The sequence below is a fragment of the Gymnodraco acuticeps genome, unplaced genomic scaffold (genome assembly GCF_902827175.1).
Source record: "Gymnodraco acuticeps unplaced genomic scaffold, fGymAcu1.1, whole genome shotgun sequence".
NCBI classification, from domain to species: domain Eukaryota; kingdom Metazoa; phylum Chordata; class Actinopteri; order Perciformes; family Bathydraconidae; genus Gymnodraco; species Gymnodraco acuticeps.
The window spans coordinates 1-61,454 of NW_022991052.1; the positions used below are offsets into that span (position 1 = coordinate 1).

The window sequence follows — 61,454 nt, forward strand, 5'->3', positions numbered from 1 at the left end:
GGGTTAGGGGTAGGGGTAGGGTTAGGGTTAGGGTTAGGGGTAGGGGTAGGATTAGGGTTAGGGTTAGGGTAATGTTGTGAATCGAGTGGCCCATGGTGGTGGTGGGGTTATGGTATGGGCAGGCGTATGTTATGGACGACGAACATAGGCCACTCGATTCAAAACGTTACCCTAACCCTAACCCTAACCCTACCCCTCACACCAGATACTGCCTGGTTTTCGGACCCCCCCCAGACCCCCCCATTTCACAGCACCTTTTTGGAATTAAAATTTGTCGAACATACAAAGAAATGACAACACAATTTGTCTATCAAATGTATGTAGTATTTTCTCACGATTGACGTGTTTTCTCTGACAGCCCCCCCCCCCCCCTCCCCTCCCCTTGTCATTTATTTGTATTGTCAGAGTTTACAGATTGTTTATCTTCACGGTCCACTGTATATGTTCTACTTTGAATTCTGCTTTCATTCTATTTTGAGATGTTTCAATTCTAGTGTTGTGAAGTTATCGGCAAAGCCTTGTTGTGTTGTGTTTCCTGCTGCAACGCAAACATTTAGCAAAGTGGGCTCCATAAAGTAGCTCTAATCTGATCTTATACTTATACTACATATTGTTGTACCTACAAAGAGTCTAACAAGCAGTCCTAGGTGCCTGACGTGTGTATTTGTGCTGCTGAAGAGGAAGAGGAGGAGGAAGAGGAGGAGACTCACTGCAGGTTTCTGGAGACACTGCTCGATGACGCCCTCCATCATCCTCTTAACGAAGTGAAGAGACTTCTGAGGGAACGAGGGGAACAGCAGGGGGCTCTCTGCAGGAACAGGCACACATTTAGGGAGTCAGTTAATGGGGAATGCTGCCTTTTTAAATCGCTTTAAGTTGAACCCAAACATTAGGAAACATGACACACACTGCAGGTCGCTCTTTCAATACATCTTTTTCTTATTGCCACCCACTTTCTTTAAGCCCAACCCCAGCATGCGGGAACTTATGCATATTTGGTCATGTAGTTAAAGGTAGGTAAGTTTGAGAAACCGGCTCGAGATACACTTGTTATCTTCCATGGAATGCTCTTAACATCCCGATAGCAATGAATATCTGAAGTGCTTTGAAGCCGTGGTGCTGTAGAAAGCTCGACCAATCATCTGAGCCGGCTAAAGTAACTGGATGGCCTACCTGCCTGTCAGCCTTCCATCGGGGCACAGACTGATCTCTGCCCTCATTGGTCATGTGCGCGTTCGTGTGTGTTGGAGGAGGGGCTCTGTGAGGAAGGGGCAGATTTGTTCCGGTTGTGTATTTTCAAATTCTAGCCACTCGAGCCGGTTTCTCCAAAATGACCTACCCCACCTTTAAGGAGTAAATTGATCGAAGATATTGCATAGCAGTCATTAAACAAGGGGACGATGTGTCGCCACTTCTTAAGAAGAATAAAGTATATTTTTCTCGATGCATCGAGGAGCAAATGAGGGGCTTTGCTGGCACCCCCAAAATGGTTTCAAAGTGAAACCACATCTCAAACTGACTGAGATGTACTGGTTGTGTCCACCATGTCCCCCTCGTTCGCACCGTAATCAGTGATCATGCTGCTAATGAATCACTTCTCGAGCTGAGTGGGTCTCACCCTTCAGGTGGGCGCTCTCCTGCAGGAACCTCAGCCATTGGTTCCCCTTGGTGTTGGGGGGGGGAAACCAGATCCTCGTCCTCGTCCTTCAGATACTGCACAGGGAGACGTGTTGTTACACAGCAGCTCTAAGGTCTCCTATTAAACTATTTTTAGGAATATATTATAGGTCTCAGAAATACAAAAACATGTCTCTGAAGTGTCCTGCTCCAAACCCCAAACAGATCATTGTAGCCCCCCCCCCCCCCTCTCTTCCAGCTGTTACTAAAGAGCTGACTCTGGGTCAGTAGCTGCCATGAAGAAACTCCACATCATGTTCCAAACCACATCAAGGATCCTCTCTGAAACAGGATGGAGCTCAAACTCTTTCTCTCTTTCTAAGGTTTACCACAAGGTGACTTCCTTTTGATTTCCTGCTTCTTCACACAGACTCTCTCCAGTACAGGTTAGCTCTGAGTGCTAGCATGCTAATGTAAACACAGACCATATTACTTCCAGAACACGTCTCATTGTTTCTGACAGCAACGTTTCTGATTGGCCCGTGGGTTTAAAGCCCGCCCACATTTGAGTAATGTGGTCATGACGCAGCAAATCTGGATCATCTCCGTTGGTCCCCGTTTTTAGAGATGTGGGTACAGAGGAGAAGAGAGAGGGGTTATTTCTGACACTTTGAGAGTCTCCTGACACACCGGGGACACATGGTGACACACCGGGGACACACAGGGACACACGGGGACACACCGGGGACACATGGTGACACACCGGGGACACACAGGGACACACCGGGGACACACGGGGACACATGGTGATGTAGAGAAGACATCAGAAAGTGCATTTTGCATGACAGGTGACCTTTAAAGCTAATCAACACACACAGAGCTCCTACCTGGCCCACTCGCTCCACGTTAAAGTATTTCCCTTTGCGATCAAACAGCTCTTCGTTCTGTTGAAGCAGAGATAAGTTAAAATCACTTAGTAAAGATGTTTTAATTTCCATCACGGTGACGTCATGCTGAGCTCACCTCACTGAAGTGCTCCGACAGGAAGTCAGCCACGAAGGCAATGTCCTTCTGGGTCATCTACGAGGAATAAAACACGTTAGAATGATTTATTATCACTTATTAAATCACATCTGTGCCTCAGCGGCTCTGATGACTCACCTTGTTGAGCTCTGGAGGAACGTGCTCCTCACACATCCTCAGCATGGCTGCAGAAACAATCAATACAACCTTATTTATAATTAATGTCTGTATATCAGGATCAGTAACTCGTGCACGACGGTCACTTTTATTCTTACCTACGTACAACCAGCGGAAAAAGGCTTTAAAGTTCTTCATGCTCTTGTCTATCACCCTGAAAGTTGGAGTAAAGGCAGAGATGATATTTACATAATAACATGCTTATGGTTTGAGAAGACGGGTAATAAGAACAGTAATCAACTCACTGCAGGAGTTCGTTTGCTTTGAGAGAAAATGAGCCCACAGCTGTGATCGCACCTGAGAACAGAAACACATGTGGTGTTTGAAAAAAAAAAACACATTTCCAGGATAAAAATTCCCAAATATACAAGAAAAAAATCCCAAATGAAAAATTCTCAAATGTTGTAGGAAAGAAATTAAATAGTCTCTGATATTATAAAGCTAAACATTTAATAAAAAAAAATATATATTAAAAAAAACATTGTAAATAAGAAAATTGTTAGAAAAAAAAAAAATCTGAAATAAAAAAATGTTTACAAGATTTTACGTAAAATTGTTCAAAGATTGAAAAGAAAAAAATCCCACATTTTGGAGAAAAAAAGTTTAATATTATCTGAGATTTTAAATATTACAGACTTTGAGATTAAAGTCGCAAATTTACATGAAAAAAAGGTCTACATTTATAAAATTGTACTTTTCTGGGAAATACATTACGAGGAAAATAATACTTCTCAGAGAAACAAAAAAATCCCAAATTAAGAAAAAACAAATTGGGAACCACTTTACAATAAGACTACCCGTATAAAGGGTTTACAAGTAGTTTGTAATTCATTTATTAATTAGGTTGTGAACATTTTATAAATCATTAATAAGCTTTTATAAGACATGAGATAAACAGGGCGACCGTGACCGGTTGCTTGCCAAATAGTGAGCCCACATTTATCTGTACGGCTAAGTCTTATATTGGCTACCTAGCTTACTTCGTGTCCTTCATCAGCCAGCATCCTTGGTATCTGTTGCTCACTGAGTTGATTCTCGCTAAGAAGCCAATATAAGGCTTAGTCATCTTGCCAAATAGTGAGCCTGTGTCGATGAAGAAGACGAAGTAAGCTAGGTAGCCAATATAAGGCTTAGTCATCTTGCCAAATAGTGAGCCTGTGTCGATGAAGAAGACGAAGTAAGCTAAGTAGCCAATATAAGGCTTAGTCATCTTGCCAAATAGTGAGCCTGTGTCGATGAAGAAGACGAAGTAAGCTAAGTAGCCAATATATGGCTTAGTCATCTTGCCAAATAGTGAGCCTGTGTTGATGTAGAAGACGAAGTAAGCTAGGTAGCCAATATAAGGCTGTCATCTTGCCAAATAGTGAGCCTGTGTTGATGAGAAGACGAAGTAAGCTAGTAGCCATATAGGCTTAGTCATCTTGCCAAATAGTGAGCCTGTGTCGATGAAGAAGACGAAGTAAGCTAAGTAGCCAATATAAGGCTGTCGTCTATCTGCCAAATAGTGAGCCTGTGTCGATGAAGAAGACGAAGTAAGCTAGTAGCCAATATAAGGCTTAGTCATCTTGCCAAATAGTGAGCCTGTGTCGATGAGAAGACGAATTAAGCTAAGTAGCCAATATAGGCTTAGTCATCTTGCCAAATAGTGAGCCTGTGTCGATGAAGAAGACGAAGTAAGCTAGTAGCCAATATAAGGCTTAGTCATCTTGCCAAATAGTGAGCCTGTGTCGATGAAGAAGACGAAGTAAGCTAGTAGCCAATATAAGGCTTAGTCATCTTGCCAAATAGTGAGCCTGTCGATGAAGAAGACGAAGTAAGCTAAGTAGCCAATATAAGGCTTAGTCATCTTGCCAAATAGTGAGCCTGTGTCGATGAAGAAGACGAAGTAAGCTAGGTAGCCAATATAAGGCTTAGTCATCTTGCCAAATAGTGAGCCTGTGTCGATGAAGAAGACGAAGTAAGCTAGGTAGCCAATATAAGGCTTAGTCATCTTGCCAAATAGTGAGCCTGTGTCGATGAAGAGACGAAGTAAGCTAAGTAGCCAATATATGGCTTAGTCATCTTGCCAAATAGTGAGCCTGTGTCGATGAAGAAGACGAAGTAAGCTAAGTAGCCAATATAAGGCTTAGTCATCTTGCCAAATAGTGACCTGTGTTGATGTAAGAAGACGAAGTAAGCTAGGTAGCCAATATAAGGCTTAGTCATCTTGCCAAATACTGAGCCTGTGTCGATGAAGAAGACGAAGTAAGCTAAGTAGCCAATATAAGGCTTAGTCATCTTGCCAAATAAGTGAGCCTGCTGGTCGATGAAGAAGACGAAGTAAGCTAGGTAGCCAATATAAGGCTTAGTCATCTTGCCAAATAGTGAGCCTGTGTCGATGAAGAAGACGGAAGTAAGCTAAGGTAGCCAATATAAGGCTTAGTCATCTTGCCAAATAGTGAGCCTGTGTCGATGAAGAAGACGAAGTAAGCTAAGTAGCCAATATAAGGCTTAGTCATCTTGCCAAATAGTGAGCCTGTGTCGATGAAGAAGACGAAGTAAGCTAGGTAGCCAATATAAGGCTTAGTCATCTTGCCAAATAGTGAGCCTGTGTCGATGAAGAAGACGAAGTAAGCTAGGTAGCAATATAAGGCTTAGTCATCTTGCCAAATAGTGAGCCTGTGTCGATGAAGAAGACGAAAGTAAGCTAAGTAGCCAATATAAGGCTTAGTCATCTTGCCAAATACTGAGCCTGTGTCGATGAAGAAGACGAAGTAAGCTAGGTAGCCAATATAAGGCTTAGTCATCTTGCCAAATAGTGAGCCTGTGTCGATGAAGAAGACGAAGTAAGCTAAGTAGCCAATATAAGGCTTAGTCATCTTGCCAAATAGTGAGCCTGTGTCGATGAAGAAGACGAAGTAAGCTAAGTAGCCAATATAAGGCTTAGTCATCTTGCCAAATAGTGAGCCTGTGTTGATGTATGAAAACTATGTTGGAAATGGTTCTTAATGATTAATAAAGTGTTTACAACCTAATTAATAACCCTTTATGAACCTTTTATAAGGGTAGTCTTATTGTACAGTGGTACCCTAATTGTAATATTCAAAGGAAATCACAAATATGCAAGAAAAACACAATTCTATGAGATTAAAGTCGATAAATAATTGAGAAAACCACTCGAATATGTGTTTTGTATCTCTGGGAGACACATGGCTTTAGATTAGGATCAAACATCGATTAGTGAATATTTTACAGAATGAACAGAGGAGTGTTTGAACCTTCTAGCGCTGCAGCGTCCAGACCGAGGGGCTCGAACTTCTGCTTCCACAGAGACATGCCCCTCACCTCACTCAGGTGGTACAGCAGAGCCTCAGAGCCACTGCAGGGGGGGGGGGGAGGGAAGAGAACACATCGGGTCTACAACGTGTGTTTAACAATAAAGTGTGTGTCCTTTGGAATCCATTAAAAGCACAATTTGGCATCGGAGCATATTTTAAGGTGAGATGTCAAGGGGTTAACGTGCAGGTACCTCTGCAGGTGGCTGATCACCAGCTTCTGGATGCTGGAGTACGACGACTCGATGGACTGACCCAGCTTCTTCAGACCCTGAGAGGAAACACAGACAAACACCAGAGAGGTTTCCAGTTAGTAATATCATCGGTCCTGCTTATTAATAAAGTTGAAACACTCATTAATCTCACCTTCACCGTCAGCTGGTTCATCAGCAGAGCCTGGAGCTCAGGGCTGAGGGAGCAGGGACACAATACATTACATCTTTCCTACAGATCAACATCAACAGACGTGACCGATAGAAACCTCTCCTCACCTCGACTGTCCCCACAGCAGCAGCTCCAGGAACTCGTCCTGAACCTGAGTGCTCGTGTTCTTCTCCTGCAAACAGAAACATATTCTTTTAGCAAACTCAGACAACTTAATGTTAATGTGTGTTATAGTGCCGGATACTTTAGATTTAGTCTTAGGACAAAAAATGCTTAGACATTTTAACACAATGTTAGGTCTCATTCACATCCAATAGTCTGCTCTCTGCTGCGCACCAGACCACAGTTTGTTGCATTGCTTCATTCTTCAGAAGGCTCGGTTTGCGTTCACACGGCAAAACTCAAACGGACTATAAACTTTAAACACAAGTCATGTGCACGGGAATGCTGTTCACCCATTGGTCAGACATTAAGGGGGTAAAAACGCAAATCCCGGCAATTTCTCCCGGAGCCTCCGCCATGGAGCATCGGCACTTTCTGCAGGTTATTCTCATGCTGCTGTTAGTCTGGAGATCAACAGACTCTAGCGGCCCGCGCATATGATTACATAATCAGACAACCAGTGGTGTAGTGGGCGTTGGACGCGGGGGTATCATCAAGATCAAGATCATGCTCCAAATAAGTGGGGGTACGGTGTACCCCCACTTATTTGGAGCATGATCTTTTCTTTAAGTCTAATAAATATAAAATCATTGCCAGTGTTATCAGTTGCAAGTGTGTATTTGTTGTAATAATGACGAAAACATAATACATTTCACAGTAATTAAAATAAAAAATAAAAACGATTTCCTTAAAAAAGTATGATTCGTCATCACGCTCGTGACCCCGCGGTCACTGACCAGTCACTGACACACCCACGGTGAGCCAGCTCGCCGCGCACGCCGATTTTGCGGCAGCTCTTTCCCTCAAGAACGCTAACGAAACAGCTAATGGCAGGCTAACATGTTTTACTTGACTTATTTTCTAAAAAGAATATAATTCACAAGAAGAAAGAGGCTAGCACCGAAGCTACAAGTGAAGCTGCTAGTACTACATCATCAGAAGAGCCGCCTAAAGACGTAGATAATGCTAGCCAACGTGCACGTTAGCTGCGCTAGCAATGTTCCCCTGACTAGCTCAAGCTCACCTTTCCCAGAGGTATGGACGGAGGAGATGTGGCGGAGGAAACAAGAGGCTACCCGTGGATAGACTGCAAAGCTGGGAAACTGGGCTGCAAAGTTTGTTCATCCATTACGGATTTATTAGTCTTCAAAACCCAAGGTGTGTGTGTGTGTGTGTGTGTGTGTGTGTGTGTGTGTGTGTGTGTGTGTGTGTGAAAAGCAGCGCTGTCTGCTTATTTGCAATGTAGGCTAGGCCTAATCAGAATAATGTCAAGTCCAGATTCAATGTTATTTGCATAAGTATGGCTATATTTTTCGTTTTGTTTATTTAATAAGTTAATTTCAGGACAACTTTGGACATTTTGTTCTGTGTGTGTGTTGAGCGCAGCGCCGTCTGCTTTTTGCAGTACAGTAACTAAAGTAGGACTAGGCATACCGGTAGTTTCTTTGGACCTGTCTGCCCGTTTTGTGAGTGCACTGCGCGCATGCGCACTTGTGTGGCATTGTTTGGGATGACCTAATTAAAATAGCGTCCCCCCAGTAAAAAAATCCCCACTACACCACTGCAGACAACGTCCGTTAAAAAACATTATAACATCATGAGAGACGTTCTGCAGTCAGGAGGGCATTTCACCGACAACAGGTGTTCTTACTTTTATGTAGCTGACGGAGAATTGTTACTTTACACGACACTGTTCAACACTTCATTCTGCTTCACTCTTTAACTGAACAACCGCGGATGTCTTGAAAGACTCTTTCGCTAAAGATTTTGCAGATATCCGCGTTCTTGTAAATACTACGCTTCCTGTGTCTTGGTGCGGACTGCGTTCACACCAGCAATGAACCGCTCCAGAGTTCGCAAGCAAGCGCTCCGAGTCCACCTATTTTAGCGGACCAGAGTCCGGTTGTTTAGTTCACGTCAGAGGACTGCGTTCCCACCGACCCAAATGAACCGCACCAAGCGGCTAAACGCACCAGGGTTCGATTCAACCGGACTATACAAGGCAGGTGTGAACGCGCCCTTAGTCTGTTTTACTTCGTAGTTTCAGTCCGAACATGTTAAGATGTCAAGACATATTTCTCTTTATTACCTTACAAAAAAACTCGGTGAATGCTTTGAAAGGAGTCTCGCTGGTCGTTAGAGAAGAGCCACCCGGCTGAAGCACCGCCGTACATTCAAAGATAATCCACAGATATGTTATACATTGGAGGAACACAGCATCAGGACTGACACGTAGAGGAAGGTAAAGGTACAACCTGTTGAACTATAGGAGCGTAGAGTATTTCTGTGTTTGCTACTAGTGCTGCGTACCTGGACTCGCATTCAGGTTCAGGTCCGGACTCAAGTCCAGAGGTTCAGGTTCAGGTCCGGACTCAAGTCCAGACCTGAACCCATGGCTTGTGTCAAGTTGTGTGAGTAACTAAAGTGAACTTATTGTGAGCTAATTATCAATTGAAAATAAACTCATAATCAACTCAAATTCAAACTCGTCAGGTTTATTGCGCTCCCTTCCAACTTGTGTCTACATTTCTCTACAAAGTACAAATGTAAAAAAAACACTTTTTGCCACTTAGTCTACAAATGACTTATGACAGCAACTACAGTGAACTACTACACAGTTCAAACATGTCTTTCATTTAGCAAACTAAAGTAACCAAACAGTCCCTGAGCTGACTGAGCCTAAAGTGTAGAGTAGACTATACGCATTACACTGTTACATTACATTACATTACATTACATTGCATTTAGCTGACGCTTTTGTCCAAAGCGACTTACAATAAGTACATTCGACCAGGAAGACACAACCTTGAAGAAAACAGAATCATAAAGTATATCAGGTTTCATAGAGCCAAACATTTCAAGTGCTACTCAACTGGCTTTAGGTAATCCAGTCCTTTATTAGTATATAAGTGCTTTGTTAATAGTTCTATCGCTCGAAGTGGAGTCGAAAGAGATGAGTTTTCAGTTTGCGCCGGAAGATGTGCAAGCTATCTGCCGTCCTGATGTCAATGGGGAGCTCATTCCACCATCTTGGAGCCAGGATAGCAAACCCACGTGTTTTCGCCGATGGGAACTTGGGTCCCCCTCGCAGCGAGGGCGCAACGAGTCGTTTGGCTGATGCAGAGCGTAGTGCACGCGCTGGGGTGTACGGTTTAACCATGTCCTGGTGTTACACACCTACTGTACAGTACACACTGTAGTGACTACTACTCGACCACGCTGTCCACTATGTCTAAGCCAATCACATCGCTAGCTTCCCTTGACGTCACACAGATCTCGCGAGCAGTTGCGATATTTTGCGAGACTTCGTGAGTTCAGTAATGGCCGCCATATCAGAAGCCGACACGATGTTTTTCGTCTTTTCTCAGCGCAAACTTCTCGATCTATGGAAGGTTTTAGATGGTTTAGAACAAAAAGGAGAATATACAAGTGCTAGTTTTTTTGCGAGTCCAAGTACCGGTTCCCGACGTTCCGGTTTTAACCGGACTTGAACCGAAACTTTTTACAAGTCCAGTACCGGTTCGGTGTACCGGTACGCAGCACTAGTTGTTACGGCACGTGTTTTGAGTCACTAGGTGGTGGCCGTGTCTATTGGATTTGTGGACTTGTTAATAAAAGGTCAAACGCATATCAGTGGAAAGACTGGTTTCTTGCGCGTCCTTGGATTACTACAGCCGCAACAAACTACAATTAACACGATTGCATGTTGATCACAGCTATGGTTTTAATCATGGAGACAAACACGTTTTCATCAGCGATTGAATGCGTGTCTCTGACCTGGACGAACTTGGTGAGCCGCAGGTCCATCTGCAGCAGGATGTCCTCCCAGGCCTCACACATGCAGGTGAGGGACAGGTGCAGGTACTGAAGGAGAGTCGAGATGTGGGTGAACTTACGAGACATCCGGGTCACCTCCGGGAGGCAGGAGGAGAGGAGGCAAGTGTCCAACTGTGGGAGGGAGGAGACAGGAGGTTAATATCAGAGAGGAGAGAGGAGGCAGGAGGAGAGGAGACAAGTGTCCAACTGTAGGAGGGAGGAGGGAGGAGGTTAATATCAGAGAGGAGAGAGGAGGCAGGAGGAGAGGAGACAAGTGTCCAACTGTGGGAGGAGGAGAGAGGAGGTTAATATCAGAGAGGAGAGAGGAGACAAGTGTCCAACAGTGGGAGAAGGAGAGAGGAGACAGGAGGAGAGGAGACAAGTGTCCAACAGTGGGAGGAGGAGAGAGGAGACAGGAGGAGAGGAGACAAGTGTCCAACAGTGGGAGGAGGAGAGAGGAGACAGGAGGAGAGGAGACAAGTGTCCAACTGTGGGAGACAGGAGGAGATTATATCAGAGAGAGGAGGACAGAGGAGACGAGATGAGGAGGTAATAATCAGAGTTAAAGGAGACAGGAGAAGATTATATCAGAGAGAGGAGAGAGGAGGACAGAGGAGACGAGATGAGGAGGTGATAATCAGAGTTAAAGGAGACAGGAGGAGATGAAGGAGGTATAAGAAGTGGTGCTGACCTGCAGGTAGCAGATCTGAAGCTGGTTGTCAGCAGATTTGACCTCTGTGATGACGGAGAGAGACTTCAGGTCTCCAGAGAGACTGAGGCTGCGGCAGCTTCCGGACACCTGAGGAGTCAGACAGTTGGACAAAGAACTTAAAATCTTGAAGACCATGACCAGTTCGAACTCAGCCTTCAAAAACAGACAATTCAACTCTTTCAAATGTTTTTGGTGAACACCTCTTACCCCGGTCAGAGTGGCGATCTTGTACATCCCGTACGCAAACAGCTCCACGAAGCCAGAGTCTCCTCCGAGGACGAGGACGTTCAGCCTGCATGCACACAAGCACTAACATCACAATGTAGTGGCTTCAACGTTTCTAGAGACACTTCCAACATACGGGTGTGATTTCAACGCAGATCATCCAGAACGATCATCCAGTTCCCCATCCCTCCTTCTCAGTGGTGTGTGTGGGTGAACTGGGTTACCCCCGTCTAAAACCAACCCCCGTCTAAACCAACCCCTTCCCAATAAACAGGCATAATGTCCCAGATCAAATGCACGCTAAAGGGTCTTTGTCAAATTCTAATTCCTCGTACGTGTCACCCTACCTGGTAATAAACCTGTTCTTTGAGCAGCTCTCTCTGATCCTGCTGTGATGTTACATGTTTGTCGTTTGTTTCTCGTGTGTGTTGATGTTTGTCTGTTGATGTTACACATGGAGCTGCTGGGATGCCAGGAGCATTTCAGACTTGATCTGACCAACAAAGTATTATCGTATTATCGGGGTGTCAACAAATATGTTCGGGGGCGTAAAAGGTGAGTAGATAAATATTCAACACATAATATCTGTAGGCCATGTGTACTAATAAAACAAGACATGGTACTTGTGAGTTATCTGTCGCCACTTTTTAAATAGCGGGAAGCTCCTCCACATGAACTTCTTCATTTCTCAAAATAACAAACATTAATCCTGGAGGTTAGGGTTATTTAGAGAGTCTGAAAAGAACAAAAAAGTGCGTATTTAGAGAGTCTGAAAATGACGTATTTAGAGAGTCCGAAAAAACCCAAGAAGGACTTATTTAGAGTCTGAAAAAACCAAAAAAGGGCGTATTTAGAAAAAAACCAAAAAAGGGCGTATTTAGAGAGTCTGAAAAAAACAAAAAAGGGCGTATTTAGAGAGTCCGAAAAACCCCAAAAAGGACGTATTTAGAGAGTCCGAAAAAACCCAAGAAGGGCGTATTTAGAGTCTGAAAAAAAACAAAAAGGGCGTATTTAGAGTCTGAAAAAACAAAAAAGGGCGTATTTAGAGATTCCGAAAAAACCCCAAAAAGTGCGTATTTAGAGAGTCTGAAAAGGACGTATTTATAGAGTCCGAAAAAACCCAAGAAGGGCGTATTTAGAGAGTCCAAAAAAAACCAAAAAAGGGCGTATTTAGAGTCCGAAAAAAAACAAAGGGCGTATTTAGAGAGTGAAAAAAAACAAAGGGCGTATTTAAGAGTCCGAAAAAACCCCAAAAAGGGCGTATTTAGAGTCTGAAAAAAAACTAAAAAGGGCGTATTTAGAGAGTCCGAAAAAACCCAAGAAGGGCGTATTTAGAGAGTCCGAAAAAACCCAAAAAAGGGCGTATTTAGAGAGTCCGAAAAAAACCCAAAAAGTGCGTATTTAGAGTCTGAAAAGGACGTATTTAGAGAGTCCGAAAAAACCCAAGAAGGGCGTATTTAGAGTCCGAAAAAACCCAAAAAAGGGCGTATTTAGAGTCCGAAAAAAAACAAAAAAGTGCGTATTTAGAGAGTCTGAAAAGGACGTATTTATAGAGTCCGAAAAAAACCAAGAAGGGCGTATTTAGACAGTCCGAAAAAAACAAAAAAGGGCGTATTTAGAGAGTCTGAAAAAAAACAAAAAAGGGCGTATTTAGAGAGTCTGAAAAGGACGTATTTAGAGAGTCCGAAAAAAACAAAAAAGGGCGTATTTAGAGAGTCTGAAAAAAAACTAAAAAGGGCGTATTTAGAGAGTCTGAAAAGGACGTATTTAGAGAGTCGGAAAAAAACAAAAAAGGGCGTATTTAGAGAGTCTGAAAAACCCCAAAAAAGGGCGTATTTAGAGAGTCCGAAAACCCCCAAAAAAGGACGTATTTAGAGAGTCTGAAAAAACCCAAAAAAGGGCGTATTTAGAGTATGAAAAAAACAAAAAAGGACGTATTTAGAGAGTCCGAAAAAACCCAAGAAGGGCGTATTTAGAGTCCGAAAAAACCCAAAAAGGGCGTATTTAGAGAGTCTGAAAAAAAAAAAAAAAAGGGCGTATTTAGAGAGTCTGAAAAGGACGTATTTAGAGAGTCCGAAAAAACCCAAAAAAGGGCGTATTTAGAGAGTCCGAAAAAAACCCAAAAAGGGCGTATTTAGAGAGTCCGAAAAAACCCCAAAAAGGGCGTATTTAGAGAGTCCGAAAAAAACCCAAAAAGGGCGTATTTAGTGTCTGAAAAAAACAAAAAAGGGCGTATTTAGAGAGTCTGAAAAGGACGTATTTAGAGAGTCCGAAAAAACCCAAAAAAGGGCGTATTTAGAGAGTCCGAAAACCCCCAAAAAAGGGCGTATTTAGAGAGTCTGAAAAAAAACAAAAAAGGGCGTATTTAGAGAGTCCAAAAAAAAGAAAAAAAAAGTGGTGACAGATAACCCACAAGAACCCAAGACATGTTCGACTATTAAAATAAAAACAAAACTTATAATAAACTCAGTTAAATGGCTCCTAGAATAATAACTTCCTGTTCATCGCATTCCCTGTGAATTAGAAACCAGGCTTCATGTACCTGACTTCTCCCAGGAGGTTCATTATCTCATCAGACTTCTCCTCGCTGTGTCACAGGAGACAATTACATTAAACAAACAGTGAACAGCTGATATCAGAGTATTGATGAATGCTGATATCAGAGTATTGATGAATGCTGATATCAGAGTATTGATGAATGCTGATATCAGAGTATTGATGAATGCTGATATCAGAGTATTGATGAATGCTGATATCAGAGTATTGATGAATGCTGATATCAGAGTATTGATGAATGCTGATATCAGAGTATTGATGAATGCTGATATCAGAGTATTGATGAATGCTGATATCAGAGTATTGATGAATGCTGATATCAGAGTATTGATGAATGCTGATATCAGAGTATTGATGAATGCTGATATCAGAGTATTGATTAATGCTGATATCAGAGTATTGATGAATGCTGATATCAGAGTATTGATGAATGCTGATATCAGAGTATTGATGAATGCTGATAGAGTATTGATTAATGCTGATATCAGAGTATTGATTAATGCTGATATCAGAGTATTGATGAATGCTGATAGAGTATTGATGAATGCTGATATCAGAGTATTGATTAATGCTGATATCAGAGTATTGATGAATGCTGATATCAGAGTATTGATGAATGCTGATATCAGAGTATTGATTAATGCTGATATCAGAGTATTGATGAATGCTGATATCAGAGTATTGATGAATGCTGATATCAGAGTATTGATGAATGCTGATATCAGAGTATTGATGAATGCTGATAGAGTATTGATGAATGCTGATATCAGAGTATTGATGAATGCTGATATCAGAGTATTGATTAATGCTGATATCAGAGTATTGATGAATGCTGATATCAGAGTATTGATGAATGCTGATATCAGAGTATTGATGAATGCTGATATCAGAGTATTGATGAATGCTGATATCAGAGTATTGATTAATGCTGATATCAGAGTATTGATTAATGCTGATAACAGAGTATTGATGAATGCTGATATCAGAGTATTGATTAATACTGATTGAGTATTGATGAATGCTGATATCAGAGTATTGATTAATGCTGATAGAGTATTGATTAATGCTGATAGAGTATTGATGAATGCTGATATCAGAGTATTGATGAATGCTGATATCAGAGTATTGATGAATGCTGATATCAGAGTATTGATTAATGCTGATAGAGTATTGATGAATGCTGATATCAGAGTATTGATTAATGCTGATAGAGTATTGATGAATGCTGATATCAAAGTATTGATGAATGCTGATAGAGTATTGATTAATGCTGATATCAGAGTATTGATTAATGCTGATATCAGAGTATTGATTAATGCTGATATCAGAGTATTGATTAATGCTGATATCAGAGTATTGATGAATGCTGATATCAGAGTATTGATTAATACTGATTGAGTATTGATTAATGCTGATATCAGAGTATTGATTAATGCTGATAGAGTATTGATTAATGCTGATATCAGAGTATTGATGAATGCTGATATCAGAGTATTGATGAATGCTGATATCAGAGTATTGATGAATGCTGATATCAGAGTATTGATTAATGCTGATATCAGAGTATTGATTAATGCTGATATCAGAGTATTGATGAATGCTGATATCAGAGTATTGATGAATGCTGATATCAGAGTATTGATGAATGCTGATATCAGAGTATTGATTAATGCTGATAGAGTATTGATGAATGCTGATATCAGAGTATTGATGAATGCTGATATCAGAGTATTGATTAATGCTGATATCAGAGTATTGATTAATGCTGATATCAGAGTATTGATGAATGCTGATATCAGAGTATTGATTAATGCTGATAGAGTATTGATGAATGCTGATAGAGTATTGATGAATGCTGATAGAGTATTGATGAATGCTGATATCAGAGTATTGATGAATGCTGATATCAGAGTATTGATGAATGCTGATATCAGAGTATTGATGAATGCTGATGAGAGTATTGATTAATGCTGATAGAGTATTGATGAATGCTGATATCAGAGTATTGATGAATGCTGATATCAGAGTATTGATGAATGCTGATAGAGTATTGATGAATGCTGATATCAGAGTATTGATGAATGCTGATATCAGAGTATTGATGAATGCTGATATCAGAGTATTGATGAATGCTGATATCAGAGTATTGATTAATGCTGATAGAGTATTGATTAATGCTGATAGAGTATTGATTAATGCTGATAGAGTATTGATTAATGCTGATAGAGTATTGATTAATGCTGATATCAGAGTATTGATTAATGCTGATAGAGTATTGATTAATGCTGATATCAGAGTATTGATGAATGCTGATATCAGAGTATTGATGAATGCTTTAACGTGCCCCCCACCTGAAGATCTTTGAGGTGGTGCTGTAACTGTGGAAGATAGAAGTGAGGAAACATGTTATTCACTTTACTCCTGATCACTTTCTGAGGATCTTAGCACAGTTAAATCTTATTTTACCTCTTGGGGAGTGTCGGTAATTTGGGGAGAAACAGCTTGGATTCATCCTCAGAGTTGTAGAAGGAGCTGAGGGCGCTGAGATATAAGATAAGATAAGAGAGGGGAGAGGAGAGGAGAGGAGAGGAGAGGAGAGGAGAGGAGAGAGAGAGAGAGAGAGAGAGGAGAGGAGATAAGAAGTACTTTATTGATCCCAATTTGGGACATGTTTGCGTGGCAGCAGCATAAAAATAAAAGGCATAAACAATCCAAAATGTAAACATCTCAAACAGAAATAAAATAGCATTAAAAAAGTAGAAAATATAAATGTTGAAATACAAATGAACAGTTATTATTATTTTGTATTTATTTCAACAAGGACCATGCATACAAATACATTAATCTCAGAAAGGGGAAAAGATGAATTATGCCAGATTTGAGCTAATAGCTCATTTCCATCTGAAGTAGGGCTGCACGATATTGGAAAAAACTGATATTGCGATATTTTTCCCTCCTGCGATATATATATGAAAAACTACAGGAATTGAAGAAAAGACAGTTTTTTTTGTCCCATCCTTTCTTGAACTTTAATGCTATTCAATTGGTATTTTTTTTAAACTATATTCAGCCGGATGAAGGATTTTAGTCACGGACGTCTGGATCTTAAGTTATCAGAGCAACAAGCTGAGCTAGCTCGGTTAGCAGCGCCGAACTGCCCTGGAGAAACACATGAAACTACTTTATTCAGTGGGTTTACCTTTAATCACCGGGTCCGTTTGCTTTGGAGAGGAGGAGAAGACATCTGCAGATAATCCGGCTTCCGGTAAAAAACATCCGAACGTCTGAATCCTGAGTTATTGAAGACGGAAGGTAAGCTAATAATAGTAGCTTGGCCCCGTAAGGGGAGTTGTGTGTTGTATTTCCTGGCTTTCGCTGCCCTGAGTTTTGGTCGCACAGTGATGATACCTATACCAATGGAATCCGTGGAATCTCAGCTTTCATCTGATATCTAGTTTGTGCAGATTGCATGAAGTATAAAATATCTCTACCGTGAGTTCTGTGCTAAGTGCGTTAGCATTTTTTCGCTTAGTGCTGATTCAGAAGCTTGTTACCCTTGTGTTTCGTTCAGCTAAAAATGGTTAGTATCGTCAGTCAGCTGAGTTTCTTCCCGTTAAGTGGGAATGACACATTCATAGTTTGTTAAATGTTAAGAAGCCCTCAGACGCTGTTTCGTGCAATATTGCAGTGACGGACCGTCAGGGCCTTCAAGGTATTCAGAGAACACCCGGGAACACTCGGATAAAACAAACAAAAAATCCATTTAATTATATAAATAAATGTAATAAACTGAATAAATGAGAATGGTATCCGTGTTGTTGATCTGTAATATCACAGTGTTACGTTGATGTGTTTGTCCTTCTCGGACCATGCTCTACGCATTTCAGTGGGTTTGTGTTAGAAAAGAAAGCAACCAATCAGATCTTGTTCTGGGTCTCTGGGTAGAATATCCTTCACCAAGGTATTCTCCATCCTTGATCGAATGCCCTGGCCGTTGCACTGAATGAGAGCGTACGTTTGGACTGACAGTTTGATCAACCAATCAGATATTGATTTGTAGCCAATGGGCGTATTCTTTCAGAGTTCCCCTCGGTTCCAGGTACTCTAGTAGGCCCGCTAGTTAACTGGCTCGAGGCAGAGGATCCAGATGAATGCGACGAAGAAATTCAAGCCGTTTTATTGTTTTTAACGTTGAAATGACAAGTGCAACAGGTGAAGATGAAGCTGTTGCGGAATTGTTGTGAGTACCCTTTCCAAGACGACAATTCAGTGAACAGACGGACATTATAATGCCGGGGGGGGTGTGTCTACAGAAGGTCCAGTTGTGATGGCCACGGTTCGCCACTGCAATATTGTTGTGTTTGCCCCTATCGGTGGGGGCAATCGGGCTTAAGCCGCGCGAGTTTTCTTTTTGTTCCTTTTGAGTTAATTTGCCTACTTAATATCGCACGTCCTGCGCATGCGCATATCGCGATTATCGTCAAAACACGATATATCGTGCAGCCCTAATCTGCAGTTAACAAAATATAAAGCAGGATATTATACATTAAGTGCGTAATTAATGGAATATTAAATTGAATATAAATACATTATTTATCAAAATAAAAATATTTAATCTTCGAAATCAGGCGTCCTTTATTTCTGATGAATGTTTATGTGTGTACCTGCTCTCCTCCGTCACCTCCATCCAGTGCATGCAGGTCACAGAGTTCTGCATGGGGAACACGTGGAGGATCTCTGCCTTCTCCACGCCGCACAGGACCACCTGCTGGGTGTCTTTCAGGTGGAAGGCCAGGACTGTGGAGGAACGAGAATTAAGGTTTAATATCTTCATTTTCACATCAACAAGGAGGCGAAGGAGGACGCGAAGGAGGACGCAAGCTATCATTATAATAAAGGCCTCAACAAGTAAAATAATACATGCAGAAATAAAAGCATCAATGTGCATGGTAACTTGGAAGTAAATACATATGCACAGGAAAAGACATTTAAATGCAACTTTATATATTTGTTTTTATAATAATACATGATTTAATAAATAAGGAAATTAATAAAAAGGTTGATAAATGTTAACAGAAAATAATAATTGAAAATGTATAAAATATTAAAATAAATTAATACAAACATTTGTTGATTTTCAATTTAATCAAAACATTTTATTTAATTATTTTCCTATTTATGTGCATTTAAATTGTTTCAGATGAACTTGCAGAATAATTAGAAAAAGGAGTATTAATGTACAAATGTTTTTTATTTTTTATTATTTTATTAATAATAAATTATATTTATATAGCGCTTTTCAGGAACTCAAAGACGCTTTCGGAGTCACGAAGATCTTGGGGGAGGGAATTCCAGAGCTCAGGAGCTGCCACTGAGAAGGCTCTGTCCCCAAAGCTGCGGTGGATCTGAGGGACCGTGGGGGTTGATAGGGGGTGACGGAGCGTCCACACAGCAGCGTGCGTTGACGCTTGGCGGTGGGCGTATCTGAAGCTTTGGGATTTTTTGCGAGCAACACGACCAACAACCAATCACATGAATCTCCCGCCCCGACATACAAAGCAATAGCAATGTTAAAACGAAGTAAACTGGATATAAAATCCCCAAACAGGCGAAAACCTACCAGTTTCACCCACTGTCTCTGCCTCCTCCCTCCATGCCTCGCTCCGGTTTGTATCCCGGTAGATGAACAGAGACTGATCATACAGCACCGGGTGATTCACTACCGCTACAATGAAATTTCCCTCCATTTTTTTGAATATGAGGAAATTACCTGCGTAGTCTCTCCCAGCATACACGCGGTTTGATTGGCTAGCGCTTGTACTGTCAGATTTGCATAAACGGGATTTCATTGGCTGACGCCTCCGTCGAGGCGCCAAAAGTTGAACATTGCTCAACTTTTGAAGCGAGCAACGCCAGCAACGCTCCACGTCGCTTCCCAAAATGCAGTTCGGCTAAAAGTGACGTCACCCCATTCAAAGTGAATGGGCAGAAGCGTTGGAAGCTTCAATGCACGCCGCTGTGTGGACGGGCCGTAAGAAGGTTTGTGAGATAAGGGGGGGCCAGATGGTGGAGGGCTTTGTAGGTGAGGACCAGAATGTTGTAGTTGACGCGATGGGAGACAGGAAGCCAGTGGAGGTCTTTGAGGACTGGGGTGATGTGATGCCATGATGTGGTATGCGTGAGGAGACGTGCAGCTGCATTTTGAACCCGTTGGAGTCTGTTGAGGGATGTAGTGCTGATGCCGTAAAGAAGTGAGTTGCAGTAGTCGAGGCGGGAGGAAATGAAGTCATTCGGCTGCGGGGCGGGTGAGAGAGGGTAGGACTTTTGCAATATTGCGGAGGTGATAAAATGAGGTTTTGACTGTTTGGCGGATGTGAGGTTCGAGGGAGAGGCTGGGGTCAAAGATCACGCCAAGGTGCCTGATTGGAGGGGAAACAATGGAGCCATGGATGGTGAGTGATATGTTAGTGACCCTGCTGAGGGTGGATTTGGCAGGTTCATTTTTCTGTAACAAACAACTATAAAACACACATGTATTAATGTCCTGCCTTACTCTTGCCATCAGGCCTCCAGGCGAGCGCAGTGATCTCCTTCCCCGTGAACTCACTGGGGGGTAAACTCCAAACTCTCTGGAAACTGGCCAATCGGTGCAGCAGCAACTGAGGACAACAGAGAGACATTGACATACAAAACCATAAAAGATACCAAGGCAAGTTTATTAATATTATGTATATATTTCAACAAGGACCGTGCATACAAATACATTCAGAAGAATTACACCAGATTAGAGCTAATATCTAATCTGGTACACAACAATCAATAAACACTGAAAACATTGCATCATATCCAGCACACGTACAATTACAAAACATGAGTTAAGTTAATACAATAATACAAAGTACAGTAAAATAATAATATTTATAGAGCACCTTTCAACACAAAGATGGCATTGAAAACCAGTCATTCAAAAGGACATGTTTCAGGGATGGATGTATTTCAGATTGTACCTCTCCGGTGGTGTTGGCCAGAGCGATCAGATCTCTCTTTGGGGACCAGGCCATGCACAGCACCGGGTTGGGAAGCTGCTTCTCCCCCACCTGTCTGAAGGCAGGCATGCTGAGGGCTGGGGGCGAGAGGAGAAGGGTCAGAACAGAGAGGTTCAACTGAAGACATGTTCTGCTGGAATACCCTTTTACTATTTTGTTACGTCCAGTTGTCCCGCATTGTACATCAACAAATGTGTTGTATCGAAAGTTTGAGCAATTTTAAAAGCAGAATGAACACATATTTGGTGTTTTTTTAACACGATGTTTTGTTGTGTTGCACTGTAGCCTGCCTCACACGGTAGCATCGTTATAGTCCATGTCAGTAAAGACGCGTACAATATACCTGAACAACAACAACGAGATGCAAACACTGAGCTACTGAGAAAGAGACTGGCATGGAATAGAAACAGAAGCAGAGACACAAAGTACACAAAGTATACAAAGTACACAAAGTACACAAAGTACACAAAGTATACAAAGAAGGCAAAACAACAGAAAGTCACACATTTTAAAAGTAAATAAAAGAAGAAACATAACAGCTACAGAAGGGACACAAAATGACCAGAAAAAAAGTACACACAGTACACTGAAGTATACACAGTACACTGAAGTACTCACAGTACACTGCAGTACACACAGTACACTGCAGTACACACAGTACACTGCAGTACACACAGTACACACAGTATACTGAAGTACTCACAGTACACTGCAGTACACACAGTACACTGCAGTACACACAGTACACTGCAGTACACACAGTACACACAGTATACTGAAGTACACACAGTACACTGAAGTACTCACAGTACACTGAAGTACACACAGTACACTGAAGTACACACAGTACACTGAAGTACTCACAGTACACTGAAGTACTCACAGTACACTGCAGTACACACAGTACACTGAAGTACACACAGTTCACTGCAGTACACTGAAGTACACACAGTACACTGAAGTACACACAGTACACTGAAGTACACACAGTACACTGAAGTACACACAGTACACTGCAGTACACACAGTACACACAGTATACTGAAGTACACACAGTACACTGCAGTACACACAGTACACTGCAGTACACTGAAGTACACACAGTACACTGAAGTGCACACAGTACACTGAAGTACACACAGTACACACAGTACACTGAAGTACACACAGTACACACAGTACACGGAACGGGTTAGACATGGAGGAGTCTCTCCATGTAACCAAAACAGCAGAAGTGCTAAAGCTAGCACTGAGTGCTAACATGAAGCTTCTCTGTTTACAGCTGACTGTAATGTTAGCTGTGATGCTAGCAGCTAGCAGCAGAAGCTAAACCTCCTCTACTTTAACCCACTGAACATTACAGGCGGGAAATAGTAACTGCTACATACCTTGGTGAGATATAAACACGTCCTACAGTCTGCTCCTTGCTGTGAAACACTACATTAATCCTTTCTTCATCATGTTTTCTTCATCATGTTTTAACAATTACGAGGACAGCGCCATATTTTCCCTTTGACCAATCAGTGAGAAGCTACGGTAAGCGTGAGAGGACAAATTAGCTTGACGCGATTTGTAAATGTCTAAAGAGAATAGGCTTGTTTGAGACGCGTTGCGGCTCGCCTCGAAAGTAGACGAGAATAGCCGATCGCAGCCGAGGGAGGTCTCAAAAAGCTCGCCTGAAGTCGGACAGCTCGGAGTCGACTTCGTCTTCTTCTTCTTCGTCTCTCGGTTTTTTGGCGGATTGCAAACAGCTTGAAGGTGCATACCGCCACCTCCGGAGTCTGCTTGACTCGGTTTGCATTTATAAAGAATGCACACGTGTTTAATCGTTAATGTCAGATATGTACTAAGTAAATACATTTGTTCCTGCTCAAGATTAGATTCAGCTTTATAGTTATTGCACAGATTACAGGTACTGAGACAACGAAATGCAGTTTAGCTTCTAACGCTGCAACAAGCAGTAAAGTGAAAAGTAATGTACACAATCTACAGAATAACATATAGAATGAATTGAATGATGAATAAACAGTGAGGGGTATGAATACACTAGATATCAGCCTGTGAGCAGTATGAACAGTGTGTATGAATATGCTAAGATACATAAAGTATGAAACGGTAAGCAGTGCAAGTAAAGTATAAAATATATGGATATTAATGTCATGATGATAAATATTGTGGAACAATGATGAAAAATGGGAATGGATGTGGCGACGTAAAACTGACACAAAACAACAACAAACTTTTGCCGAGCCAATTGGAGAGTTTCATCAGCAGCACGTGGTAAAAACCACCAATGAGCGCTCAGGTCGAGATACCAGCGAGTGGTTTCCCATCAAGCATTTCGCTTCCGCAGCCCGTGGAGAGGAACGGCCCGTCCACACTACAGCGTCTGCAGCGTCGACAGCTTCAATCTGCCCATTCACTTTGAATGGGGTGACGTCACGTTGCCGCTTTTTTTCACCGAACTGAATTGTGGGTAGCAGAGCGGTTCGTCTCCGGCGTCTGTAGTGTAGACGGGCCGTGACGGCCCGTCTACACTACAGGCATCAAAAAATGCTTTCAACGCTTCGCCCATTCATTTGAATGGGGTGACGTAGGATATTTTCAAACTTCGCCGAACTGCATTGTGGGGAGTTTGCGTTGCAAGCATCACGCATCACCCATGGCGTTGCAAGCATCACGAGCATCTATCGGCATCAAAAGTTGAACAATGTTCAACTTTTGTGGCTCGATGCTTGGCATCAGCCAATCAAATCCCGTTTATGCAATTCCCGCCAGTACAAGCGCTAGCCAATCAAACCGCGTGCAAGCTGAGAGCCAGACCGCAGTTCATTTCCTCATATTCCAAACGAGAAATTACGGTAGCAAATCACCCGGTTCTTTCCGACCAGGACTATTTACCGGGATACAAACCGGAGGAACCAGGCATGGAGGGACGTGGCAGAGACAGTGGGTGAAACTGGTAGGTTTTCGCCTGTTTGGGGATTTTATATCCAGTTTACTTCGTTTTAACATTACTATTGCTTTGTATGTCGGGGGCGGGAGATTCATGTGATTGGTTGTTGGTCGCGTTGCTCGCAAAAAATCGCCAAGCTTCAGACAGGCCCAGCTTCAAGATTTTTTTATGCCTGTAGTGTAGAGCGTCAGAAGTTGAACATTGTTCAACTTCTGACGCCGGAGACGCCGGAGACGCCGGAGACGCCGGAGACGCCGGAGACGCCGGAGTAGCCAGCGCCAGCCAATCAAATCCCGTTTCGGAAAATCTGACAGCTCAAGCCGTAGCCAATCAAACCGCGTCTAAGCTGGGAGAGATATCCTGCCGTTCATTTCTGTATTTCAAAAAAAGATGGAGGAGAAACTAATTATCGCCGTAGCGAATCACCCGGTTTTGTATGAGCAGACCCTTTACTTCAAACATCGCAAAATAAACTGGTCAGACTACTGCTTGACCTTTCATCTAGAACCCACCTCACCTCTGCCCACTTTGACAACCTAGGATGGCTTAGAGTAGACGACAGAGTACAGCTACTTGCAATGGGCCTGGTCTACAAGATCCACTACACCCCATGGTACCCATGTACATGTCAAAATTCTTCCCAAAGGTCAAGGAATACCATGATCATAACACCAGAGGGAGCTCCACAAATCACGTGAAACCCAGATTTGGCACAAAAAAGGGGGAACACACGTTTCGCAATGATGCCACATCAAGGTGGAACGCTCTTCCCACAACTGTAAGGAAAGTAAAACTATACTTACCTTCAAAACCTCTCTTAAAGAGCACCTTCGGGGGAGAGCATTGCAAAACTGGCCCCGGTAATGGTACAAATCTCAACCTGTCATTCAATCAATCAATCAATCAATCAATGTTTATTTATATAGCCCAATATCACAAATGTTACATTTGTCTCAGTGGACTTTACAGTTTGTACAAAATATCAGTATGACAATACGACACCCCTCTGTCCTTAGACCCTCACATCGTACAAGGAAAAACTTCCGAAGAAAACCCACAGTTTAAAGGGAAAAATGGGAGAAACCTCAGGGAGAGCAACATAGGAGGGATCCCTCTCCCAGGACGGACAGACGTGCAATAGATGCCGTGTGTAAATTGAAAAGATAATACATTTGCAACATAGGTAGTCCAAATGTTTGGAAATGCATGTGTGTATAATAGGAAGATGAATCCACGAGGATATCCATCCAGGACCTATGATCCAGGACCACAGCCACGACTCAAGATCCAGGGCTCGCGATCCAGGACAGAGGAGCGCAGGATCATCCATGACTCCGGATCCCGGCGTATACAGACAATGGACAGCTTCCCCCCCCCCATCTATGTATATACTCGCATTTTAGACTCTGTTACTAACTGTATATCTGTAGACTTGGTATGTCTTAAATGTCCGGTTAGGATGTATTAGAACGAAATCTAAAATGAAAATTGTAAATAAGCAATCTGTATGTAAAAACCACCTGTATGTAAATTGTAAATAAGCCATCTGTATGTCAAATATGTCTTATATGTCTTATATGATATGATGAATTGGAAATGGGGGACCCTGATGTAAACAAGACGAAAGTCTTTCTCTGGTCTGCATCCCCTTAACAATTGTATGTTTTGAGCTGTACTGTACTGTACCCAATATACAAGCTGTTAATAAACTTTTCAATCAATCAAACCCTCTTCACCTACCGGGATACAAACCGGAGGAACCAGGCATGGAGGGAGGTGGCAGAGACAGTGGGTGAAACTGGTAGGTTTTCGCCTGTTTGGGGAGTTTATATATATATATATATTTCTCCCATAAAATCCCCGGGGGTTTTTGCTTTGTATGTCGGGGGCGGGAGATTCATGTGATTGGTTGTTGGTCGTGTTGCTTAATAACATCCCCAAGCTTCAGACACGCCCAGCTCCAAGCTTTTTTTGAAGCTGTAGTGTGGACGCTCCGGAACTGCGCCGCCTCGCTCTCAAGGCTGTGGGCGTCTTTGTCCCGCGAGATTTCAACGTCTCATGTAGGCGAGCCTCCAGAGCAAGTCGGACAAAATGACTAACCATCATGCAACGCACTAGCAAGACGTTGATCGCAACTGCGCAGGTCTCGCTTGTCTCAAACAAGCCTAATATGAGTTGTTGCTGCCCCCTTGTCACCTGAGTCTAAAGACGTGCACACAAAGGCTGCTTCTCAGGTCAATTAAATTAAATCCTTGCTTCCCTCACTTGCGTCGTTTCCCTGCGTTTAGTCCCTCCCACCAGGGAAGCATGGAGGGACGCAAGGAAACCACGAGAAGCAGGGAAATTAGTTTTAAGAGCAATGGGACGTCCTTTCCTCCGGAGCGTCACGTGAAGCGACGTCCGTTTGTGATGACGCTGCACAGCTGATCGTCTGACAGCAGCTCTGTCCCCGTTATTTCCACACACCCCCCCGCCTCTGTTAGTACACATTTACTGACACAAACATTTGTATCATCTGTTGTAGACCCAAATACATGAAATAAAATAAGAACTCATTCTCAAAAAAGATAAACGCCATTCTTAAAATGTATAAACGAACAATAGTTTGATTAATATTGATTAGAGTGCACAATAGAAATAAAATAATTGAGAGAAGAAAAAGAGATATGTTATCTATCAAAACTCAGTTAGATTAACATTCATTGGATTCCACACTTTGTGTGTTTGTGTGGATATGTAGCACATTAACATTTTAATAGCACTTTATGACTGACTGAATGGAAATGACAATAAATGAAAATCCATCCATCCATCCATCTTCTCCCGCTTATCCGTGGTCGGGTCGCGGGGGTAGCAGTTCCAGCAGAGAGCCCCAAACTTTCTTTTCCCTGGCGACATCAACCAGCTCTGACTGGGGGATCCCAAGGCGCTCCCAGGCCAGCGAAGAGATATAATCCCTCCACCTGGTCCTAGGTCTACCCCTTGGTCTCTTCCCAGCTGGACGTGCCTGGAACACCTCCCTAGGGAGGCGCCCAGGTGGCATCCTAACTAGGTGCCCGAACCACCTCAACTGGCTAATTTAGACGCAAAGGAGGAGCGGCTCAACTCCGAGTCCCTCCCTGATGACCGAACTTCTCACCTTATCCCTAAGGGAGACACCAGCCACCCTGCGGAGAAAACCCACCTCGGCCGCTTGTATCCGCGATCTCGTTCTTTCGGTCATGACCCATCCTTCATGACCATAGGTGAGGGTAGGAACGAAAATGGCCCGGTAGACAGAGAGCTTTGCCTTCTGGCTCAGCTCCCTTTTCGTCACAACGGTGCGGTAAAGCGACTGCAGTACCGCTCCCGCTGCTCCGATTCTCCGGCCCATCTCACGCTCCATTGTTCCCTCACTCGAGAACAAGACCCCGAGATACTTGAACTCCTTCACTTGAAGTGGACAGTCCATCGGTTTCCTGCTGAGAACCATGGCCTCAGATTTGGAGGTGCTGATCCTCATCCCAGCCGCTTCACACTCGGTTGCGAACCGATCCAGTGAGTGCTGAAGGTCGCAGACCGATGAAGCCATTAGAACCACATCATCTGCAAAAAGCAGTGGTGCAATCCTTAGTCCACCGAACTGCAGACCCCCTCCCCCACGACTACGCCTCGAAATCCGATCCATGTATATTACAAACAGGATTGGTGACAAAGCGCAGCCCTGGCGGAGGCCAACCCTCACCGGAAATGTGTCCGACTTACTGCCGAGGACCCGGACACAGCTCTCGCTTTGGGAGTACAGAGATTGGATGGCCCTGATTAGAGACCCCCTCACCCCGTACTCCCGCAACACCTCCCACAGTAACTCCCTGGGAACTCGGTCATACGCCTTCTCCAAGTCTACAAAACACATGTAGACCGGATAAGCGTACTCCCAGGCCCCCTCCAGGATCCTTGCGAGAGTAAAAAGCTGATCCGTCGTTCCACGACCAGGACGGAATCCGCATTGTTCCTCCTCAATCTGAGGTTCGACAATCGGCCTGACCCTCCTTTCGAGTACCTTAGAGTAAACTTTCCCGGGGAGGCTGAGTAGTGTGATGCCTCTGTAATTGGCACACACCCTCTGATCCCCCTTTTTAAAAAGGGGAACCACCACCCCGGTCTGCCACTCCTTCGGTACTGTTTCCGACTTCCACGCAACGTTGATGAGACGTGTCAACCATGACAGTCCCTCAACACCCAGAGCCTTCAGCATTTCCGGGCGGATCTCATCCACCCCCGGGGCTTTGCCACTGTGGAGTTGTTTGACGACCTCAGTGACCTCCCCCCGGTAGATTGGTGTTGATCCCCCGTCATACTCCAGCTCTGCCTCTAACATAGAGGGCGGAGTTGTCGGGTTCAGGAGTTCCTCAAAGTGTTCCTTCCAACGCCCTAACACTCCATCAGTTGAGGTCAACAACGTCCCATCCTTACTGTACACAGCTTGGATGGTTCCCTGCTTCCCCCTCCTGAGGTGTCGGACAGTTTTCCAGAACAACTTTGGTGCCGCCCGAAAGTCCTTCTCCATGTCTTCTCCGAACTTCTCCCACACCTGCTGCTTTGCCTCGGCCACGGATGAGGCTGCTGCCCTTCGGGCCTGTCGGTACCTTGCAACTGCCTCGGGAGTCCCCCGGGATAACAAATCCCTGAAGGCCTCCTTCTTCAGTCGGACGTTTTCCCTGACCACCGGTGTCCACCAGGAGGTTCGAGGGTTACCGCCCCTTGAGGCACCTAGGACCTTGAGACCACAGCTCCCCGCCGCGGCTTCGGCAATAGAGGCTTTGAACACCGACCACTCTGGTTCAATGTCCCCAACCTCCACAGGAATGCCCGAAAAGCTCCGCCGGAGGTGTGAGTTGAAGGCCTCCTGAACTTGGGCCTCCTCCAGACGTTCCCAGTACGCCCGAACTACACGTTTGGGCTTACCAGGTCTATCTAGAGGCTTCCCCCGCCACTCAACCCAACTCACCACCAGATGGTGATCAGTTGACAACTCCGCCCCTCTTTTTACCCGAGTGTCCAAAACATACGGCCTCAGGTCCGATGATACGATAACGAAATCGATCATGGACCTTCTGCCTAGGGTGCTCTGGTACCACGTACACTTATGAGCATCCTTATGTTCGAACATGGTGTTTTTTATGGCCAATCCATGACTAGCACAGAAGTCCAGTAACAAAGCACCACTCCGGTTCAGATCAGGGGGGCCGTTCCTCCCAATCACGCCCCTCCAAGTGTCTCCATCATTGCCCACATGTGCGTTGAAGTCTCCCAGCAAGATTAAAGAGTCCCCTTCAGGAGCCCCATACAGGACCCTTTCCAGGGTCTCCAAGAAGGCCTTATACTCTGAACTGCTGTTGGGTGCATAAGCACACACAACAGTCAGAGTTTTCCCCCCCATAACCCGCAGGCGTAGGGAGGCGACCCTCTCGTCCACTGGGGTAAACTCCAACAACGAAGCACCTAACCGGGGACTTGTGAGTATCCCCACACCCGCCCGGCGCCTCACACCTTGAGCAACTCCGGAGAAGAATAGAGTCCAACCCCTATCCAGAAGTAAGGTTCCAGAGCCGACGCTGTGCGTAGAGGTGAGCCCAACCAGATCCAACTGGTAACGCTCCACCTCCCGCACAAGCTCCGGCTCCTTCCCCCCCAGAGAGGTGACGTTCCACGTCCCCAAAGCCAGCTTCTGTCGCCCGGGTCTGGTCCGTCGAGACCCTCCGCTTTCACTGCCACCCTTCTGGCAGCGCACCCGACCCCATCGATGTTTCCCGTAGGTGGTGGGCCCGCGGGACGGAGAAGCGGAGGTGTTGCCCACGTTGCCTTTTCGGGCTGGGCCCGGCCGGGCTCCGTGGCAAGCCCGGCCACCAGACGCTCGCCGACGAGTCCTCCTTCTGGGCCTGGCTCCAGAAGGGGACCCCGGGCTTCCTCCGGGCCGGGTATCCTCACTTCTTGTGTCGTCTTTCATGAGGTCTTTTGAACCAATCTTAGTCTGGCCCCTTGCCTGAGACCAATTTGCCATGGGAGACCCTACCAGGAACACAAGGTTCCAGACAACACAGCCCCCAGGTTCATCAGGGCACACAAACCTCTCTACCACGGTAAGGTGCTGGTTCCCCAGAGAGGATAAATGAAAATGTAAAACGAAAAAAAGCGATCATGAAAATGTTTCCAAAAAATGAATTAAATGATTTTTGACCACTTTGTTGTTCAGATATATCACATATTTGTAACTAAATGATACATGAATTGAAACAAAACACGGTATAAACTGAGGAGTGACTCCCGTGAGGTTCATGTATTTTCTTCACTCTGCTCTCATGTCAAGAAGCATCAGATCAGTGCATGCACTGCCTCGTCCAATCAGTGAGTGATACACAGTAAGGGGGCGGGGTGAGTATCTGAGGATTTCATCGGAGGATGGTCTGGTGGTTCCTCGGTTATCGCTCCTCCATGATCGCTCCTCGCTCCTCGATCCTCGGTCCTCCGGCAGAAATAAGAACCATGGGACGGTACTCAAGATGGCGCGGGCAAATCAACTTCCGGTGAGACCGAGGAGCGAGGAAATGAAAATAGTCGACCTGAGAAGCAGCCATAGACTCTAGGTAGTGCTTGAGCACCTGCCCGTTTTGCCCTCTTGACAGCAATGTGCCCTTTTGAAAGTTCGTTTTTTACAGGTTTTTAAAAAAATTTTTTTACAGTGGCTCATGGTAACATCGATCAATTCTGGATTAAATGCTTCTAATATATACAACAATGCCCCAAATGCGCGTTGTAATTTTGTCAGACATCCCCACACGTGCCCCGTGGTATGGAAGCAAACAAGAGACAGAAGTATTTGAATTGTATTAGACACCGAATTTATAGCATTGAAAATAATTACTTTGAAAATCATGTATCTAAATGTTTTTGCTCCGAATTTACCTATGTGAAATTAAAATGTAAAAATTCAAGTGAAAAAAATTCGAATGTTCAAATTCAGATCCCAAAATTTCGATATCAAAAAATTCGATGTATAAAATTCGATGTCCAAAATTGCGATGCAGCATCATCCGGGCTACGCAGACAGGATAAGCAATCGAGCCCTAATGCAACTCCAACTTCTGGCCTATCAGAGCACGGCTTTGTCAGTCATGTGATCACAACAACCCGGGAGAAAAATGACGGAGAACAGCGGGGCTCGCCGCTCGGGTAAGTAGTCAGTTTGTGCTCTTTATTTTACAAGCAGTGAGGGCTCGACAGCATTTGTATCTTACATTAGCTAAATGAGTGAAGTAGCCTTGTGCCTTGCTGTTAGCAAGCTCCGTTACCATTAATTGAAGTGAATCACAACGTGTGTGTGTGTGTGTGTGTGTGTGTGTGTGTGGGTTGGTTGGTTGGGGGTGACGGTTTGCAAAGTAACGTAACGATCACTTCGGTTAGATAAGTCAAGTAGACCATGCTACACTATACGAAATACTCTCTTACAAAAGCCCTGCATTTAAACATGTTACTTTAGTAAAAGTATGCTAGTATAATTAGGAAAGTGTTGTTAAAGTAGACACAAGTTATACTATTATATTATATCATTTGATTTATTGTTATTACCGATGCACGAGTTGACTTAACTGTTGTAGTTGGAGCTCATTTTGAACAATGAGCTAACTAATTATTACTTTCATAAAGGTGTAATGTGCCAACTATTTTCTACATTAATAGATGAAGGTCTGGTTTGTTCAAACTCTCAAAATAGTAGGACCAGAGCCCTAGAGACTCTAGGGCTCTGAGTAGGACATGCTGTCATAATTAGTCCGAAGTGACACCTTTACAATGTTAAAGCTGTTAGATAAATGTAGTGACGTAAAAACTAAAGTATTCAAGATAGTGTAGTGAAAAAGTTTTTGTTTTTTTAAATGTTACCAAAACAAAATCTCTTGTTTTGGACTGACAGTAATAATTCAAGAAATAGTAGATAAATAAATACACACACATCAATGTGTTGTGGATGGAACACAACAAATGGTGCTCTTACCTGTGATGCCTCCTCCACACATTATAACCAGACTGTATCATTCAAACTATAAGTAACAGTTCTAGCTACTTGACTTCAGACAAACAATTCAAAAGACAAAATCAACACAATTTATTGAAAGACCAATCTTTATTTCTCTCCTTTTGTTTGTGTTATTAAACCCTGTCAATCTAAAAAACTGAGCAACTCAACAGTTAACTTTATATTTCTTATTGTCCAAAGCATCTATTACACTATTTGTTCCCCTCTTATATTCACAGGATGGATGATTAGAGACTTTGGGGGAAACCTCAGCTTTATGAACGTCCTGTCTGTTGCTTTGGCCAGAGAGGGCTGAGGGAGGAGGACCAGACCTGATGGAGGAGGACCTGCACCAGCTGCACCTACAGAACTTAGCCCATGCTGGGCATAGCTGTTACCACCTGCACAGGCCTAGCCTGTCAATTAACAGATTAACATTTAATGTAACTTATGTATATTATTTCGTTTTTATTTAAAAAAAAAATGGTGATGGTTCATGCTTGATAACTTTTAGTTCACATTTCAATAAATTGTATTTGCACTCCTTTTGTCCGTTATTCTTGCTGAAAATGTTTGATTACACATTCACATCTGAATGAAGATTGGCACCATTTATTTATGACGTTGCAAACTCGGCGGTACAAGGCACAAGTGATGTGAAGCTCAAAGTGAGGCAAATGCATTTGATCAGCTGACTTTTTTTTTTTGCCAAACTTTATAGGCCTGACAATAATCACACTGTCTCTGAGGTGCAACGTAAAACACAAAACAACACAAATGAAGTTCCTGTTAGACTACAAAACTATTCAGTGTGCAGGTCTTTGTGTTACAATACAAGTGTCTCTTAGTGAATGTCCTGTACTGCTCTTAAATCTCATCACATCAGCTTCTCCTTTCCCTCTTGGATGTTCTTCTGGACCCTCAGAGAAAGAGAACATGGTGAAGCAGTCCTGTCTCTCAGGCGTGTCCTTTCCTAACAGAAATATCAAAAAACATATTATTGCAGAGCAAGTGTGTTATTTCAGAAAGAGGTGTGTTTGTTTGTTCATAAATATAATGATTTTTTTTATTTTAATGTGTTTTTTAAATCCAACAGTGTACTGCAAAGATAATCAGATTATGAATAAACCGTTCTAAATTCCTCAACATTGAAATAAATGTATTATTAAAATAATATTTAACTGCTATCAAAACTTAGTGCAACTGTAGAAGCTTGCTCTGTGCGGTTGTCTCACTGAAAGACAAAGGGTTGCAGCTCTCACTATGTTCAATAATATTTGCCTTAAATACATTGAAATGTGAAAGTTGAACAAAAAAGTGATGTTGCTTGGTAAAATGTAAATGTAACCTTTTGCTAAGAAAGTGCTCTCAGCATCACTGATGTGCAGGTGATCTAGTATTCAGCCATGTTTAATGGCATGTATATCAGAGTATTAGAGTCATTACTTTATGCATTCTTTGTAAAGCATGAAAAAGGTGTACCTTGGAATCCGTGCTGAAGTTCTCTGCTGCTAGGAGTCCAGATCTGTCTCTCCTCCTCTGGTCCAGATCTGTCTCTCCTCCTCTGGTCCAGATCTGTCTCTCCTCCTCTGGTCCAGATCTGTCTCTCCTCCTCTGGTCCAGATCTGTCTCTCCTCTGGTCCAGATCTGTCTCTCCTCTGGTCCAGATCTGCCTCTCCTCCTCTGGTCCAGAATTGCTCCCATCTGCATCCATCGCCTATAGTTTGCAGCATTGGGCTTCACCGCACTGTCCCGGGGTTTGCCGCTTGGCTCTGATAGGCCAGAAGTCGGTTTGATTGCATTAGGGCTCGATTGCTTATCCTGTCTGAGTAGCCCGGATGAGGCTGCATCGCAATTTTTGACGTCGAATTTTACACACCGAAATATTTGACGTCGAATTGTTTTCACTTTAATTTTTGGGATCTGAATTTGAACATTCGAATTTTTTTAACTTCAATTTTTACATTTTTAGTTCACATAGATAAATTCGGAGCAAAACAAATTCAGATTCATGATTTTCAAAGTAATTATTTTCAATGCTATAAATTCGGTGTCTAATACAATTCGAATACTTCTGTCTCTTGTTTGCTTCCATACCCGCGGCACTCCCGTACGTGCTCTGGCTGCAGCCCCTCCCTTCCCTGCTCTCAACGTGAACGCGCAGCGCGCAGAGCTGACAGTCAGACAGGCCACGGCGGGTGTGTGGTGCAGCAGCACGCAGCAACACGATTAAAAGTGCCCTAGTGACGACCAAGTAAGTAACCACCAGGTAACAAATACAACGAGTGTATTGTTTAATCCCCTAAATCAGATGCCAAACTAAACTATACAGGGTTCGTACGGTCATTGAAAACCTGGAAAAGTCATGGAAATTCAAAATGCAAATTCCAGGCCCTGGAAAAGTTATGAAAAACAATATTTTTCCCAAAGTTTTGGAAAAGTCATGGAAATGTAACAAGTTGCGTCAAATATAATTTACATTTTATCTAATCGCCGAAATAATCTGCGGTCGCGAGCTGTTATGTGCCATCATGACACGCATGGTGTTATTTTGTAATATATGAAGCGCGAGCTGTGTGCTCGAGTCGTCCTGCCTGTCGGCTGAACTCTGCTGCTCCGGGATGAGGGTCAGCTACATTATCTACGGTGCATCGTTAACTGTGCGGAGTCACTGTGGCACAGACTGAGCCGCTGGTGAACAGCTGTTAGAACGGGCCGTTCAGGTGTTCAGAGCAGAGCGGCAGAGCGTGATGTGCACTGAAAAGTGTTTCTGTCGCAATATCATTGTCACTGCTGCTAACGTTAGCTTTAGCCTTCGTTTTCTAATAGTTTTTTTCATAGGCTACAAACAGAGGTGGTATAAGTATAGAGATTGTAGGCTACTAGAGTAAAAGTAGAAGTATACTCAGATCTTGTACTTTAGTAGAAGTACTCAGATCTTGTACTTAATAAAAGTAGAAGTACTCAGATCTTGTACTTGAGTGAAAGTAGAAGTACTCAGATCTTGTACTTGAGTAAAAGTAGAAGTACTCAGATCTTGTACTTGAGTAAAAGTAGAAGTACCAGAGTGTAGGAATACTCTGTTACAGTAACAATCCTGCATTCAAAATGTTCCTCAAGTGAAAGTAGAAAAGTATTATAAAAATACTAAGAGGCATGAAAATGCATTTTCAAAATGCTCAACAGTGCTGCCAAAATGATAAACTGACTGCTACACAATTAAAATAAATGCTTTTATATATTTCTATTAGATGTAACTCTTTGGCGTTTCTGTTATTATTACCTGCTGCTTTAGTTGTTCTGACTGCTAAAATCCTGTTATTCCTAATTTTAAAGCCGATATTCCGTGAGGTCGGGGGGCTCGGATCCTTGTCACCTTTTTCATACCTGATGAGTTTGCCTCCCTGACTACATTTGCTTTAGCGTGTAGAAGCAAGTAAGCTACTATTTGATTTGTTTTAGATAGGCATCTGCATCAGATAGCATATGGTTATTGAAATAAATAAATATGCAATTACGACATACAAGATGTGCCTTTAATAAATCTCACACTGCTAAGGCAGCCGGCGGTTCCACCAGGGGCGTCAATCCCGGGGGGGGGGGGATTTTCGTCTGTGCACGCCACTGGTCTAAAGTAATGTATTCCAATTCAAATGTAATGAATAATCTGGTGGATTATTAATGAATATCTTGGAGGTTGTGGGTGACGGTGAACTGCTGAGAGTCTGTGTCAACTGAACAAATATTACAAATAATACAAATATAGTAAATCTAACAGTATATACATAGAAATGGAATACAAATCGGCAGTAATACAAATAAAACAGATATTTTTGTACATTGTGTACATTAATGTACGCATGGGAGGGCGGACAGTACGTGGTATTTCATACTGTATAACATATTTATTGTTAAATCATGGCCTAACACAAGTGTTCTTAAAGCACAAGAGAAACAAGGTGTTCAGACACACTATATATAAAACAGCAGGAAGCACTCATGATACCCTAGAACTCTGTTTACTGTGAGTACAGCAAGAGTGCTTAGTTATAATGAAGTGCACACATGACATCTGATCCCTGCCTCTGTCCCTCTTTCTGACACTTCATCTGCATTCCTCACATACATTACTTCTTCTTCACTAATGTCTTCCTCTCCTCCTCTTCCTCCTGCTCTGACCCTCCTGCTCTCTTCATCTCCTCCTCTTCCTCCTGCTCTGACCCTCCTGCTCTCTTCATCTCCTCCTCTTCCTCCTGCTCTGACCCTCCTGCTCTCTTCATCTCCTCCTCTTCCTCCTGCTCTGACCCTCCTGCTCTCTTCATCTCCTCCTCTTCCTCCTGCTCTGACCATCCTGCTCTCTTCATCTCCTCCTCTTCCTCCTGCTCTGACCCTCCTGGTCTCTTCATCTCCTCCTCTTCCTCCTGCTCTGACCCTCCTGCTCTCTTCATCTCCTCCTCTTCCTCCTGCTCTGACCCTCCTGGTCTCTTCATCTCCTCCTCTTCCTCCTGCTCTGACCCTCCTGCTCTCTTCATCTCCTCCTCTTCCTCCTGCTCTGACCCTCCTGGTCTCTTCATCTCCTCCTCTTCCTCCTGCTCTGACCCTCCTGGTCTCTTCATCTCCTCCTCTTCCTCCTGCTCTGACCCTCCTGCTCTCTTCATCTCCTCCTCTTCCTCCTGCTCTGACCCTCCTGGTCTCTTCATCTCCTCCTCTTCCTCCTGCTCTGACCCTCCTAGTCTCTTCCTCTCCTCCTCTTCCTCCTGCTCTGACCCTCCTGCTCTCTTCATCTCCTCCTCTTCCTCCTGCTCTGACCCTCCTGGTCTCTTCATCTCCTCCTCTTCCTCCTGCTCTGACCCTCCTGGTCTCTTCATCTCCTCCTCTTCCTCCTGCTCTGACCCTGTCACTGTGGACCTGGATCTGATGGTTCATCCAAGAGATCATCATCGTGAGGAAACTCCTCGAAGCGTCCTGGATGTGACTGTTCCATCATTGAGTATCTGCCAGCTGTGGCATGCTGCTCCAAAACTGGTGGCACTCGCAAAGTGATGCCAGGAACAGCTGGAGGTCCCAAAGTCAAAGAGGAGGTCGGCAAGAGTCTGTGTGATTTCAGGGATTCGAACAGAGACGGTCCTTGAGCTTCTGAACTCTCCACAGGAGAATTACTTTTGGGATGTGGCTAAAAGTACAATATTTTCTTTTTATTATGACTTTTTTCTCAGAATTCTAAAGTAAAGGTCAGAATTCTGAGAAAAACATTAGGTTTCTTTTACTTTTCTTTTTTTTAGAATTTTGTGAAAAAAGTATCTCCTAATTCCCCTCCATGTGAGGTCGGCCCAGAGCCTAGGGGCTTTTAAATCCACACTGAAGACTCACTACTTCTCTCTGGCCTTCTAGTTAGAGTGGGGTCACGACTCCTGACTGTTCCATGTGTTGTTTTGATCTGTTGTGATGTAATGTGTTTTTATGTGTTTAAATTACATGTACAGCACTTTGGCTCGACCTAAATCGTTTTTAAATGTGCTCTAAAATAAAACTTGATTTGATTTGATAATTCTGAGAAACACTGAGATTTTTTTTTTTTTTTAGTGTTCTGAGAAAAAAAGTAAGTAATTCCTAATTCTGTTCGAAGAAATTATAAGTTTTTGACTTTTCTTAAATTCTTAGAAAAAAGTAAAAATTTATTTTTCAGAATTAAAAAAAAGTCAGATCAAGTTTCAAAAAGGGTTTCTGGATTTTTTCATTTGTTTATACTTTTGGTTTCTCACTTAAAAAAGGAAGTATTTCTGAGTGTTTCGGGAAAAAAGTTGGATTTTTGTTTTCCAGATTTCTGACTTTAATCCTGAGAATTTCTGGATTTTTTTCTCAGGATTCTGAGATTAAAGTCAGATCTCATGTTCTTGACTTGTGGTCCTCTTTGAAGAAAAGCTTTGCTTTCTGAGAGAAAAGGAGTTATTTCATAATTCTGAGATTTTCTGAAAAAGTTTGGATTTCTATCTTTCTTTTTTAAAAGCTTTTTCTTATTTTTTTGTTCTGCAGCAGAAAGTTTAAATACTCAAGAACATTTAAATACTAAAGCAAAATACAAGTACTTTAAAATGGTACTTAAGTACTTAGTAACTGTCCCCCCCACACATTGTGGGGCGCGTCAGTGGGAAGTAATGCTGGGGATGTTCCAGAACTATTCTTATAGATAACAGCTCAGATACCCGTTAGAGAAGTCATCACTAAATACTGTGTGTGTGTGTGTGTCTGTGAGTGTGTGTGTGTGTGTGTCTGTGGTATGTGTGTGTGTCTGTGTCTGTGTGCATGTGTGTGTCTGTGCGTGCGTGTGTGTGTGTGTCTGTGTGTGTTTATGTGTCTGTGTGTGTGTGTGCGTGTGTGTGTGTGTGTGTCTGTGTGTGTCTGTGCGTGTGTGTGTGCGTGTGTGTGTGTGTGTGCGTGCGTGTGTGCTTGTGTGTGTGTGTCTGTGTGTGTTTCTGTGTCTGTCTGTGTGTGTGTGTGTGTGTGTGTGTGTGTGCGTGCATGTGTGTGTGCGTGTGTGTGTGTGGTATGTGTGTGTGTGTGTCTGTGTCTGTGTGCATGTGTGTGTGTGTGAGCGTGTGTGTGTGTGTGTGCGTGTGTGTGTTTCTGTGTGTGTGTGCATGTGTATGTGTGTCTGTGTGTGTGTGTGCGTGCGTGTGTGCTTGTGTGTGTGTGTCTGTGTGTGTTTCTGTGTCTGTCTGTGTGTCTGTGTCTGTGTGTGTGTGTGCATGCGTGTGTGTGTGTGTGTGTGTGCGTGTGTGTGGTATGTGTGTGTGTGTCTGTGCATGTGTGTCTGTGTGTGTGTGTGTCTGTGTATGTGTGTCTGTGTGTGCATGTGTGAGTGTGTGCATGTGTGCGTGTGTGTGTGTGTCTGTGTGTGTGTGTGCGTGTGTGCCTGTGTCTGTCTGTGTGTGTGCGTGCGTGCTTGTGTGTGTCTGTGTGTGTGTGTGTGTGTGTATGTGTGTGTGTGTATGTGTATGTGTGTGTGTGTGCCTGTGTCTGTCTGTGTGTGTGCGTGCATTCCTTCTGGCTGTATCACTGTGTAATCATCAGATTGATGAGGAGCAGAATAGCTCTGTGATAGAGAGAGAGAGTAGAAATAGAACGAGAGGCTGTCTGTAAACCCTCTGCTTTGTCTTAAGGCTGAATCACAGTTTAAAACCAGTGGTGTCCAAACTACGGCTTGAGGTCCGTTTGTAATTGGCCCACACCTGAAACTTGCGCTTGTCTTATATCGTACTTCTTAAATATCTATAAACATACATTACACAGTAGTAATCATTGTTGTGGAAATAATTATCATCATCAATTATCATGCCAATTTGTAACATACAGGACAAACCTCGATGTCTGTTTACCTTCTTTAAGGACACAGGCGGCTTAGCCAATAATGTTATTGTTCCCATTCTGTGACCGGTCAATACTGGGATACAGATGGTCTGTGTTGTGGGTACACTGGGACACTTCCTTCTCTGTATTTGTGGACTCCAAGGTAAAATCTTCGAGGTCATAAGTGTCCGAGGCAAGTAGCTCTGTGTTCCCACACTGTTTAGGCTATCTCCTCAAATATGTTGTTTACTCTCTGCGAAACCAGTTAGATGGGCTGGCAAGAGAGAGGCTCTCCAGAATTGACGTGGCAACTCTACCGTGGAGTCAGAACCTCTGACTCTTGGATTTGTGATGTGAATACTCTGGTACCAACTCCAAATAAATCACAGTGGTTTGACATCAAAGCTACTGCTCCTACCGTGTCTCCTTCCTGAGTCGGTGACTCCACTGCATGCTACACAGAAGTTTCCTCTACAATCATGTGTTAGTCAGAGTCAGCCCACTTCTCAAATACATCCAGTTATGGTGCCGTTTAGATTCCTCACTAATGAACAGAAACAGTGAATGGAGCAGATTTAGCCAACATGCCTAATCTCTAGCTGCTGTCCAGATGATAATAGAAACCCTAAAATCACAAAACATCACAAGGGTTGATTAGGAAGAAAGGAGGAAAGACATGAAGATAGAGGAGGTACGCTTATCAAACAAATCGCATTGATAAAAAAGGCCAGTATCCTTCATAGGTCCCCTGATTATAATTATAATCATCTTTTTACTTTTACTGAGTCCTGTTGAACCCTGAGCCTGTTTTCAGGCCTCAGGCTCCAAAATGACTTTCCCAGAACAAATGACCATATCTTCTAAAAGGGTTACATTAATAATATTTGTTCTCAAAGTAATGATAAACCTGTGAGTTGGATGTAGAAGAGTCAGAATCAATAGAGATGTTTTTTTATTTTAAAGAAAATTCAGATTGAACATAGTAAAAAAATGTAAATGATAGTGTCCGTCCAAAAATATTGTTTTACTTATAGTGAAAACTAACCTTGGATGATGGTAAGGTAGACTAAAAGCTTTAGGAATCCAAAGTCCAACATATAATAAGTACCCTGTATCAAGATTGATGCAAAACAAATGACATTTGACCTTTTTAGAGGTTTATCAAAATAAACTCCACCTCTGGGCTCATTTGGGTGGAAATGGGCGTTTTTGCCGTTTCTCTGGAACCCATTGGTCGATTTTGATGATTGACATCTCTTTTTAACCGCTAGAGCCAATGGAATCGAGGGAAAGTTCCACATACACACACAGATTACCAAATAAGGAGTGAGAGTGACGCGCAGCCAAAACCGGTGCTGCGACACACTCTGGTGGCTACCATTAGCAGCTCATTTTTATTCTCCGATTTTTGCATAAAAATTGAATTATGGATTATCAATAATGTTTCAAAGTGACAGACACATTGGATTAACCTATGGATTAACCCTCAGCCGCGTTTGTTCTCGTTTTAATGCCATTGAACACGACTTTTGATCAGAATAACAGCTAAGGTGAGCATATCTCCGTGTTTTCCTAAAGCTACTCGTGTGTCGTCTGTATTTGCTTCCCCTGTCGTGAGTTCTGATCGCTCAGTGATGATCCTTATATTTCTATAATCTGTGGACTCTCAGGATGTTAGCTAAACTTGTTTGTGCAGATCCAATAAGTATATCGATCGGTATAGCTAGAGTTCTGTAATAACGGCGTTAAGATGTTTTCGCCCAGGGCTAATTCAGAGGCTCAGCGTTAGCCTTGAGTTTCTTCCCGTTACATGGATATGAAACATATGGTTTATTAAATCTTAAGAAGCCCTCAGACACTGTTGCTTGCATATGTTGTGGTTTCGGCCCTTTCGGCGGGTCCGTGGGGCCAAAGAGGCAGATCTGATTTCCTGTGGTAAGATCAGTGGGTGGTCTCTAGGTCATAGCCCCCCCCCCCCCCCCTCAACGCTGCTGTCACTTTAAACGTCTCCACTGAAGAACAGGAATTCAATGATCCACGAGCAAGTTCAATATCTCTGTGTGATGCTGGCTGATTGGCAGAGGTGGGAAGTAACTAAGTACATTTTTGAGGTACGTGTACTTTACTTGAGTATTTACATGTTATGTCTGCAGGACTTTTACTGTAACAAAGTATTCCTGCACTTCTACTTTTACTCAAGTACAAGATCTACTTTTTCCATCTCTGCTGATTGGTGCATACTGTGCGTGTTAAATATTACAACAAGCTATATATATATATTGTACATGTATGATCCAGACTCAATGAAAGACTGTTTATTATGGTTTGTTTTAAAAGAGATAGTAAATAATACAAAGAGTGCAGGAAGAGGCAGAAACCCACTGAGCTTATTGAAGCTTCCACATCAATGGATGAATATCCATTAATAACAATAATGCATTTTATTTATAGAACACTTTTCTAGAAACTCAAAGACACTTTACAGAGTAACAACACATAAAAACACAATTAAAACAACACACTTGAATTACAGATGTGATACTGCACACAGGGGCTCTTTAGGTGAGCTGTGAGAGAAGCCATAAATATGTTAGTATTGGTGTCTTTTTTTCATTGTAAATAATCCTTACAACCTTTACATTGTATTGCATATCCCCCCCCCCCCCACACTTTCACCACTCTTATTGATGAGTCTATTAGTTACTGCAGTGCTTCTGATGAACTGGATGTGCAGACATGTTGCTCTCCACTTCCCTCTCTCTCTCTTCAGAGGAAACCAATCATGAAAACAAAACACTTCGTTTATAAAGCACAACATGAATTACACCATTCTGCACTCAGGGACTCTTTTGGCTGGTTGAAAGAGAAGCTATGAATATTGTAGTCTTTTATTCATTGTAAATCCTGACAAGAATACATTCTTTTGCATATCCCCCCCCCCCCCCCCCCCTGTTATCCTGCACCCCCCCTGTGTGAAGTGCCTCTGATGAACTGGTTGTGCAGACATGTTCCCCTCCACTTCCCTCACACTCTCTCTTCTTCTTGCCAATCTCCTGGCTGTGAAACCCGACCCCCCCCCCCCCCCGGCCAAATATAGCCCAAACGCAGCGAGCAGCGAGGGGACAGATGGGCCGAGAACACGACCCGAAACACAGACCTGACGCCGCTCGGCTGCAGAGACACACGCTTCTTTCTGCCTCTCTATCCTCCAGGAAACACAAGCCTGGCCCCCAGGAGCAGCAGAGGACACGCACAGCTTTACGGTGGGTTTACATGGTTTTATTACATTTTGAACACTTTTTAGGGGTTGAGTTTTCATCCAGAACTTATATAATTAGAGATGTTTGAAATACTGTGAGGTTTTCCGTTAGTGCTGGAAATCTGCACTTTAAAGGCAGATCATAATCTACTATTGCTCATATGATATTTGTATTTCAAAGCCTAGACAGACAGACATCTTTAAGGTCTGGTTTTATTAGTATTTTAAACACTTTTTATGGTTTGTTTTTCATGGAGAATGTGATTTATATCATGAGCTGTTTGAGATACTTTGAGATCATCCGTTTATGCTGGAAATCTGCACTTTAAAGGCAGAAGGGACGCAGACAGTCTATCATCAAAATCAGAATACCTATATATAGAATAAGTAAACAGATAATAATCTAACATTCGGCCTCTTTGATATTTCACAGCCTCGACAGACAGACATCTTTAAGGTCTGGTTTTATTAGTATTTTAAACACTTTTTATGGTTTGTTTTTCATGGAGAATGTGATTTATATCATCTGAGCTGTTTCAAATACTGTTAGAAAATCCTCCTACAGCTGGAAAAGTGCACTTTAAAGGCTGCAAAGGGACAGGGCAACACCAAGAGGCACACACTATAAGGAAACGGATAATAATCTAACAAAACTTCACAGACTCAAACTCAAACTCTTGCACATATATTGATATTTCACAGTCTAATTCAAACAGAGTATCTTCTCTCATGTTGAGTCTTTCAAATGTTACTCTATCTATTTGTATTTAATATAACACATACTGTGAAAATGCATATATAAAAGTTGTTATTACAATATTCAAGTTAACATAACAAGGTTTGTAAAATGATGGAGAGAAAAGAAGGAAGTGGAAGTTTGACTGACAGCGCTGTCAATCAACGTTCAAAATGTTCCACTGTGTGTGTGTGTGTGTGTGTGTGTGTGTGTGTGTGTGTGTGTGGTAAGAGTAGTACCTGTGTGTGTGTGTGTGTGTTTGTCTGTCTGTGTGTGTGGTAAGAGTAGTACCTGTGTGTGTGTGTGTGTGTGTGTGTGTTTGTCTGTCTGTGTGTGTGGTAAGAGTAGTACCTGTGTGTGTGTGTGTGTGTGTGTGTGTGTGTGTGTGTGTGTGGTAAGAGTAGTACCTGTGTGTGTGTGTGTGTGTGTGTGTGTGTGTGTGTGTGGTAAGAGTAGTACCTGTGTGTGTGTGTGTGTGTGTGTGTGTGTGTGTGTGTGTCTGCATTGCTGCTGCTGTGAAACATAGCCCTAGGGATTAAAAATAACAACAGCCGGTCTGCAGGACGCCATGAGAGTCGCTCTGCGTCAGACGAGTGTCTCCACAGTAGCAACAACATGCTACACTATAACACATGTCAATATAAATACACATGACATGGGAACTATTTATTAGCACAGCTTCTTAGCATTTACCAGAGTTAGCTTGAAGCACAGCTGTAGTCCTCGGGCTGGAAGCAGTGAATAGCAACACTGTTAAGTTATAAACATTAGTGTAAATAACAAGAGAGGACATTCATCAACAACAACAACAAGAGTTTACAACACTAAGACACATCAAGTCTTTGTGTTTATATGTTAAAGATACATGATTTTAGCCAACGTTAGCCACCTTTAGCTTAGCGGTGGTGACGTGAAGTCATGTGACCATGCTGTAGTTCCTTTATAGCCCAACATTAGCCTCCTTTAGCTTAGCGGGGGTGACGTGAAGTCATGTGACCGTGCTGTAGTTCCTTTATAGCCCAACATTAGCCTCCTTTAGCTTAGCGGTGGTGACGTGAAGTCATGTGACCATGCTGTAGTTCCTTTATAGCCCAACATTAGCCTCCTTTAGCTTAGCGGTGGTGACGTGAAGTCATGTGACCGTGCTGTAGTTCCTTTATAGCCCAACATTAGCCACCTTTAGCTTAGCAGTGGTGATGTGAAGTCATGTGACCGTGCTGTAGTTCCTTTATAGCCCAACATTAGCCTCCTTTAGCTTAGCTGTGGTGACGTGAAGTCATGTGACCGTGCTGTAGTTCCTTTATAGCCCAACATTAGCCTCCTTTAGCTTAGCGGTGGTGACGTGAAGTCATGTGACCGTGCTGTAGTTCCTTTATAGCCCAACATTAGCCTCCTTTAGCTTAGTGGTGGTGACGTGAAGTCATGTGACCGTGCTGTAGTTCCTTTATAGTCCAACATTAGCCACCTTTAGCTTAGCGGTGGTGACGTGAAGTCATGTGACCGTGCTGTAGTTCCTTTATAGCCCAACATTAGCCTCCTTTAGCTTAGCGGTGGTGACGTGAAGTCATGTGACCGTGCTGTTGTTCCTTTATAGCCCAACATTAGCCTCCTTTAGCTTAGCGGTGGTGACGTGAAGTCATGTGACCGTGCTATAGTTCCTTTATAGCCCAACGTTAGCCTCCTTTAGCTTAGCGGTGGTGACGTGAAGTCATGTGACCGTGCTGTAGTTCCTTTATAGCCCAACATTAGCCTCCTTTAGCTTAGCGGTGGTGACGTGAAGTCATGTGACCGTGCTGTAGTTCCTTTATAGCCCAACATTAGCCGCCTTTAGCTTAGCGGTGGTGACGTGAAGTCATGTGACCGTGCTGTAGTTCCTTTATAGCCCAACATTAGCCACCTTTAGCTCAGCGGTGTTGACGTGAAGTCATGTGACCGTGCTGTAGTTCCTTTATAGCCCAACATTAGCCTCCTTTAGCTTAGCGGTGGTGACGTGAAGTCATGTGACCTAGCTGTAGTTCCTTTATAGCCCAACATTAGCCACCTTTAGCTCAGCGGTGGTGACGTGAAGTCATGTGACCGTGCTGTAGTTCCTTTATAGCCCAACATTAGCCACCTTTAGCTCAGCGGTGGTGACGTGAAGTCATGTGACCTAGCTGTAGTTCCTTTATAGCCCAACATTAGCCACCTTTAGCTCAGCGGTGGTGACGTGAAGTCATGTGACCGTGCTGTAGTTCCTTTATAGCCCAACGTTAGCTTTTTACATCCGAAATCATAAAGTGGTGTTAACATGTGGAGATTATCCTGCTGAACTAAATGTGTAAATATCAGAAACGTTTGTTTGACTCAGAGATTATTTTCTGACATAATCGGAGTGTGTGTGTGTGTGCGTGTACTTCATAATAATAATAATTCATGACACTTATATAGCGCTTTTCTAGAAACTCAAAGATGCTTTGACAGAGAATAACACAAAAACGAAGAAAATACGTAAAGAGACAAACAAAAACAGAAAAGGGGGGGGGTCAGTGGTTGAATGCAGTGTTGAACATGTTACATGTTACTTATTATTAGTCCTTCCTGCTTTCCTTTCACAATGAAAGCCCTAAAGATACACACCAACTGTTTACCTCTCAGAGCCTTAAGACGGAGGAACTCGTGTTTTTAAGTGAACAGGTGGGTTTTGAGTGATTGTCTGAATGATGCTAACACCAGCCTCTCTCTGTGTTTCAGGATGCAGGACGGGAGCTGGAACCCGCCTGAGGCGTCCTCTGAGGGAAGGGGCCCGCACCTGGACCCAGAGCTGGAGGAGGGGTTCGCTGACCTCACGGCCTTCCTGAGTGCAGAGGAGATCCACCGCAGCCTGGACCTGGCCCTGGAGGCCTTCGGGGGAACATTAGAGGACTCAGAATCCTCTAAAACTGCTGAAACCCCTCAAACGAAAGCTTCCTCTCCATCTGAAGGTGATGGTGCAGCATCTGAAGCCCCGCCCCTCATTAAACACACGTCCAGAGAGGTGGAGAAGCCCACCCCCCATCTCAAACCCTTGCCCCCCGTCTATAAACAGGATAAGCCACGTCTCCTTCATGAAGGTCTGGAGCTAAACGACCGCGCGGCGTCGACCTCAGAGTTCTGCAGCCGCGCCGCCACCTTCATCGAGGAGCTGTCCTCCATCTTCAGAGGCTCCGCCCACCAGGACGACGACGCCTCCTCTCCGGACAGCGGGTACCTGACCCCTCACGGACAAAAACAGACCCCTGCTCCTCCTCAAAACCCCCGCCAGGAGGAGGAGCATCACCAGGAGGAGGAGACGGCAAAAGTATACACATCCTTTACTCAAGTAGAAGTACAGATACTCTTTGTTAGAATAATCTCCCTGGTCCCCGGCTTGAGCTTCAGTCTCAGGATCCATGTGTCTGTGATCCTCTCCAGAATGGAAGGAGTCATCACATACAGAGCATCAACTAGTTCCTGAACAGTGTCCTTCACATGCTGATATCCAAGAGAGGGAGTTACTCAGTCACAAGATGGAGGAGTAGAAAGCAGTATTCAATGTTTACTTCAGATTAGCTCCACGTCAGAAATGAGCATGCTTGATGTCTCTCTCCATAGAGGCTGAATCATCATGTTAATCACATAGCTATCATCTGCCTCAAACAGTCCTGATGCTCTTCTAGGTCATCACACATCCTGTCATGTTCACAGCTGCAGTTGGGATACCTTTGTTATCAAGTGACTCTCATGTTGGAAGAGGACACTCAGTATTTTCCCAACGCTCCTGTATATAGCCCAATATCACAAATGTTACATTTGTCTCAGTGGACTTCACAGTTTGTACAGAATATCAGTATGACAATACGATACCCTCTGTCCTTAGACCCTCTGTCCTTAGACCCTCTGTCCTTAGACCCTCTGTCCTCAGACCCTCTGTCCTCAGACCCTCTGTCCTTAGACCCTCACATCGTACAAGGAAACACTTCTAGAGAAAACCCACAGTTTGAGGGGAACATGGGAGAAACCTCAGGGAGAGCAACAGAGGAGGGATCCCTCTCCCAGGACGGACAGACGTGCAATAGATGCCGTGTGTAAATCCAAGAGATAATACACTTTACAGCATATAGACCGAATGTTAGGAAATGCATGTGTCTGTAATAGGAAGATGAATCCACGAGGATGTCAGCAATCTTGTGGAAGCCATCAGGGAAGTAGTATGGTGAGAGTCTGGCAGGACCGCAGAGACAGGTTCAGCCACGACTCGAAGTCCAGGACTCAGATCCAGTGCTCAGGATAGAGGATCCAGGACACACGACCACAGCAACAGGATCAGCCTCGACTCCGGATCCCGGCGTAGATATGGACACAAAAAAGAGATTTGGGGGAAGCTGGGTTATTGGGAACATGAGAGTACACAGGTACAAACAGCCAGAAAGACGGAGTAAGGTGCCCCCCCCAACAGTCCAAGCCTATAGCAGCTAAACTAACGTGTCTACGTACATGCACTCCCTTAGGATAGGTTGAGGGAAAAGGGTAGCAAGTAAGAAGACACAACACAACATTTAATGTAATTTGTTAGATGCTTTTATCCAAAGCGATTCACATGCATCCAGTCTGTGGACAGTCTCCACAGGAGCAGTTTAAAATCTACAGTTTCATAAAACAAGTGGTTTTTTTTGCTGGTGGAGATGACTGTGGTTTTAGTGAAGAAGTCCTCCAGTCATTGGCCTTTCCCACCGTTCTGTGACTTCCTGCTGCACACGTTGGAGCAAAAGCAAAAAATAAGTCTTTATTACTTAAGTCGAGTAACGAAGTATTTGTCCTCCACTTCTTCCCACCTGCAGGAGGAGGAGCATCCCAGCGAGCCAGCAGGGGGTCCTGACGCTCCTCCAGTGTACCACCACCACCTCCTCCATCACCCCCCCTCTGCTGCTCCATCTCAGAGCCCGCTGACCCCCCCCTGCTTCCTGCAGAAACTGAAGAGCCAGGAGGTGGCCGAGGGGAGCCCCATCCGTCTGGAGTGCAGAGTCACAGGAAACCCCCCCCCTCTCGTCAGGTAGGGGCTTTTTATATAACGTCTTTTCAGTGTCTGTGTCACTTTGTCCTCCATCCCTTCCTTCATCCCTTTCCCTTCCATCGCTCGCTCCATGCGTCCTCAGGCCTTGAGACATCAGAGTCCGCAGAGGCAGAGATTTACCGTATCATCTGGCATTCAAACGCAGACTGGTTACATGTTTGGTGTAACGACTGATGGAATAGAATCCTTGATGGTCATTATACAATGAGACGAGTAGGAAGCTCATCAAAGTGACCGCAGTGGTTTGAAACGTGTGATTCTGCTGCAGGTGGAGGGCTCTGTCCGTGTCATGATTTTAGTGTTGTGTGTTTAGTTTCCGGGTTTATTTTTTAAATTCTGTTCTCCCTGTGTCTGGTCTTCCTTCATGTGTCTGAGTGTCTCTTTGTGTTCAGCGGTTGTTGTTGTTGTTGTTGTTGTTGTTGTTGTTGTGTTGCTGCCTCCCCTTCTGTGTATATGATCTTGTCTTCCCTTTTTCTCCATGTTCAGTGGTCTTTCTTGTGACCCTCCATGTTTGTCCCTGAAGTCTTTCGGTCCCTTCCTCGTGCTCCCTGCTTTGGCAACGTTAAGTTGTTCCTTGTTTTCTTTTAGATTAAAGCTCGCTTTTTGTTAAACGTACTACACCTTTTGTTTTATAGCTGCATTTGGGTCCTGCCTTAGTGTTTGAGGTCCTGAAAGGTTTGTTATTTACGAGGGGAAGCATCAAGCCAGAACTGGATAGACATGGATCATTGAGAGTTCATTGATATCTTTTCTGTTATAAGTTCCTGAGATCTCTTTATCTTCATGTTAGTTAATAGTCTTTGTTCTTGTCACGATCACAGGTACAGATCAGAACCCAGTAGCACGACTCAGATACAACCAGTGTAGCAATGTTCAGTTTATTCAGGTCAGGGACAGGCAGGGTCAAAACCAGGAAATCCGTCAGACAGGCAACCAAAACCAGACAGGGAGCAGGCAGGAACTCGAGATCCGTAAACAGGCAGGGGTCAAAAACCGGGCAGGACAAAAATCAAGGCTAGAGCACAACACTCACTGGAGAGCTTGGCAGAAACTACAAGACACTCTGTCAAAGGACAAGTGATAGTGAGGTGGTATAAATACTGTGGAGTGATGAGGGAATGAGTAACAGGTGAGGGGAAGGGCTGGGGAGACCAGGTGAGGGAAGTGAGCTCATTACGAGGGCCTGGAGGAAGGCGGGATCTGAAATGACAGGAGAGTTTAGATGAGCCACCAAACAAACAATAATAGAAGTGTCTAACTTGTGACAGTTCTGCTGTTTGCACGCACGCTCCCGAGGCTCAGACATTTGAGGAAATACAGCACAGCATAAATTGAAGACATTGTTTTTTCTCTCCGCTGATGCTGGTAGTATCTGAGGAGTGAGTTCCCCATGCTCACCATACAGACTGGGTTCTCCTGACAGTACAGACTAAGAGCTGGAGATCAACAGAAAGGGTTGTGGTTCATGAAGACCCTCAATCAGAGTCAGGGGAATCGTACAGTGACATAGCAGGTGAAAACGCAAACAATAACAAAAAACGCCAATACGTTTGAAGACCATAAATAATAAGGTAAAAGTAGAAACTCTTCAGCGCTGATTAGGAGCTGCTGGTGAAGGCGCCGGAAGAGGATTCCATGTTGAATGTCTTATGCTGATGTTAATAGAACGACCGAGAGAAAATACATATTTAGTTATGTATGTCCTGTATATCGTTGGGTTTTACGGCCCGTCCACACAGCGGCGTGCGTTGACGCTTCACCATTCACTTTGAATGGGGTGAGGTCACTTTCCGCCGAACTGCATTGTGGGAAGCGACGCGGAGCGTTGCTGGCGTGGCTCGCTGTAAAAGTTGAGCAATGTTCAACTTTTGACGCCTCGGCAGAAGCGTCAGCCAATCGAATCATATGCCCGTCCAAGCTCTAGCCAATCAAACCGCTGCTTGTGTGTCCGGGGCGGGAGATCCATGTGATTGGTTGTTGGTCGAGTTTCAGACACGCCCGCCGGCAAGCTTCAACGCACGCCGCTGTGTGGACGGGCCGTTATACTGTACCATCCTCTGAGTGATGCATCTGAGAGGAAAGGACGCGGGTCATAGGAAATGCTTCAACTTATATATTTTGTGCAAGAATACAAATTCAAGTTCCTGTGGTTTTTGTGTTTCTTAACGTAAGTAAATAGTCTTTGTTCCTCTGGCATGTAAAGCTCCTGCGGTTCAGAGATCAACTGTCATTTTCGATTTGATGTAATTTGAGTAAATATATCACAGCAAACATTGAACACGTTGTTTTTGCATTGAGCTGATGCTGGGAGTATCTGAGTCGTCTCTTCTCGGCTGAGTTTCTCATGTTCACCACACAGCCTGGGGACGAAGTCAAGGAGCTGCAGGTCAACAGAGCAGTTCAATAGTCTGCCAACAGACGGGAGGATGGCTGGATGGCTGGAGGATGCAGGAGACACTCTGTATCGAGAAGGTCGTTGGGAGGTTTAGAGAAAGGCAGATGAAGTGGGATTGTTAGCTTCTGCTGGTTGTCGTTGTTGTTCCAGAGATGAACCTTGGTCTGTGTGACCTCTGCATGTGATGTTGAGAAGCTCTTGCTGGTTTCACACCGTCTTCCATTTCCACTTTCCTGGACCCTTTAATGGCTCCAAGGATGAGAACACTTTTAGCATCAAGGAAGCTTTGTCTCTCAAATGAAACTTTACGTTGTTATGTTGCTGAGGCAAGAAATCAGCTCCTGTCTGTTAACATTTAAAATCTACAGTTTCACAAAACATTACATTACGATACTCAAGTGTTTGGATCATTTCCTACTCCCCTTTTCTTACTGGTGGAGACGGCTGCTGTTTTAGTGACGAGGTCAGACAATCATTTGCCTTTTCCATCGCTCTGTGACTTCCTGCTGCACACGTCATGAGTCTGTGACCGTGGGAAGTGGCTTTGCTGAGCAGCTCATCGTCTCTCAGAAAGAAACCCTCCCTGTGATGCATTACCTGCTGAAATATGACCTGATCTGGAAGCTAATAGCGCTCAATGTACAATAAACACATTGCATATCCTGTAATCATAAAAGTCAGTGAAGTGTTTTTATTAATTGTGTAAAGCATCAGCAGAAATATTTTTTGGACAGGTTATTATAAGTTTGTAATACAGAAATATATACATTTTGTAAAATACAAGGCTTAAAGGTGGGGTAGGTAGTTTTGGAGAAAGCAGCTCGAGTGGCTAGAATTTGAAAATACACAGCCGGAAACAATCTGCCACTTCCTCACAGAGCCCCTCCCCCAACACACACGAACGCGCACATGACCAATGAGGGCAGAGATCAGTCTGTGCCCCGATGGAGGGCTGGCAGGCAGGTAGGCCATCCAGTTACTTTAGCCGGCTCAGATGATTGGTCGAGCTTTTTACAGCGCCACGGCTTCAAAGCACTTCAGATATTCATTGCTATCGGTTTATAAATAAATAAACATGCACAGAAATAGAAACATGTATATATATTTAGTTGTATGTATAACGATGGCAGCTCTGGTCCTCCATATGCATGGTGCAGGAATGTGCTGACCCTCAGTGTGACCAGAGCTTGAGTGTCAGTGATGTTCACCAGCTGTAGAGATAAGGTGATGCAGGGGGGGGGGGTGAGTGACGTGTTGACGGGCATCAACAGGGAACTCCACTCTGGTACCTGTGCCAGGTGAACAAATACCAGGAGCAACTGTTGATGTCATTTTATTATTCAAACACAATTACGTCTGTTTCATTCAGGAGGAGATACAGATCTTAAAAAGTGGGCATTTCAAATCTTACCTGCCTAAATGCTTAGATTAGACAAAGAGAAAGTGAAATAAAATCTTTTTGTTGTTTAAGTGAAATTCCACTTTATAAACATTGATTTCTAGGAAAAAATGCAATCGTTTTCCTGCTGAACCACGCAGGTCAGGCACCACCCTGCTAACACAGTCTCAAGCTCAATGTGAACAAGTAAAGGACTCACTAACCAGATACAAAGTGCTACGATAAATTAGAATATTGTTGTTTACCTGGTTTCAGTTTAACGGGGATCTCCACTCTGCAACGAGGTTAAAAAGTACCAGGATGAACTGTTGATGTCATTTTATGAATCAATCTAAATTAGGTTTCATTCAGGTGGAGGTAGAGATCTCAAGAAGTCGGTAAATATAATCTAAACTGCCTAAATGCTTAGATACCACAAAGAGAAAGTGAAAGGAAATCTGTCTTTTTGTTATTTAAATGAAATTCCACTTTATAAACATTGATTTCTAGGAAAAAATGCAATCGTTTTCCTGCTGAACCACGCAGGTCAGGCACCACCCTGCTAACACAGTCTCAAGCTCAATGTGAACAAGTAAAGGACTCACTAACCAGATACAAAGTGCTACGATAAATTAGAATATTGTTGTTTACCTGGTTTCAGTTTAACGGGGATCTCCACTCTGCAACGAGGTTAAAAAGTACCAGGATGAACTGTTGATGTCATTTTATGAATCAATCTAAATTAGGTTTCATTCAGGTGGAGGTAGAGATCTCAAGAAGTCGGTAAATATAATCTAAACTGCCTAAATGCTTAGATACCACAAAGAGAAAGTGAAAGGAAATCTGTCTTTTTGTTATTTAAATGAAATTCCACTTTATAAACATTGATTTCTAGGAAAAAATGCAATCTTTTTCCTGCTGAACCACGCAGGTCAGGCACCACCCTGCTAACAGAGTCTCAAGATCAATGTGAACAAGTAAAGGACTCACTAACCAGATACAAAGTGCTGAGGTCAGTTAGAATATTGCTGTTTACCTGGTTCCAGTTTAACGGGGACTTCCACTCTGCTACCTGAGCCAGAATGATATGAACCAGGATGAAGTGTTGCAGCACTCTCCATGAGGAAACTATAAATACTCTGCCCTCTTGTTTCTGGACCTGTCAGCTCATCTCCGTCAACACGCTGTTTACGACACATACCTGACCACGGATATTTAACGCCTCATTTCAGCCTGCAGGGAATAATGATCCGTCATTTCACTGTTTCTCATACTGTCTATATGAACTGCTTTTAAATTGTGTCTCAGACCATTGCCGTCTTAATCTTCATGGTTTTTCTCAATACACTGAAATGCTTATATAAGTAAGTTGGCATAGTCATCGTGACGTCATCCATTGTTTTGTGGACTAAGGTTTTAAATCTTGGTTTTCGCTCTTTTTTAGGACACAGAGGAGGAAGTCCTCATCATAGTTTTAGTGGTAACCATAGCCGTCACCTTCATAGTTTTTAGCTGTCAACAGATGAACATTTTCTCACACGCAGCGTCCACACGGCGGCGTGCGTTGAAGCGTGGCAGTGGCCGTGTCTGAAACTCGACCAACAACCAATCACATGAATCTCCCGCCCCGGACACACAAGCACGCGGTTTGATTGGCTAGAGCTTGTACTGGCATATGATTTGATTGGTTGGCGCTTCCGCCGAAGCTTCAAAAGTTGAACATTGCTCAACTTTTGAAGCGAGCCACGCGAAGCAACACAATGCAGTTCGGCAAAGCGTGACGTCACCCCATTCAAAGCGAATGGGCAGAAGCGTTGAAGCTTCAACGCACGCCGCCGTGTGGACCGGCCGTTAGACTTCTATACAATCTGAGGTAATAAAGAGAGAGAGTGGCCCCCTGCTGGATGTTAGAGATAACGCAGCTTTAATCCTCTTCTGTATTGACTTCACTTCACAGACGCTGATATTCAGAATAGCTCCGTCTTGTAGCCGGACTTCATTCAGTCACTGTATTAGAAATCTATTTAAAGTTTGGATATCTTGTGCATTTATTTATACCCATTGCACTCAACTTCCCCCTGACACACGTGGTGTCTTTTGGGAACTTGTGATGTTCCCTAAAGTAATGTTCCTTTAACCCGTAAATTCCTGCCGTACAAACAAACTAAACAAGTTTTACAAATGCCTTATGATTCACGAAACTAATGCGTTTCAAACAAACACATTATATTTTTTACAAACATATTCTCTACGAGTACAAACACAGAAACAAATACAGTAAGGGATGTCAAAAGTACACACATCCTTTACTCAAGTAGAAGTACACACATCCTTTACTCAGGTAGAAGTACACACATCCTTTACTCAGGTAGAAGTACACACATCCTTTACTCAAGTAGAAGTACACACATCCTTTACTCAGGTAGAAGTACACACATCCTTTACTCAAGTAGAAGTACACACATCCTTTACTCAAGTAGAAGTACACACATCCTTTACTCAAGTAGAAGTACACACATCCTTTACTCAAGTAGAAGTACACACATCCTTTACTCAAGTAGAAGTACACACATCCTTTACTCAAGTAGAAGTACACAGATCCTTTACTCAAGTAGAAGTACACACATCCTTTACTCAAGTAGAAGTACACACATCCTTTACTCTAGTAGAAGTACACACATCCTTTACTCAGGTAGAAGTACACACATCCTTTACTCAAGTAGAAGTACACACATCCTTTACTCAAGTACACACATCCTTTACTAAGGAGAAGTACACACATCCTTTACTCAAGTAGAAGTACACACATCCTTTACTCAAGGAGAAGTACACACATCCTTTACTCAAGTAGAAGTACACACATCCTTTACTCAAGTAGAAGTACACACATCCTTTACTCAAGTAGAAGTACACACATCCTTTACTCAAGTAGAAGTACACACATCCTTTACTCAAGTAGAAGTACACACATCCTTTTACTCAAGTAGAAGTACACACATCCTTTACTCAAGTAGAAGTACACACATCCTTTACTCAAGTAGAAGTACACACATCCTTTACTCAAGTAGAAGTACACACATCCTTTACTCAAGTAGAAGTACACACATCCTTTACTCAAGTAGAAGTACACACATCCTTTACTCAAGCAGAAGTACACACATCCTTTACTCAAGTAGAAGTACACACATCCTTTACTCAAGTAGAAGTACACACATCCTTTACTCAAGCAGAAGTACACACATCCTTTACTCAAGTAGAAGTACACACATCCTTTCCTCAAGTAGAAGTACACACATCCTTTACTCAAGTAGAAGTACACACATCATTTACCCAAGTAGAAGTACAGATACTCGTGTTTAAAAATACTCTGGTGAAAGTAGAAGTACTGACTAAACTTCTTTACTCGAGTCAAAGTAAAGAGGCTTTGAAGTGTCCTTCAGTAAAAAAGTACCCATAACTAGCAGCTGCTTTAAAGAGTACCTGACCTCCCTTTATATGAATAGAACAATAATGTCATTGTTAGCTAATGAATGTTTCCATGCTGAACAACGGCAACATGACAACGTTTCCATTGGTCCCTCTTCTTTAGAGAAGACCAGGAAATGATGGATACACGGATCGTGTTCAAATCAATAGGCACGCAATGACTCTAAAGAATAATGATCACGCATCAAACACACATTCAGACTAAAGGAACCAGCTGTTTGGAAAATGAGAGAAGTAGAAAGTACAAGTATTTGAGTTCAACATGTGAGAAGTAGAAAGTACAGGTATTTGAGTTCAACATGTGAGAAGTAGAAAGTACAGGTATTTGAGTTCAACATGTAAGAAGTAGAAAGTACAAGTATTTGAGTTCAACATGTAAGAAGTAGAAAGTACAAGTATTTGAGTTCAACATGTAAGAAGTAGAAAGTACAGGTATTTGAGTTCAACATGTAAGAAGTAGAAAGTACAGGTATTTGAGTTCAACATGTAAGAAGTAGAAAGTACAAGTATTTGAGTTCAACATGTAAGAAGTAGAAAGTACAGGTATTTGAGTTCAACATGTAAGAAGTAGAAAGTACAGGTATTTGAGTTCAACATGTAAGAAGTAGAAAGTACAAGTATTTGAGTTCAACATGTAAGAAGTAGAAAGTACAAGTATTTGAGTTCAACATGTAGAGAAGTAGAAAGTACAGGTATTTGAGTTCAACATGTAAGAAGTAGAAAGTACAGGTATTTGAGTTCAACATGTAAGAAGTAGAAAGTACAGGTATTTGAGTTCAACATGTAAGAAGTAGAAAGTACAGGTATTTGAGTTCAACATGTAAGAAGTAGAAAGTACAGGTATTTGAGTTCAACATGTAAGAAGTAGAAAGTACAGGTATTAGAGTTCAACATGTGAGAAGTAGAAAGTACAGGTATTTGAGTTCAACATGTAAGAAGTAGAAAGTACAGGTATTTGAGTTCACATGTAAGAAGTAGAAAGTACAGGTATTTGAGTTCAACATGTAAGAAGTAGAAAGTACAGGTATTTGAGTTCAACATGAAGAAGTAGAAAGTACAGGTATTTGAGTTCACATGTGAGAAGTAGAAAGTACAGGTATTTGAGTTCAACATGTAAGAAGTAGAAAGTACAGGTATTTGAGTTCAACATGTGAGAAGTAGAAAGTACAGGTATTGAGTTCAACATGTAAGAAGTAGAAAGTACAGGTATTTGAGTTCAACATGTGAGAAGTAGAAAGTACAGGTATTTGAGTTCAACATGTAAGAAGTAGAAAGTACAGGTATTTGGTTCAACATGTGAGAAGTAGAAAGTACAGGTATTTGTGTTCAACATGTAAGAAGTAGAAAGTACAGGTATTTGAGTTCACATGGAGAAGTAGAATCAGTACAGGTATTTGTGTCTCAACCTGGTAGAAGTAGAAAAGTACAGGTATTGTGGTTCAACATGTAGAAGTAGAAAGTACAGGTATTTGATGTTCAACATGTAAGAAGTAGAAGTACAGGTATTTGTGTTCAACATGTAAGAAGTAGAAAGTACAGGTATTTGAGTTCAACATGTAAGAAGTAGAAAGTACAGGTATTGTGTTCCACATGTAAGAAGTAGAAAGTACAGGTATTTGAGGTTCAACATGTAAGAAGTAGAAAGTACAGGTATTTGTGTTCAACATGTGAGAAGTAGAAAGTACAGGTATTTGAGTTCAACATGTAAGAAGTAGAAAGTACAGGTATTTGTGTTCAACATGTAAGAAGTAGAAAGTACAGGTATTTGAGTTCAACATGTAAGAAGTAGAAAGTACAAGTATTTGAGTTCAACATGTAAGAAGTAGAAAGTACAAGTATTTGAGTTTCAACATGTAAGAAGTAGAAAGTACAGGTATTTGAGTTCAACATGTAAGAAGTAGAAAGTACAAGTATTTGAGTTCAACATGTAAGAAGTAGAAAGTACAGGTATTTGAGTTCAACATGTAAGAAGTAGAAAGTACAGGTATTTGAGTTCAACATGTAAGAAGTAGAAAGTACAAGTATTTGAGTTCAACATGTAAGAAGTAGAAAGTACAAGTATTTGAGTTCAACATGTGAGAAGTAGAAAGTACAGGTATTTGAGTTCAACATGTAAGAAGTAGAAAGTACAGGTATTTGAGTTCAACATGTAAGAAGTAGAAAGTACAGGTATTGAGTTTCAACATGTAGGAGTAGAAAGTACAGGTATTTGAGTTCAACATGTAAGAAGAGAAAGTACAGGTATTTGAGTTCAACATGTAAGAAGTAGAAAGTACAGGTATTTGAGTTCAACATGTGAGAAGTAGAAAGTACAGGTATTTGAGTTCAAAACATGTAAGAAGTAGAAAGTACAGGTATTTGGAGTTCAACATGTGAGAAGTAGAAAGTACAGGTATTTGAGTTCAAACATGTAAGAAGTAGAAGTACAGGTATTTGAGTTCAACATGTAAGAAGTAGAAAGTACAGGTATTTGAGTTCAAACATGTGAGAAGAAGTAGAAAGTACAGGTATTTGAGTTCAACATGTAAGAAGTAGAAAAGTAGCAGGGTATTGAGTTCAACAGTAAGAAGTAGAAAGTACAGGTATTTGAGTTCAACATGTAAGAAGTAGAAAGTACAGGTATTTGAGTTCAACATGTGAGAAGTAGAAAGTACAGGTATTTGAGTTCAACATGTAAGAAGTAGAAAGTACAGGTATTTGAGTTCAACATGTAAGAAGTAGAAAGTACAGGTATTTGAGTTCAACATGAGAAGTAGAAAGTACAGGTATTTGAGTTCAACATGTAAGAAGTAGAAAGTACAGGTATTTGTGTTCAACATGTAAGAAGTAGAAAGTACAGGTATTTGAGTTCAACATGTAGAAGTAGAAAGTACAGGAATTTGAGGTCAACATGAGAAGTAGAAAGTACAGGTATTTGTGTTCAACATGAGAAGAGTAGAAAGTACAGGTATTTGAGTTCAACAGTAAGAAGTAGAAAGTACAGGTATTTGTGTTCAACATGAGAAGTAGAAAGTACAGGTATTTGAGTTCAACATGTAAGAAGTAGAAAGTACAGGTATTTGAGTTCAACATGTAAGAAGTAGAAAGTACAGGTATTTGAGTTCAACATGTAAGAAGTAGAAAGTACAGGTATTTGTGTTCAACATGTAAGAAGTAGAAAGTACAGGTATTTGAGTTCAACATGTAAGAAGTAGAAAGTACAGGTATTTGTGTTCAACATGTAAGAAGTAGAAAGTACAGGTATTTGGTTCAACATGTGAGAAGTAGAAAGTACAGGTATTTGTTCAACATGTAAGAAGTAGTAAGAAGAAAGTACAGGTATTTGTGTTCAACATGAGAAGTAGAAAGTACAGGTATTTGAGTTCAACATTTGAAGTAGAAAGTACAAGTATTTGAGTTCAACATGTAAGAAGTAGAAAGTACAGGTATTTGTGTTCAACATGTAAGAAGTAGAAAGTACAGGTATTTGAGTTCAACATGTAAGAAGTAGAAAGTACAGGTATTTGAGTTCAACATGTAAGAAGTAGAAAGTACAGGTATTTGAGTTCAACATGTAAGAAGTAGAAAGTACAGGTATTTGAGTTCAACATGTAAGAAGTAGAAAGTACAGGTATTTGAGTTCAACATGTAAGAAGTAGAAAGTACAGGTATTTGAGTTCAACATGTAAGAAGTAGAAAGTACAGGTATTTGGTTCAACATGTAAGAAGTAGAAAGTACAGGTATTTGTGTTCAACATGAGAAGTAGAAAGTACAGGTATTTGAGTTCAACATGTAAGAAGTAGAAAGTACAGGTATTTGAGTTCAACATGTAAGAAGTAGAAAGTACAGGTTTGAGTTCAACAGTAGGTAAAGTAGTAGAAGTAGAAAGTACAGGTATTTGAGTTCAACATGTAAGAAGTAGAAAGTACAGGTATTTGAGTTCAACATGTGAGAAGTAGAAGTAGAAAGTACAGGTATTTGAGTTCAACATGTAAGAGTAGAAAGTACAGGTATTTGAGTTCAACATGTAAGAAGTAGAAAGTACAGGTATTTGTGTTCAACATGAGAAGTAGAAAGTACAGGTATTTGTGTTCAACATGTAGAAGAGAAAGTACAGGTATTTGTGTTCAACATGTAAGAAGTAGAAAGTACAGGTATTTGGTTCAACATGTAAGAAGTAGAAAGTACAGGTATTTGAGTTCAACATGTAAGAAGTAGAAAGTACAGGTATTTGAGTTCAACATGAGAAGTAGAAAGTACAGGTATTTGTTTCAACATGTAAGAAGTAGAAAGTACAGGTATTTGAGTTCAACATGAAGAAGTAGAAAGTACAGGTATTTGAGTTCAACATGTAAGAAGTAGAGAAAGTACAGGTATTTGGTTCAACATGTAAGAAGTAGAAAGTACAGGTATTTGTGTTCAACATGAGAAGTAGAAAGTACAGGTATTTGAGTTCAACATGTAAGAAGTAGAGAAGAAAGTACAGGTATTTGTGTTCAACATGTAAGAAGTAGAAAGTACAGGTATTTGTGTTCAACATGTAAGAAGTAGAAAGTACAGGTATTTGTGTTCAACATGTAAGAAGTAGAAAGTACAGGTATTTGTGTTCAACATGTAAGAAGTAGAAAGTACAGGTATTTGTGTTCAACATGTAAGAAGTAGAAAGTACAGGTATTTGTGTTCAACATGTAAGAAGTAGAAAGTAGAAAGTACAGGTATTTGAGTTCACATGTAAGAAGTAGAAAGTACAGGTATTTGAGTTCAACATGTAAGAAGTAGAAAGTACAGGTATTTGGAGTTCAACATGTAAGAAGTAGAAAGTACAGGTATTTGAGTTCAACATGTAAGAAGTAGAAAGTACAGGTATTTGTGTCAACATGTAAGAAGTAGAAAGTACAGGTATTTGTGTTCAACATGTAAGAGTAGTAGAAAGTACAGGTATTTGAGTTCAACATGTAAGAAGTAGAAAGTACAGGTATTTGAGTTCAACATGTGAAGAAGTAGAAAGTACAGGTATTTGAGTTCAACATGTAAGAAGTAGAAAGTACAGGTATTTGAGTTCAACATGTAAGAAGTAGAAAAGTACAGGTATTTGAGTTCAACATGTAAGAAGTAGAAAGTACAGGTATTTGATGTTCAACATGTAAGAAGTAGAAAGTACAGGTATTTGTAGTTCAACATGTAAGAAGTAGAAAGTACAGGTATTTGGAGTTCAACATGTAAGAAGTAGAAAGTATACAGGTATTTGAGTTCAACATGTAAGAAGTAGAAAGTACAGGTATTTGAGTTCAACATGTAAGAAGTAGAAAGTACAGGTATTTGGTTCAACATGTGAAGAAGTAGAAAGTACAGGTATTTGAGTTCAACATGTAAGAAGTAGAAAGTACAGGTATTTGAGTTCAACATGTAAGAAGTAGAAAGTACAGGTATTTGAGTTCAACATGTAAGAAGTAGAAAGTACAGGTATTTGAGTTCAACATGTAAGAAGTAGAAAGTACAGGTATTGGGTTCAACATGTAAGAAGTAGAAAGTTCAGGTATTTGAGTTCAACATGTAAGAAGTAGAAAGTACAGGTATTTGAGTTCAACATGTAAGAAGTAGAAAGTACAGGTATTGTGTTCAACATGTAAGAAGTAGAAAGTACAGGTATTTGGTTCAACATGTAAGAAGTAGAAAGTACAGGTTTTTGAGTTCAACATGTAAGAAGTAGAAAGTACAGGTATTTGAGTTCAACATGTAAGAAGTAGAAAGTACAGGTATTTGG

General features: G+C 42.4%; 2 protein-coding genes across 2 annotated transcripts; one reads left to right on the plus strand and one right to left on the minus strand.

The window, feature by feature from the left end:
* Nucleotides 1-710: 710 nt before the first annotated feature.
* On the minus strand, nt 711-22,743 carry anapc4 (anaphase promoting complex subunit 4; the record flags this gene model as incomplete). Its single annotated transcript, XM_034236600.1, is given in 22 exon segments — nt 711-808; nt 1,619-1,679; nt 1,681-1,713; nt 2,505-2,561; nt 2,641-2,697; nt 2,779-2,825; nt 2,916-2,971; nt 3,063-3,114; nt 6,075-6,175; nt 6,326-6,402; nt 6,498-6,540; nt 6,623-6,687; nt 10,455-10,625; nt 11,185-11,292; nt 11,413-11,497; nt 13,973-14,017; nt 16,338-16,364; nt 16,453-16,527; nt 18,651-18,783; nt 20,540-20,645; nt 20,994-21,109; nt 22,421-22,743. Coding segments are annotated over 21 exon segments (1,605 nt in total), but the record flags the coding sequence as incomplete, so codon positions are not given.
* A 19,771-nt stretch (nt 22,744-42,514) lies between these two features.
* Nucleotides 42,515-48,430, plus strand: LOC117559878 (palladin-like; the record flags this gene model as incomplete). The annotated part of the gene is made up of 3 exons (XM_034236601.1): nt 42,515-42,651; nt 46,114-46,699; nt 48,219-48,430. Coding segments are annotated over exons 1-3 (935 nt in total), but the record flags the coding sequence as incomplete, so codon positions are not given.
* Nucleotides 48,431-61,454: the final 13,024 nt, after the last annotated feature.